At 45.9% G+C, this 71,753-nt stretch overlaps 3 protein-coding genes and 1 pseudogene across 4 annotated transcripts in view; 1 reads left to right on the top strand and 3 right to left on the bottom strand.

The window, feature by feature from the left end:
• LOC124648322 overlaps nucleotides 1-25,514 on the bottom strand; it is a 27,450-nt gene extending 1,936 nt beyond the window's left edge. Inside the window, exons 1-13 of the mRNA XM_047188108.1 lie at nucleotides 25,145-25,514; nucleotides 21,897-21,984; nucleotides 21,215-21,365; nucleotides 20,708-20,840; nucleotides 19,943-20,231; nucleotides 19,254-19,437; nucleotides 18,712-18,813; nucleotides 18,288-18,623; nucleotides 17,893-17,976; nucleotides 17,015-17,098; nucleotides 16,778-16,923; nucleotides 1,322-1,457; nucleotides 1,160-1,229 (exon numbers count right to left, since the gene is read on the bottom strand). Coding sequence (XP_047044064.1) covers nucleotides 1,160-1,229; nucleotides 1,322-1,457; nucleotides 16,778-16,923; nucleotides 17,015-17,098; nucleotides 17,893-17,976; nucleotides 18,288-18,623; nucleotides 18,712-18,813; nucleotides 19,254-19,437; nucleotides 19,943-20,231; nucleotides 20,708-20,840; nucleotides 21,215-21,365; nucleotides 21,897-21,984; nucleotides 25,145-25,514 — 2,173 coding nt within the window. The remainder of the gene's footprint in view (nucleotides 1-1,159; nucleotides 1,230-1,321; nucleotides 1,458-16,777; nucleotides 16,924-17,014; nucleotides 17,099-17,892; nucleotides 17,977-18,287; nucleotides 18,624-18,711; nucleotides 18,814-19,253; nucleotides 19,438-19,942; nucleotides 20,232-20,707; nucleotides 20,841-21,214; nucleotides 21,366-21,896; nucleotides 21,985-25,144) is intronic.
• A 9,610-nt stretch (nucleotides 25,515-35,124) lies between these two features.
• Nucleotides 35,125-36,252, bottom strand: LOC124648321 (probable purine permease 4). The gene has a single exon (XM_047188107.1). The coding sequence runs from the start codon at nucleotides 36,250-36,252 to the stop codon at nucleotides 35,125-35,127; it is 1,128 nt and encodes a 375-aa protein (XP_047044063.1).
• Nucleotides 36,253-46,759: 10,507 nt separating this feature from the next.
• LOC124649621 (60S ribosomal protein L37a-1) lies at nucleotides 46,760-49,439 on the top strand. Of its 2 annotated transcripts, XM_047189219.1 has the most exons (5): nucleotides 46,760-46,828; nucleotides 47,682-47,721; nucleotides 47,806-47,894; nucleotides 49,033-49,115; nucleotides 49,202-49,439. In XM_047189219.1, the coding sequence occupies exons 1-5, from the start codon at nucleotides 46,826-46,828 to the stop codon at nucleotides 49,263-49,265; spliced, it is 279 nt and encodes a 92-aa protein (XP_047045175.1). In that variant the 5' UTR covers nucleotides 46,760-46,825; the 3' UTR covers nucleotides 49,266-49,439. The 2 variants fall into 2 exon arrangements, with proteins under 2 accessions (XP_047045175.1, XP_047045174.1); XM_047189218.1 differs by lacking the exon at nucleotides 46,760-46,828 and having other exon boundaries at nucleotides 47,670-47,721.
• A 1,094-nt stretch (nucleotides 49,440-50,533) lies between these two features.
• Nucleotides 50,534-59,871, bottom strand: LOC124650065 (annotated as a pseudogene).
• Between the last annotated feature and the right edge of the window lie 11,882 nt (nucleotides 59,872-71,753).

Genomic DNA, 71,753 nt, shown 5'->3' with positions numbered 1-71,753 from the left:
TAGGAAAAAAATAGGAAGAAAAATTCAAAACTAGGAAAAGCAGGGAAACACGCCGGAAAACTAAAACAGAAAACCATTGGGCGAAGCCTCCTACAGGGAAAAAAAAAAGCGAAAAGGAAAAAGGAAGAAAACAGGCGAGCCATCGCGAGGTCACAACATCGTGCCATCCGGTGAAGCAGAATCGAGCGCGTTGAGAACGAAACAAAATGGGCCAGGCCCATAGAGCGACAGGGTATGCGGCTCGTGCGATCGCGCCCGCATTAAGCGATGAATAGGAATTGCCGGCTAGGACCGACCCTGAAGCCCCTAGGACCAGCTGCTAAGTTCCCGGCATGGGCTTTGTCTTCAGGCACCAGCCCAAGGCCCGTCTGACCCTGTGTGACTGGTCACATAGCACCTAGCTGATTTTGTGATAATTTGCTTTTCCGTAAATCAGGTTGGAGATTGAAGCAGGATAGAGCAGCCTGAAGATGAGATCTTCAAGAATCAAGACTGGTTGGTAGATTTGCCCCCCACTGAGCCTAGCGATTTCCATTCAAGGATCTCGCCAAGGGCAGTGAACAAGACTACAATACGCTGGTTACAGGTTTGTGACAACACTAAGAGCATCTTCAACAAATTGTCACAGAGAAGCGAAATTCAGTTTCACCAGTCCAAACAGTTCGTTAAAAACACACTAGGTCCAACCATGAAAGCGTTCCAACCAGTACCGCTACTAGTTTGGTTTTCAAGTATCAGGACGAGATTAGTTTAGAAAAAGCGTTCCGAGAGGAAGAGGAAAGCGGCCAAGCCATTTAGAAGTCGCATAAGCCACTAGCCGGATGGCCTCGCATGGAGCTTTGAGGCAGGGTACCCACTCCACTCTTCCTGCAGCTCCGTTCCTCCTACCCCCTTCGATAACGTGGAAAGAAAGATGGTTTCAGAGAAATGAAAAGGATGAAATATATAAGACCATGGTTACAAAGATAAAAAAAAGACAATGGTTACCGTGCATTCGCATTCAACGTTGTTTCTTATACCTGTTCCTACACCCGCTCGAAAGTTCGTCTGTTGGTAGCAGATTGTTAGCTCGTGTAAGAAAAAACAATCTAAAAAAGAACAGGGGTTATCATCATCCCTGTTGATCCGGAGCTTCTTTTTATCTACAGAACATGCATACCTTCACAGATGGTGGAATCTGAAGATGACATTCCCTTGCTGTGAGTTGGGGGTGAGATTAACCTGACATTCTGAGCACACAGCAGGATTAACTTCTTACTGTTGTTGACCCTGACTTTCACAAAGGATGAACTACAAATATAAGCTTTGCATTTAAAGTTACCTTCACATCTTCATCTTGTCTGAAATTTTCAACCTTATTGTGGCCAGATATCTTCTCGGCAACTGTGATCACAGCAACTTCTAGTTCTTCCTCTGGAATATCACAATTCCCATTGAAAGGTTCCATATGGCAAAACCTGAAATTTCACAACATGAACACTTCAGATCTGTCAAAAAGGTTTTATGTGTGGTGTATAAACTTAACTGGATCAAGATATTAATTATTGAAATTCCTGTTCTGAAGCACCATACTTGTGGTGATACAAGCCTACTTAGAAAATAACTTAATTTGTCACCGAATAAGTTTACCTGTGCGAATACTATTTTGGTGACAAATACTAAATTTAATGCTAACATGAAAGATCATCCAGTAAACCGAAAAGTAAGCATAGTAATCCCAGCATCTTTCAGTCAACGTTCCAAAACTCTATGTACAAGGAATAGTGTTGCTCCCGTGAGCGTTCAGAGTATGACATTCTATGGTAAAAAGTTTATGTTTTAAACTCAGGATTTTCTAAGTTACTTTAAGTTAAAGTTGCTATGATATTCAAAGGATTTGGATATAATTGATTTTGAACAGTTACTGCCAGTTTACCAGATATCACATGAGGCCAGGGAAACCATTCGAGCAAGAACTTAAACCCTGGTCACAGTAGCTAAGGTGTACTTGAACACAATTATTAGAATGTTAGTCATTGCATTTCGTCAACTAAAAGGATCTTTAGGGCATCTCCAGCGGCGTGACGCAAACGGACGCTGAGACCGTTTTCGTCCGCCGTGACCGGAAATGCGTCTGGGGCCTGCTCCAGCGGGGCGACGCAAAGTGACCGGCCCGTCCGCAGAGACGCAAACCTGGCCCAAATATGCGCCAGGTTTGCGTCTCCGCGGACGCGCCGAACGTCCTCCATTTCTTACCCGGTCCCGCAAGTCAGGGACAGCGAAATCGACCGCTTCGATTTGCTTCTTTTTCCCCTTGTTTGCTGCCCTAGTGCGACGCCACCACCCCAACCCCACCCGCCGCCGTCCCGCCGCAGCGCCGCAGTACTCGCCGTCGGCTCCGTTGTCGCCGCGCGGGAGAGCAGGATCGTACTCGGGCTTGGCTCCGTCGCGTACCTGCCGGCTGTTTTGGGGCCAAACGTTGCCGGTTGCGCCGTCCGGCCTCGCCGCCCACGACCTGTTCGGTCAATTGCGTCAGTAGGTTTCTTACTCGTGTTTTCGGCGCTATTGTGCGCGGTCATTGATCCGCAGCTCGTACCCACGCAGATGGACATGTGGCAGATGTTGAACAAGTTCCGCGCGGAGGTCGTTGACTCCTCTTCCGACGAGGAGTCCGATCAGTCGACCCAAACATTGGCAACTACTGCGGCCTCTATGATTCACGATTTCACCTCAAACCTGGGGCCGGAGCACCGGGGCTCTGTGAAGGGGCGCTCCAAAAACCTACCGCGCAACAGAGTGGCAGGGCAGGCCCGCCTCCACAAGGACTACTTCCACCTCACCAATCCGGTGTTCCCGGAAAAAGTGTTCCGGCGCCGGTACAGGATGTCAAGGGACTTGTTCTTGGTCATTCTACGGGGCGTCAGAAACTATGACCCCTACTTCCAATGCAGGCCCGATGCAACAGGTGCGCTAGGCTTCACCTCGTACCAAAAACGGATCTGATTGAGCATCAGTGGATGTTGTGGGTATACTTCATAGGTGTACCATCGACAGTGCCTAGATCCGGCAAGCCCGGGTGGCCCACAGACGGTGATGAGGCATGTGGCCCATCGGGCGGCCCAGTTGCTGTTGATCATGAAGGAAGAAGTCCAGTCCAGGATCAGCAGGCCGGATCCGCACCGACATAGGAGTGACCCGGATCCATGGAGGCCCATGAGGAACCCGGATCCAGGACGACGTGTATGGAAGGCGGATCCGTGACGTGCACGGCAAGATATTGTACCGTAGTTAGGCTATCTGTAATCCGGCTAGGACTCTCCGTGTAAACCCTAGATCCGTGCGCCTTTATAAGCCGGATCCCGGGAGCCCTAGAGGCACAACCACAACTCATTGTAACAACGCGAAAGCGCCCGGATAATTCCGGACAAGCAGCGAGTAGGCCCCGTCATCGTGCGGGTGTTCCGAAGCCGGGTAACTCGTGTACCACCGTCCCGTGTGCACTCCGCCCTATGGCCCCTACTTCTTCTCCCCTCGTGAGGATCCCTCCTCCGAGGCACCGTCGATTAGGCAACGACGCTTGGCGCCCACCGTGGGGCCTGCGGCGTCCGGAGGCCGGAACCGGGAGGGTTCCGCCATGGGAAGCTATGACGACACCATCGCCGTGGGGCGTGTCCTTTACGCCGGAAATCTGCCGATCGTCCCTCCGGATGAGTGTTGGATTCCGGCTAAAACCGACCCCGTCAAGCTCTCCATCGTCCCGCTTGGCGGCATACACATCTTCATCGGGGAAACCGTCGATTCCGACGGAAACCCACCGGTAAGTAGCGCCGACGCGACCGCCGCCGAGCGGGACGCGAGCCGCGAAGATCCGATCCGAGACGCCGGAACTTCCTAGCGAAGATTCCGCCTTAGATCGGGAAAAATCAAAACCCACCCAATCCGCCCCCGAGCAGGAAGTAACGGTGGAAGACCAATGCAGATCCGCCCGGGTCTCCCAGGTGTTAGAGAAGCAAAGGTGTCACTTCGTACACTTCTTGGCCCATACCGCCGGAACCGCCCCCCATGAAGTCGGAGCTGGTCCCGTGCAGGATGAGGCCCCGGAAAACAACGCTCGCTCCGGATCGGCAGGAGGCCGTCGGAGAAAGCGAGACTCCGGCCGAAGAATCGATTTTGGGTAATCCGAGCCCAATTTCCGGAGACTCCCCGTCCATGGAATCCGATGACTTCGTCCGCAAGCTAGGGGAATATGGTTTCAGCGACCAGCCCGAAGTCGACTCCGCCCAGCCCTAAGCGTGTACTTGCAACCGTAGCGGCGCTTGGAGAAGACGGATCCGAAGCGGCGGACACTCAATCCGACCCCCGACCATCTCGCCATGGATCTCCGATGTCGCGGGAACGGCCCCGTAGGGATCCTTCCTCGGAGAGCCTCCCGTCGCTCGAAGAGATAGTTGCACAAGCACGCATGGATTTGGTCGCAAAGTCGGACGTCCTCAACAAGCCAATAACTCCCGGCGATGCCGCAGATCCGGAGGCTTTAGAGGCCACCGGAAAGGAGATGCCGGCCACAGCCAAAAAGTTTGCCAACACCGCAGCCGCTATATTGGATGAGAGGGAAGAAGCCGCACTGATCATGGATCGCTTTGAAAGACAGGATCGCGAAGTCACCGCAACGCTCGAGCAAGTCAAGAGTATGAGAGCGGAGTGGGAGGTGAAAATGACCTACGCACAGGCGGAGGCCGATAGAATCGTCAGAGAAGCAATCCCTCCCCGCGAGATCAACTTCGCAACCCCCGCCGAACAGCAGCCGCTCGCTACCCCAAAGGACAACCTCGGCAAGAGCTGCAGAAATTCTGAAGAAAAGTGACGAGGAGGTTGACATCAACTACTTGCGCACGCTCGTCGCTTCAGCGGTTAAACAGCAGAGCAAGGCAGATACTTCGCGCAAGTTGGAATCCAACCCGGAGCATTGCGTCTCCACCGCGCAGAAGGACGCCCGCAACAATCGCCAGCGAGATGACGAGTCGCGAACCGGATCCTCGGAACGCGTAAGGAAAGCCAGGGAACACCCAAATCCGATCCCCGTACCGTCAAAGACGCCTCCGTCAGATCCGAGAAAGGGAAAGGATGCAATGTACTCCGGACGAGACAAGTACCGCAACGCCTCTCCTCCGCCTAATGGTTACCCGCGTCCCCCTCGTCGTCGCAGTCCAGCCGGAAACACCAGGCCTCAAGGGCATGGTGGAATTATTATCCGCGACATCGTGATGCCTTCCGGAAACCGGAACAGGGAGCGCACGCCGGAGCCTCGCCGGAATCAGAACAATGATCGTGAGCCCGAGCCGAGGAGGAGCCGGAATGAGGAGCGCGACCCGGAGCCCCGCCGGAGCCGGAACGACCAGGGCAGCCAGCGTCATGGCGAAGGCAGCCGCAGGAGCCGGAGCCAGCACCGGGAGGGCCGGGGAGAATCTGCGAGCGGAAGCGAAGGTCGGATCGGCCCCCTCGCGAGTCTCCCTCACCACCACCTAGCGGTGGCGGCGGAGGTGGAGGCGGAGGCGGTGGCCGGAGATCTCGCTCTCGCTCGCAGTCCCCCCGACACGGCTCGCGCGACGCGCGGGAACGCCTCAACGAATACAGAACTGACTACATCGGACCGAAGTGCTTTGGCAGGATGATTCGAGAGGAACCAAAGCCAAGGAGCTCCCTCAAGCTACCCGGAAACCCGAAGCATTATGATGGCACCGAAAGGCCGGATACCCGGATTGAGGATTACTACAATGCCGTAACCTTCGCCGGAGGAACCCCTAATATCGCCCGCCGCATGCTCCAGCTTGTACCTTGTAGGACCAGCCCGGATCCGGCTCGGCGACCTCGAGAAAAACTCCATCTTTTGCCGGTTCGACCCGAAGACCGCTTTTGAGAAACACTTCAGGGGCACCTACAAAAGACCCGCCACAGCAAGCGACTTACAAGCTTGTATCCAGAAGAAGGGAGAAACCTCAAGAAACTTCCTCACACGATGGTTGGCATGCAGGAACGAGTGCGAAAACGTCGATCACACCACTGCCATGTACGCCTTTATTGGTGGACTGCAGAGAGGAGGACTGCTGAGGCATAAGCTTACATGTTTGGCTAACGCCAACAAACTGACTTTGGATGAGATGATCTCCATTGCCGGTGATCACACCGCCGCCGATGACGACGCGAGCGGTGATATCGCAGCTACAGACAATCCCCCGCACCAGACAAAAGAAGAACCGTGATAACGGTAACAACAGCGGCCACAAACGCAAAAACCCTGATGACCAGAAGAGTGGTGGATCCGACATGGTCGCCATGGCATTCCAACGCGGAGGCTCAGGAGGCGGAAGAGGACGCGGCCGTGGAGGCGGAGCCGGCAGGGGTCGACAGCATACCTCCGAGGTCACTGCTGGCGGATCCCGCGCTCCGCAAACATACGAGGAGTACGGAGACATGCCCTGCCTGGCCCACTTGGATCCGGCTACAGGGAAGTCCACTCACACCAACCGCAACTGCAAGTGGGTCAACGACCTCAAGAACGACCCGGAGGCAGGATACAAGCGAGCCCGGAAGCACCGCCCACGCGGCAAAGGAGGCAAGGGCAAGAACAAGGACAAGGAGGATGACAGTTCCGAGGCGATGGACGAGGATGATAACTCGCCGGATCCCAAAGCCGGATCCGCAGGTAAATCCAACCCCTTCGAGAAAAAGAGCGTGGGGGCTTACCACACCTTCCTCGGAACCCCAACGATCCGCGCTACAAAATCAGCTACCCGGATCCCGAACGCCACAGCTTCCGGCCGTGCCGCAGTATGTCAGGTGGTCGGAAGTTCCGTGCACATTTGACAGGGAGGATCATCCCTCCATTGTGCCAAAAGAATTCTACGCCTTGGTTGTGAGTCCTCGCATAGACGGGTATGACTTCTCCAAGTGCCTCATGGATGGTGGGGCCAGCTTGAACATCATGTACCTGGAGACTCTGGAGCGGATGAACCTCACCAAGGAACAGCTCAAACACAGCACCACTGAGTTTCACGGCGTGGTTCCGGGTAAGAAGGCGAACTCCCTTGGCAGCATCACACTTCCCGTGTCTTTCGGCGATGTTCATAATTTCCGCGAAGAGAAGATCACGTTCGAAGTTGTGCCCTTCAAGAGCTCCTACCATGTCATCTTCGGCAGGCCCACCTACCACAAGTTCCACGCAAGGGCGTGCTATATCTACAACAAGCTCAAGATGTCGGGTCCCAATGGTATGATCACCATAACCGGAGACTACAAGAAGGCTCATGAGTGCGAGTTGGGCGAAGCCGCCTTCGCAGAGTCTGTCATATCCGGAGAAGAGCCGAAAGGCTACGGGGCCGCGGTGGATCCGACCGAGATGCAAACCACCAAGAAGCGAGATCTCCGAACGTAAAAATTCCTTCGGGGCCGCGATTGAGACCAAGAAAGTCGGCTTCAAGGAAGATGACCCTAGCAAGCAAGTCTCGATCGGAGCCAACATGGACCCCAAATAGGAAAGCGCGCTCGTCGAGTTCCTCCGCGCTAACATGGATATCTTCGCATGGCAACCTTCCGACATGTCCGGAGTACCTAGGGAACTCGCCGAGCACTACCTCAACATAAATCCGGGGCTAAACCGAGTGAAGCAAGCTATGCGACGCTTTGGAGATAAGAAGCGCCGCGCCATAGGAATGGAACTAGCAAAGTTACTAGAAGCAGGTTTTGTAATAGAAGTTATCCACACCGATTGGGTCGCGAATCCCGTCCTTGTACCCAAAAAGAACACCGAAATACTAAGAATGTGCATCGATTACTCCGGCTTGAACAAACATTGCCCGAAGGATCCGTTTCCCCTGCCGCGCATTGACCAAGTCATTGATTCGACGGCGGGCGGAACTTCTGTGTTTTCTTGATGCGTATTCCGGGTATCATCGGATCCGGATGAAGGAATCCGACCAAAAGGCGACTTCATTCATTACCCCGTTTGGCACTTACTCGCTATGTTACTATGCCTTTTGGTTTGAAAAACGCAGGTGCCACCTACCAACGTACGATGCAGCGATGCCTGAAGGACCAAATCGGCCGGAACGTGCACGCCTACGTCGACGACATCGCGGTCATGACCCGGAAAGGATCCGACTTGATCGGCGACCTCACGTAAACCTTTGAGAATCTCCGTCGGTACAAGATGATGTTGAATCCGCTGAAGTGCGTCTTTGGCGTGCCAGCCGGAAAACTCCTTGGCTTCATAGTCTCTCACAGAGGCATTGAGGTTAACCCGGAAAAAATCAAGGCAATCCTGTGTATCAAACGGCCAACTTGTCTCAAAGATGTGCAACGACTAACTGGTTGTGTCGCAGCAATCGGTAGGTTTGTTAGCCGTCTTGGCGAGAAGGCGCTACCTCCGTACAAGTTGTCTGAAGAAAACAGACAAATTTGTCTGGGACGACGCAGCCGACGCAGCTCTTCGAGGGTTGAAGGAAATACTTACCTCCCCACCTATCCTGGCAGCCCCAGCAGAGTCAGAGCCAATGCTCCTTTATCTGGCGGCTACCAACAAAGTCATCAGCCTCGTCATCGTGGTGGAGCGAAAGGAAGAAGGTCATGAATATGACGTCCAAAGACCTGTCTACTACATAAGCGAGGTGCTGACGGAGTCAAAGCAAAGATACCCTCACTTTCGAAGCTAGCTTATGGAGTTTTCCTAGGCAGCCGGAAGCCGAGACACTACTTTCAAGAGCACCCAAGAATGAGTTGTGAGCAAAGCTCCGCCGTCAACAATTCTCAACAACGCTGACGCAACAGGACGGACAGCTAAATGGGGCATCGAATTATCCGCCTTCGACATCGCTTACAAGCCAAGGACTGCGGTCAAATCCCAAGTTTTGGCAGATTTCGTTGCAGATTGGACAGAAGCTCCGGATGAAAGTCTGGAGCCGGAACCAGAAACATGGGTCATGCACTTCGACGGATCCAAGCAGCATCAAGGCTCAGGAGCCGGAGTCACCCTGAAGTCCCCTACCGGAGAAGAACTGCAGTATGTCCTGCAGATCCACTTCGAAGCTACAAATAACATGGCGGAATACGAGGCTCTACTTCACGGACTGCGCATCGCTAAGGAAATAGGGATCAAGCACATAATTTGTTGCGGAGATTCCGACCTGGTGGCACAGCAAGTAGCCGGAACTCGGAACGCCGTAAATTCCGTCATGGCGGCCTACAGAGACGAAGTTGACGAGATCGCCAAGAGCTTCCTCGGATACGAAGTCAAGTACGTCGAAGAGACGACAATACAGCTGCGGACATGCTATCCAAGCTCGGATCCGGCAGAAAGCCAATTCCGCCCGGAATTTACCTAGAGCATCTCCGGATACCCTCGGTGAAGGGCGCTAACCCGGAAAACCCGAAGTGGCGGTGTCTCCGGCTAAAGAGGTATTGGCTACCATTCCGGCTTGGACACAGCCTTTCCTGGACTACCTCATCGATCAGAAGTTGCCGGAGGACGAGGTCCTCGCGCGCCAGATCCTCAGACGAGCACGATCCTACACAATTGTCGATGGACAGCTCTACAAACGAAGCGCAACAGGGGTATTTCTCAAATGCGTCTCCAATCAAGATGGCATTGAAATCCTCAGAGAGATCCACGCAGGGGACTGCGGGCATCATGCCGCTCCCGTGTCGCTCGTTGCAAAAGCTTTTCGGCTAGGCTTTTATTGGCTCACGCCTAAAGAAGATGCCGATAAGATAGTCAAGACCTGCCGAGGTTGTCGGTACTACGCTACTCAACCAAACGCTCCAGCCCAAGAGCTGAAGACCATACCTATCACCCGGCCATTTGCGGTCCGGGGGCTCGATATGGTTGGTAAGTTAAAAAGATCATCTCCCGGTGGTTGTGAATACCTCCCGGTCGCCGTTGACAAATTCAGCAAGTGGATCGAGGCCAAGCCAGTGAGAAAAGCCGACGGTGCTACGGCACTAAAATTTGTCATCAGCCTCGTATTGAGATTCGGCATCCCACACAGCATAATCACAGATAATGGCACAAACTTCGCTCAGGGAGAATTGAAGAATTATTGTGAGACAATGGGGATTCGATTGGACCTTGCATCTGTGGCTCACCCACAATCCAATGGTCAAGTTGAAAGAGCTAACGGTCTAATATTATCGGAATCAAGCCACGCCTTGAAGAACCGCCGCGACGAGCAGCTGGAGCTTGGGCCGACGAACTAGACGCTGTCTTGTGGAGTTTGCGAACTACCCCTAACGAGTCAACAGGGTTTACCCCTTTCTTCCCGGTATACGGATCCGAAGCCGTGATTCCCTCCGACATCATCCATGATTCACCGCGAGTTTCCGCCTATAACGATGAAACAGCTCGACGAGGCCGGACAGCCTATCCGTGGACCTCGATCGAAGAAGCTCGGAACCTAGCCGACCAGCGCTCCGCCATCTACCAGCGAAGCTCCGACGCTATCACAGTCGTCGAGTTCGGAAACGCTCCTTCATGGCCGGAGACCTGGTCCTCCGCCTTCGACAGGTGAAAGACCATAAGCTGCAATCTCCATGGGAAGGACCCTTTGTCGTTAGCAAAGTGCTTCATAACGGATCGTATTACCTTGTCGATTTCCGCGAGCCGAGGGATAGACCCGCTAACCGGCGCCGGAAACGCAAGCGTGAGGATCCGGATGACATCTACGATGAAACAGATCGCCCTTGGAATATAGCACAGCTACGTCCTTTCTACACTTAGCATATTTTTCCGAGTTACAAACTCTGTAATAGTTACACATGATCAATGAAATAAAGCTTATGGTTCACTCTTTGAGTCTTTTACCTCCTTTACTTGTTCATTTTAGATCGTGTATGTTTTTTCCGACTAAAACCGCAGAGCTGGATGTTTTCCGCCTAGGCGTGTATAAAAGTTGTGATTTCTAAAATCGTCCTTTAGGACGTAAGCTTAAGTTTTCTCGATTAAGTTGTTATCCGTTGCGAACTCGTGGATTCCTAGTAGCGATTTCCGGCACCTATGCCTGGGGGCTTGTTTCCGCGGTTATGGACGGATTGCCATTGGGCTTCGTCGCCGCTGGCGAGCATCTCCGGCTAGGTTTTCCGGCTCGTGGAAGGTCAAGCGGGTAAGCCGGAAAATAACGAGATCAGCACTTGCTTTCCGACATAAAACGAAACATGCACATAATATTAAACGGATAGCAGGATAAGTGTTTCCGCCCCATGCATAATCGTTTCGTTCCTAGCTACTTAAGAATTTAAAGTCTTATTACAAACCCTCGCCGGGGCCAAAATGATGCAACTTGTTTCATTGTTTCAAACAGGAACTCTACTCGGAGTCCTCCTCTTCGATCTGCCGGTAGCCGGAGCCGTCATCACCGTCACCGGATCCGGCTTCGCAGTCGTTTCCAGAGTTTCCTCCGAATGCTCGCTCGCTGGACCCGGATCCTTCCCCATAAAACTCGGCTCGCTTGCTCCCTCCTCTCGCATCGGAAAAACCTTCGGGCAGGTTGTGCTTGTTGTACCGTAACGAGTGATCCACTCGCCCGACAAACAGCTCTTCATAGCCTTCGGCTTCCGCGAGGAGGGCGCTCATGTCGGAACTCTCGGGGCTCCGCGTGCAACTTGCGCCGAGGTTGAGTGAGGGGAAGAAAGCCTTGCAGGTGGCCGGGACCAAGGAGGCGGCTCCGCGCGCCGAAGATTTCTGCCAGTCCTTGATGAACTCCGGCACTGTCGCATAAGATTGGTCATTGTATCGATGACCGAGGTTTTGGCCTTCTTTAGCGACGGAGCCGTGGCGATTCCGCGACAGGCTCCAAACAGCCGCATCAATTGAGTTCCGCGCTTCCTCGTATGCCTCCGTCCTCGTCGGGTTTGAATCTTTTGTCCACTCAAAGCCAAGGCTTGCCGTGGAAGAAAGAGGTTCGGTTCCGTCAGAGAAAACATGCAAGATGGTCGGAGCAACGACGCGGAAAAATGCTTACGGAAGATAAGCTTGTCAATGGCTTCCGCCTCCGTTTCCAGGGCTTTGTTCTTGGCAATTGTGGAGATCACGCGGCCTTGGCTCTTCTCCAGCTTGTCAATCAGCTCCGCCTTCTCGCGGGTATGCTTCTCGGAGAGCTCCCTCCTCGCTTCAGTCTCTTTGCTTGAGGATTCTTTCATAAAGTTTTGGAGGGACTCGTTCTCCGCCTCAAGCACCTTGACCTTGGCGGAAAGCTCATCAAGCGTGGAGCGCTTAGCAGTTTCTTCTGAAGGCAGACAAGTTGCACATATTATGTATCATGAACTATGACAGCACAAAAAGAGAAAGACCCGAATCTCGTACCTTTCAGGCGGGTCTCCAGCAGCTGGATAGCCTTTTGGCTATTTTCCGCGTTCTGGCGCAGCCCCTCGATCTCCGCGATCTGCTCAAGCACATGGATGCGCAAATCTTCGTGCAATTTCCGTGTGGTCTGTCAGCAGCAGGGAGTTAGCCGGATATTTAAAATCTTGGGGGCTAGCGAGGAATTCAGTGAGATATAAAAAATTTTAAATTTCCGTCTAAAGTACATTCTGGGAAAGCATCGGATAATACACGTTACACGGAACTATATCACCCAATGCTTGGGGGCTAGTATTACCAGCGCACTTCCCTGTGCTTGGCGAAAAAATCCTTCAAGTCTTTCTCCAGTTCCGCGAGATCTCGCGTCTCCTCGTCCGGCTTCCCCCATACCTTGTTCAGCATCTCGGAAACCTCCGCGTGACGCTGTGCAAGGGTAAGTTTTTGGATGGACGGAGTTGGCTCGAGGCTGACTCGGGTCGCATTGGTAACTTGGAGGAGCTTGACCTTTTGCTCTTGTTCTTCATTAGTAGGTCCCGCAAAAGCGGAACTTGGTTGATCTGGTGGAGGAATGGGTGTGGAGGTCCCCTGGGTGGAGTCGCCATGGTGGGCAGGGTCTTCAGGAAGATCATCAAGGTCAATGATGTCCTTCGGATCCGGCTTGCCGGCGGATGAAGCCTTGGGCGGAACTTCCACCTCAGGAGTAATGGGGAAAGAAGCCGGAGATGGTTTGGCCTTCTTCTTGATGACCCTTGGGGCCTTGGGAGGCTGGCTTCCGGAACTTCAGGAAAAACATAAAAGCATAAGTACGAGTTTGAGCGAAAAAACCAGAACTTGGATCTCGGAAGTAAACGTTTACCCGGAAGGCTTGAAAAAGTGCTGGATGGCAGGCTGCCCCTTGTTGCTGGTATTGATCAGCGCGAGGCGCTTCTTTTCCGCCTCGGCTTTCCGAGTAGCCGCGATGCTCGAGTGTTTCGCGGGGGCGTTTCGCCGGGGGGCTGGAAGGGGCTGGCCTTTTCCTCTTCGCGGGACGGCCGGCTTCGGGAGCTTCCGCCTCCGATGCGGCTTCTGGATCCGGGTTACCGGTGGATGGGACTCGGAGGAGATTTCCGAGTTCATTCTCCCCAAGCGCTTCGAGCTAATGCAAAGATAAACACTTAGACAAAGTTTGAAGAAAAACAATAAACCAAGTCCAGATGGCGTACCGCGGTTCCGGATCCCTCCGTGTGGATGTCTTTGTTGCATACGTGAACATGGAGTTCACGTGGGATTTTGAGGAGGAGCCGGATCCTCTTATCAATAGCGTCGGCGGACAGATTATCTTTTGTGGCGCGCATTGAATCTTCGCGCCCTGTGTATTCAAACATCAGGCGGTCCCTGTGTTGGAGCGGCTGGATCCGCTTGGTAAACCAGGAGAGGGTTAAATCCTTCCCTGTGAGCCCCTCCTCCGTGAGCTTGCAGATCCGCCTTACTGCGCGGTTTAGCTGAGGCGAGTCGGAGAGGTGGGGGCACTGTGTCCATGCCGGAGTTTCATTGGCGGGGCTGTTCTTGAATGTTGGAAGTTTTTTGTCGCTCGCCGGGTCGGAGACGTCCTTCAGGTAGAAGAAACCTCCGGACCAGTACCTCGCGGATTCATGGCGATCGGTGTGGGGGTAGACGCGACCCGGGCGGAGGAGGAAAGTGATGGATCCGCAAGTTGGCAATTCGGAAGTTTGGCGGATCTTCTCTTTCTTGACAGTAAAGAAATATTGGAACAAGGGAAGCTCTGAGTTACCCGGAGGTGGCCTTCGCAGAGAGCGACGTGGTTGCTGATGGCGAGCACGCTATTCGGAGATATGTTGTGGGGTTGGAGTCCATACGTCTTCAGAATCTCCCGGAAGAAATCCGAAGGCGGGAATGAAAATCCACGCTCCACCAGTGCCTTCGTCAGCACCATCTCGTCGTCCCTTGGAGCCGGAGTTGGTTCATCTGGAACTGACCTCCAGCTTCCGGGTTGCAGGAAGCCTTCCGACTCGAGATTCTTCAATTCCATCTCGGTGGTGGTGCAGGGCCACCACTTCCCCTTAGCTTCGGAGTCGCGTTTCCGAGCTTTTGATTTTTTGGCAGCCTCTTCCGTTTGCTCGCTCCGATCGGCCCGCCCCGGAGGTTTTCTCCGGGTGAGCGGAGGTTCCCTCAGTCTCCTTGCCGGAATCTTTTGAAGGATCCAGCCTGACGGGAACAAAGGGAGGAGGGGCGGAGGAGATTGGCGTCGCCATTATCGGTTCCGAGTTTGGAGGCGGAGTCGTTGAAGACATCTGAAGAAAAAGGTTGGCGGAAACTTTCCTTAGTCGGATCCCACTTCGTCTTCCCCAAGTTCATCCCTACCAACTACGACGCGAAGTTTGAGCTCGAGGACGTACCGTAATGGCGCGTGCGGTGGTCGGAGTCGCCGGCGGGAGGTTTTCTGCGCGGTGGTTCGCCGGAGTTAAGAACACGAAGAACACTGCGGCGGAGGGCTCACTCCGGCGATGTTCCGGCGATTTTCCGGCGGGTTCCGGCGCGGCGGAGGAGAGGCTCAACGAGCGGCGCTCGGAAGAGAGGTGAGAAGGGGGTGAATGAGGGGTAAAGGGGTCGACGGCTGGTATTTATAGGCTGAGGGAATGAGATTCGTGTTCCGCATCTTGTGGTCGGAACGCAAGCGTCGCGCCGTTGGATGTGTGACACGTGTCCCAAACCCTAGCGGTAAAAATGGCTAGAGATAAGTTACCGCGCGAATCGCGCAAAAATGGCGCCAGAATTGGCGGAACCGTTTGAGTCTTTTAAGATTCCGGGTAATTGCGTGAAGATAAGTTGTCTCTCATTCGAGCAGGGAGTAACCCGGAGATGTTCTTTTGAACGTCGATGGATGAAGTCCCGCGGGGTGGGAGCATTTTCCGGCTATAAGTTGGAAAAAAGAAGAAAATGCAAAGTTGGAGCTCTTCAAGTTTCTCCGCGTTACCAACGTTTGCCGGAGATTATAATGAACCGAGCAAGGCGGAAACTGCAGGCGAAACTCGGAGAACTACGGGGGCTACTGTTGTGGGTATACTTCATAGGTGTACCATCGACAGGTGCCTAGATCCGGCAAGCCCGGGTGGCCCACGAGACGGTGATGAGGCATGTGGCCCATCGGGCGGCCCAGTCTGTCGTTGATCATGAAGGAAGAAGTCCGAGCCCGAGATCGGCAGGCCGGATCCGCACCGACATAGGAGTGACCCGGATCCATGGAGGCCCATGAGGAACCCGGATCCAGGACGACGTGTATGGAAGGCGGATCCGTGACGTGCACGGCAAGATATTGTACCGTAGTTAGGCTATCTGTAATCCGGCTAGGACTCTCCGTGTAAACCCTAGATCCGTGCGCCTTTATAAGCCGGATCCCGGGAGCCCTAGAGGCACAACCACAACTCATTGTAACAACGCGAAAGCGCCCGGATAATTCCGGACAAGCGAGCAGTAGGCCCTGTCATCGTGCAGGTGTTCCGAAGCTGGGTAACTCGTGTACCACCGTCCCGTGTGCACTCCGCCCTATGGCCCCTACTTCTTCTCCCCCTCGTGAGGATCCCTCCTCCGAGGCACCGTCGATTAGGCAACGACAGTGGACATTGGCTGGCCATGAAGATCATGCCTAGAGAAATATTATCTTATTTTCATGTAGACTTTTAAAAATTTAAATGTAATAACTATGACTTCCTTGAATTCCTTATTTTGTTGTTTGGAAACTTCATAATTGATGCAAACGCGGAAATGCGTCGAGCCGCTGGAGCCACCCCTAGGTGCAAACGGACGCGCGGACAAAAACGGTCTGTCCCGCGTCCGCCGCGTGACGCAAACGGACATTTCGGACGTCCAAAATGCGTCGCGCCGCTGGAGATGCCCTTATGATAAAAAAGAGTATGACTGCATACAAACCAGTCAAGTGGTAGGGATGCTGTATTGAAGCCCTGGTTCAGCTTTCTGCATTTACGACAGCTGCGGCACTGCACCACGTCATCAACAGCCTTGATGACCTCACCCCCTTTTCTCTGGATAAAGAAAGTTAACTAGAGTGAATGATGCATGAAATGAGTAAACACAACCCTGTAGAATATTATGGAACAATAGGAAAGGTAAAAATGAGAACTTAGGTCTTGTATAAGATCAACATTTAGCTTCTTTGAGACAAAATGAAACAAGGATTGAAGTGCAACTTAGTTACTGCTGACAGTAAACCCTGATAGCATCATTACATATCTGTAAATAGATTCATTTATATTTACCGTAGTAAATACAAAACACGTGTATTTTCTACAGATGTAAATAGATGTAACCTATGTAGTACAATGTTATCATCTATGAATATCATGTTGTTCTTGTGTTTTGAAACGCAAAAAAGATCATAATGAACTTCATCATAAGATATGGGTAACATATTTTCCAATATATATTAAATCATACATCCATACCAATTCAAGATTGTCAAAATTTGTATTCCAGTATTCATCTGTTTTTCTACCGAGCCACTCCTCCAGTTTGGCATACATTTCACAATCTTGAAACCCTTGTTTGCTATTAAGAACCCAAGTATTACCATCCTCATCATCCTGTAAACAAATCAGGAGTTTCGATGCCAGGGACACAAGGGTAAGACAATAGGAAAAGAGAACAGCATAGAATAATAATAACAAACCATACAATGAGGTCAGTAATATCTGCAACTCCTATTATTCCACGACCTGTGACAGCATTGTGCTTTTGACCTCCAACTCGTTTGTAAGACTGGGAAGAACACAAACCGAAGTTACAAAAAATAATACATAACAAAGGGTGCAAACAGCTTTGCTGGAACAAAAGGAGCATATACTGCCTGTGATGTACAACTAAAGCTCAATTAATTCCTGCAAATAGTTGCTAGTTGTTACATTTGATAGAAAACTCTCTACTCGTACGCACGCACACACACACACAGGTAAGTCACTTGTTAAGTTGTTATTGATTTGTACTGCAATATCTGAAGCTCATACACTGTGTATGTACATATATAGAGGATACAGTCAGTACAGTGGTAAAACGGTTTGGGCAGCAAACCTGGCGAAGTTGGAATTCGTTACTGGCACATTCAACGTTTCCATGCCCAGAAAAATGGGGCTAAATTCGTTCTCCATCTCTACCATAGCAAGTAATGGAAGAAATATATTTTTGTAATCTATATTTAATGTGTGCATGGGATGACCAGCTAATTCTGATGTGGAACAGTCAAGAAGTAACGATGTGTAATATAGCTAATGAAAGTGCACAAGTTTGTGTGATTTAATACAATAACAACTAATCCCACCTCTATCAGACGGCCGTGCCAATACAAGAAAACTCCACAGTTCACTCTACCCCATTCTACATCACTCCTACCCAGAGTCAGATGAATGGTTCTTCCCATAATTTCATCAGATATAAGAGATTTCTTATGAAGGCTGTTTTCCAAATAACAGGTTATAACCTGGAAAAAATAAGAACATGGACACATAAATATGACATGTAACAACACAAATATATATATATGTCATATGCGTATTTACCGGAGACCCTTGGACAGTGACTTTCATCTGAGGATTCAGGAATATAACTTCTAGATAAGCTTTAAGCGAATAGTCCAACGGTACCTTGTAGGATATGATTGAATCAGTGCTAGTGATCATCGAAATAACGAAATTAAGAATTACTGCCACTAACGCTCTGACAAAAAATTGCTAGTTTTCAAATTAAAAGTCATGCATGACATTTTAGTACTACAAGTGTGAAGGGTATGTCACTGATATAATTTTAAGGACAATGTGCAGAAACATAAAGTGCACCTATGCTTCTAGTTGCATGGCAACCATTAGAATGATACACTTCTGGTTGATAAATCTGAAAGGTTATTTGATGTCTGAAAGAAAAGTAACAAATCAAATGTTGATGAGAAGTTACATACATTGCTACTTGTTTGTCCTGGACGTGATCTAACTCTTTTTGAACGGATTAATATGTCTCTGTTATCATGGCCTACAGGATTTTCATCGGTCTTCTCTGAGTTCCACTGCAAGGTGTATTCTTTACCCCATCTATCTAAATTCCATATGAAAATCTGTGTGCCAGTACCCTCTTCACCAAATAAGCAAACCTTTTCTCCAATGACATACTCATTAAACGGAGAATAATCCTTAATAGCATTCAGGTTATATTCCGCAGCAGCTTCAGACTGGACATTCAAATCAAATTCCATGTATTGCCCTTTCTTGCAATATGCCACCACAGGGATCTCAAGATTCTATAGCAAATCATACTATTATTACATATTTATATTCTTAACATGCCAATATACAAAGAATGAAGGGGGTATGCAGAACCATGCTTACAGTTTTACTTTCATTGAAGGACTGGGATAGGAAGGACATTGATCTAGAAGTTGAAGTTTGGGTAAGCACAAGTGCATCTTTCCCAAGTTTCATAGCACCAGTCTACAAAACCGCAAACTGCTTATTGCTTTTGCAGTTAAAATTTTCAAATTCCTAGTCATACAGGACAGGAATGATCAAAGGTAAAGCAACCTGGAGCATGGCACTTGCATCGTACAAAAAAACCTACGAAAGGATACTAAGAGACAACTGTAGCATTTCCATAATATGCTTGCATAAAACAAACAAAAAAATGATGCATGTGATGCCCTCATTTACCCTGTAGCATTACCCATCTAAGTAGTGCATAATCGTCTGAGGTAAATAAAAATGTTCCTTTATCACACTCAGGCAGGTCTCAGTCACACATTTCAAATAAATCAGAAAAAATCGAGATATCAAAATATATAAAAGGCCATTAATAACACGGATCACAGTGATGGTCAGTAAAATAAAGTATAAGAGTGTGAGACATTAGAAAATATCTTCACACATTTGTTTACCTTAAATCCAATTCCAAACCTCCCAATTTGATCCTGGCGGTGCTCATTTGGTCTGTCGTGGCCAAATAAGACCATTTTCATCATTTGATGATAGGTCATTCCATGGCCACTATCGAATACACATAGGACAGGAACTTTCCCCCCTGCTTTCTTTGAAAACATAGATTGGATGGAAATATCCAACCTTCCGGAATAAGGAAAATAAAAAGAATGAATCAGTTAGTGCAATCAAATAAACTCTAGATAGTCTTCAAAAGATGTCAAAGATACTAGCTCGGTGGGGATTTATTTAGAAATTGTATGCTACAGGTCACATTATGTGAAAACTACAACCAGCTTGAAGCTCCTAAAACCATATACCACTAAAAGCAGGATCTGATGTAACAAATTCACCAGGAGAGAAGCAAAATGCATGGTTAAAATTAGTGCTTAACTTTCCGTGCAGTCAATTTTTTACCCTACCCTTTTATTCTACTAGCTTTGGAAATATTACTGAATAACAAGTTCAAATTTTTTTTATATGTATTATCGTTATGTTTTATCGCTAGAACTAATATTATCTAAACTAAATAAAATAACATAATGGAGCTGAACTCACACCGATGAAGTTAAACTGGGCCTAAAAATGGTTTACAAATTACACAAACAATCAACTTTCTGATTATAGCACCTTGAAGAAATGGATGTACCTGGATGCACTAGCATCTCTAGAGTTATCAATGAGCTCTGCTATTGCTCCAAAGATCCACCCAGCATGTGTCTGACTGAGTGTTCTTAAATAACTAGGGCTTGTTTTCACAAAATTGCTTGCAAGGGTAGATGTTTTATTCTTCACTGCTGGATCTAAAACTCTAGGACCATCTTCAATAGAATCGCATGTTGAAGATTCCGGAACAAATCTATGGAGTTTGTGTAAAGACTGCATCTCCTTTGTATGTCGTATGTTATCACAAGTCTCCTCACTTGTGTTGGATCTCCCTGGCGGGGCAGAAGATAAGCGTCAATAAGCAAACAATTAAAATCTCCAAAATCTAATATGATGATGCAAAACTTCAGTTTCAAAATGGATATAACTACCGTCAAGTAAAGACCAGACCTTTAATATAATCCCCCTCCCTCCCGTGTATATTCCTCCTTGTATGTACTTCATTTTCAATAAATCTTACTATCAGGGCCGCTTCTGCCGTTTTAAGTTTTTTAAAAGAGAGGTGAAGATCTAGACGAACAAAGTAAAAGAAAAAAGAAAACAGCAAACATGACTCTAAGGAGATGACGTGATGTCACCAACATACATAAACTGCCAGTTTAGAGATGTCTTGCCAATAGTCAATGAGCTTCCCACTATGAAATAAGGGAACAATACAGCAGGCTGGCTAAAATATACCGGTGCAGAGAATTAATAATGAATTACCTCACAATGCAATGCTTTTAAAAAGTAACAGAAAAATTCTCACCAGATTTCCCTTCCATCTTTCTGCAGACTCCAGGATCTTTCAGTACGGTCTCATAGAAGACCTCCGCATAGTAAGAGTGAGATTCAGGAGCAAGAATGTGGAAGGTGATAGACCTGAACTCAACAACACCGGCCTAAAAAACACAAGAGAAGAACAAGGGCCCTGGCATTACAAACAGCAAAATGGAGCTACTAGAATGTGGTATTAGAAATTACAACATACTTCCCAGAAACCCTTCTCGGACCTAATTTAGTTGATTCAAAACTAAGAATTCCTACAACACTAGGCATCTCTCTCCCCCACCATTAATTTATACTTCTTGATTCATGTGTGTCTGTTACATCAAACCATGTCTGACACTTGAAGCTAGCCACGACCTGCCATAAGATCTCATAGGACAGTAACTAGATGGCCCAATTCTCCCACAGTTTTGTTTTCTTGGAAGGGTGACTTAAAGATATAACATGTAGTAACTATAAATATGCATACACTGGAGATAATATTTACCTTCTTGTTTTCACGAAGGAAACGCATAAATATGCCCCATTCTTTTGCCTGGTAATCATTTTCTGGATCAGGATGTAGTGAAAACTTGAGGAAATCATTCTGCTGGTACTGATCCATCCGCATGAACTTCATAATCGGCCAAACAAAGGGACTATAAAAGGAAATCATAAATTACTCTGACTATACACCACTGGACAAAATAAAACAAGCATGCATATAAATGCAAAAAATAACACACGGAATGCTTCCATAATTTTGCCAATCAAAGATCAAAATAAGGTTGCATAATAAGACGGAGGATGCTTATTTTACCAATAATCTGCTGTTCTGTAACCAATGAACAAAAGATTTGAGTAATCTAATGTTTAGGTGAAGTGGTATGATTAAGAACATTTTTTTTGCTTTTTTTTAGCTTGGCCCGCCCGTAAATTTCTTTGTAGCTCTGCCACTGTGTAATAGCATCTTATATTATGGGATGGAGAGAGTATCATTGTATTAACCAAGAGCGCAACGATATTTATTTATAACACCAATCAAAAGCACAACCAGTACGGTATAAACTAAATCCAGTGCTGGGCACCCGTATGATACAGAAAAAAATTATCTACAGAAAAACAATTTTGGTCAAAAACTATATGTAGTTATCACTCTAGAATTGACGGGTGAATAAAAATCAACATACATTGTGATGCGATTGGGAACGTCATAAACTTTGGTCCGGCAGATGTTCTTATTATCTCTTGCCAGCAATACATCAGTGAAGCCACAACCTACCATAAACAAATAATAATTGAGGCAAATATTCTGCAATAAATATTGTAGCATATGATATATTCAAGAAAAAAATACAAAGGAGCAAACAACAGTCATCAAAAGATAAGGTATATGTGTTGAGTAATTTCGCAAAAAAATATATCAGTGTTAAGTTCATGCTAAGAAAAAACTCGATGCATATGTTAACATTATCGGATTGATATAGTGGCGGAGCCAGCAAACGTGAACACTGGGGAGGGGGGAGGCAAATGACTGATGAGTGATAATATTGATGAAAAGGGACAAGTCTTCCTATTCTTCACAAAATCAGTAGAAGTTTTATTGGAAATACATATTGTAAGGTACAATATCTACAGATGTAATGCTAAATTAAGGTGAGCTTTGCAGATTCTCGCCCACCTATATGCACTTGCGTGAGGTGTTTAGACTATCGAAATTAAGGTGAGCTTTGCCATGGACTAAGTTTCAGTGCTAAACAGGTTGGCATGTTGCAAATTCCTCTTAATATTTGAAAGGACCAGGTCAATAAAATAGACTATTTGTTCGATTATAATGACAGCACACACACATTCATATCATACCTTGTTCGCTGCATGGTGGCTGATTCAAGTCAATTGCTTTATCCCTGCATCTGGTTGTGTTCACCTCCTATAAACAGTAAAATCCATCAACCGGGCGTAATTTTATTTCAAAAGCACATACTTCCAAACTAAATCAGGCCTATTACCCTGAAAGAGGTATAGTGTTCTTAAAGTTGAAGAAGAACAATGTGAATCTAAAATATAGGTAGGCAAGACATGCACGAAATATGAACATACTTGTGGAAATTCAGAAGTGATAACAGACCATCGGACAAACCAACATATGCAAGAAATACATAATCTAACCTCAAATTGCCTCCATAAAAGACAATAAGGAACAAATACTTAGTGGCAAAGGGGGGTTGATGTGCTTTACACTAGTTGTTTCTGTTCTTGTCTAGAAGCCCTCCATATGAGCCCTCAAAGATTGGGGGTTGTGGGTTGATGTGCTTAGAATTTCTTTCTTGCGGAACCGCAAGACTCGGGTTTGGGGTTGATCAGGTAATGGATTCCATTTAGAAAGTATGTCCTGGCCAGATCCCACTTTCTTTAATCGAGCGGGCAAGGGATCGCAAACATCTTTTCTTTTCAGAGAAAAGGTTTTCAAAAGATATCCCGAAGGGGTCTTAGGTAAGGTAAGGAGTGACAGCTCTATTCAATAAGCTGGCTCTTTAAGGGAAGATAGGGCATCTCCTAAATAAAATGTGGAAGTTTGGTGCCCTTATTTATTACCCAGAGGGTGATTATACGATTATCCTTATTCCTTGTGAAGCAGCCCACAAAGATCAGCTCGCATAGGCCAAGCCTCCCCTCAAAGGTTGAAAACTCAAGAAGCAAATGAGAAGCAATGAAATGCATGTCAGTTTCTTGGACGCGGTCTCTCGGAGATGCTCATAGGGGTAGGGTGTACGTGCGTGCGTTTATAGGTGTGAGTGTATGTGCGTATATGTGAGCGTCTACGTCTGTACTGTGTTTCGCAAAAAAAAAAGGACCATCCATCAAAACCCAGACAAAAGATCGATAACTCCAAAATGCGTGTCTGCATAATATGCTGAAGAAAATGATACGCAAAGGCCTCAAACAAGGGCATTAGTTTTTAGGAGACAGGACATGAATACGACCTTCTCACACAACTAACGATATTTCTCAAGGGCACAAGAATAAGATAGGAATTTATGTGCAAAACGGTGAACTGAAAACACAGGAATTTTATAAACTTCGGCCTTTGGTTCGCAGTAATAGGAAAAACACAAGAATCCTAATAAGCATGATCAAATCATAGTCAAATCAGATGAAAAGGTATAACTAAGATGTTACTATGCCACTGAAGACCTCAGTCTCATTCTTCGTGCATCATATTTTGAAAAGGAGGTCCAAGTGGATTATAAAATTGGCTCTTTGATTTGCAGGATTCTAGAAACGCATGAATACGAAAAACGCATGATTACAATGTCATGTCCACTCCAATCCTAGAGGACTTCATATTCACCAAAGTTTGTTTGATTTCGTCACAAAAAACAAAGAATTCCGAAAAAGATGTTCGAGTGGATGTTGGATTTTAGTTACGAAAAGAAATCTATGGGAGACAATCTTACAAATCAAACAACCACCATAGGAAAGTTCCTAAGGATTTGAATCCTCCAAAGTTGCTATGCAAATCCTGTGAATCAAAGATGCCCTGGATCAAAGGGATTTTTCTTTGCTTCATTCCTTTAAATCAAACCGATGAATAATGACACTATAGAAAAATTCCTGTTCCTATGGTATTCCTCCACTTCTCCTTCGAACCAAAGAGGCCCTAAAGATGTTTTTCTTAGTTCCTCAGAAAATTCATTGAGCTCAAGGAGGAAAAAAATACTACCCACTCATCCTCAGGAAAAAATAAGGCATGTGATTTTGCAATCTTTATTTAATCAAATAAGGTCTGCAAGAATACATAAGAAATAAACTCCATTGAACATTATAAAAATCATCCGGATGCCAGCGAGGGCTCTTCTTTTTCACAACAAACTTCACCGAATCTCCAATTTACTGGTGATTTGAGTGGTTCTGTAGGTAAAAAAAGACAGGATCCGTAGGGGCCAAAACACAAGGAAATACCAAATAATCAGCTGCGGCAGAGGATAAGAGCACCAGAGATGGTCAGACCCATGGGAGAAACCTGGCTCACTCTGGCTGGCGGGCTGCACCACACGAGGGCTGCGCCGTAGGAAGGAGCCGCGCGCTCGCTACACAGCACCGACGCCACCTGCTCGCCCCCGCGCCATTGCGGCGGCCCTCCGGAACACTCGAGGGTACGAAGATGGCGAAGGTTCGCAGTGGAAAATGTTGGGGTAATGGTTGGGGCACCGGTGCAAGGGAAGCAACCGCGCCATCCGGGGTTAGAAGAAGGATGCACGCTAGCACAGGAAGTACGAGTAGGAAGGAAGAAGAAACAAGATGGCCATCGGATCGGAAAATCCAATGACCCAAAACCTCGAACTGCGATTTCAGGTAAATCACAATGGCAAACAAATAAAAAAACTAGACGGCGCCTTTGAGAATCTACAAATGCTCCAACAGATTATCGAGAAACCAAGCTCGCCGATGGCATCTCTCTTCAGTTTGAAGTAGTCGATCTCCCTCAAATTCTCGACTATCTTGAGGAAGAGCTTCCTACTCATTCGGAAACGACGGCGGAATGCGGCATCGCCGTGCAATGGATCGTTGGCGAAGTAGTCGGCGTAGAGCATGCAGTAGCCTTCCATCATCTCCCTTGGCTTGCTCTTGCGATGCCCCGGCGCGGATCCACCAATGATCGGCTTGTCCTCCTCGACGATCATGGCAAAGAGGGAGATGAGGATCGCCAGATGTTCGTCGTCTCCAACGGCATCCCTGGTAGCCGCCGCGACAGCGAGCTCCTCGTCCATGAGCGTGGCCATGACGTCCTCGCCGTCCGAGTCCATCGCCTTGGCAAATAGCCGAACACCTCGCGTGCAAGGTGGGAGCGTGGTGGGGATGGAGGTAGCAGTGGTGGCGGGAGCGGGTGAACGGCGACGATGGGAAGGGGCGGCGAGGTGGCGAGGTGTAATAACCCAGATTTTAAGAGCAAATTATTTTTATATAATCCGGGAGAGGGCTGACCTAAGTTGGGTTTATTTTGGATCGTTGGTCATGTAATTCCAGCGACTGGATAAATTTGGGAATTAAGAAAGAAAAATAAAACCATGTAAGTCCAGATAAGGCTAAGAGAAGGAAAGAGGAAATAAAACGCCCTGGTTCGAGCCGTTCCTGTACAAAACTAGCACGCCACCATCCAGGTCGCACCGCCGCCTAGGGTTCGAGTCTCAGGTTGCCACCGTCGCCGGAATTAGTACTGATTGCATCTCCGCCTCGTTCGTGCCTGAGCCGCTGTTCTTCTGTTGCTGCGTCCATTGAGGGATTTCAATTCTCAGGTACTATTCTTTTCCAAGGGAAGCAAACGCGGTGTTGTACCAATTCGTAGAAGATGATTAGCAGTCAGCAGCAATACTAGAAGCTATTCTCGTGCTACTGAGTCTATTTTCCATCCACGGCGAGAAATAGTACTGGCGGGAGTAGTATTCAGACAAGTAAAATCCATCGGCCTGACTGGACTAGTAACCAGGACCATGGCAGGGTGTAGCATGCTCTTATAGTTTATTTCAGCGAATGTTATATGGATATGTGAACTTGGATGCACGCTGGAGGGAAGGACAAAAGTAGACTAGTTATTTACCTTATCCTACCAATTAATCAGATCTAAGAATGCTCGTGAGAGTTGAATTTGGATGGTGCATATGGGGAAGCTACTGATCCATGGTTCCAGAATTAGGAGCAGCTGACGGTTATATATGAACCTGTACATAGCAGAGTCAGTTTGTGTTAGGAATTTTTCTGCTTCCGGATATGGACTGGAAATACTAGCTAGCTGTTTAGTGCTGGGACCAGAGAGCAATCGCCTGAACATCTCTCTTCATTATTTAAGTTATACAACGATAAATTCTAGCAGTGTATTGAGTCTGAGATGGTTTGTTCAGGTGGTGGCATTGATTAATCGCCGATCTTTGTCGACTGCTTGTTGCTTCGTTCTTTTGTTGAAGGCAAGTGCATTACGAACCTTGTCGCTTTAATGTTCGATCGTGTGGCTTGTTGTGCTTTTGGTGTGTTTGGTTCTCGTTTGGTAATTTGACTCAATAGTTTCCTTCAAAACTTAATGGGCCGCGGATTGGTAAATTCCGAGCCAATACTGCTCTAGGTTGGTAAACTCCGAGCCAACACACTAGTAAACTCCGAGCGAGCCAGTACTATGAAAACCTATATTTCAGTTTTCAATCCATGTTTTCGAATGAAATTCTAATGCTTGCCATTGATTAATGTTATCACGGTTCCATGTTATACTTGCTGAATATTTCCATACTCATTCTTGTGTTTTATTTGGGATGGCGAGGAACCAAAAGGGGAGATTTGGGAATAGGAGCAGGAGATCGATGGCGCGGCAGCGACCTACCGGAACAGAGGAAGAAGATGCTTCCTTCTTGAAGGCATCGTTGTCGCAGTCTACGGATACTCACTCGTGCTGCTCCAAGGGAAACCCTAGATCCGGGTCTCTCGGATCGGATGATGAAGACGCTTCCAGCGTCTTTCTACCTCTTGGGGCATCATTTTTGGAGCAGCGGCTGGATGGAGATGGATCTTGGTGGAGTGGTGTTCATCTACCACGTTGATGTTGATGATTCTCAGCGGCGTGAAGCTGTAGGGTATCAAAGACGGGTGCGGACTGCTGGACGCGTGTAGGATGGTGGATCTGTCTGGCGTCATGCTGACATCGACGGCAAGTCTGGCAAGGTCAATGAGTCTGCTTGACTGGATGTGCTTCTCACTTGCTATTGGGCGGCTTGGGAGGGCATTTGGTTATTTGGATGATGTGAGTTGGTGTTTTGTCACCCCCTTCATTCCTCTAGGTTTAGCGAGGTGGGTTCGAGTTTGATCTTTTGTATTGCTCTTGTAAGATGTTGTGAATAATCTAATAAAAAAAACGTGTGCATCCCTTGAATGCAGAAGCTGATTTTTCTCCCATTTAAAAAAAACAGGTATCTCAAGCAGATCCTAAGATTACCAGAAGGAGAAGGAGAAGGAGAAATGGACATTGCCGGCCAAATTTGGAGAAAAGGCGGACGGCCGTGATTCGGTTCCGACATGATTTCGTCATTCCTAAAACTAAAAGCACAAATCAGTGAATCACTGCATAGAGAATAGGGTGGGATTTCTCAGAGCTTGGAGGTCACTCCTGGAAAGAATAAGCTCTCCAGGTTGTCAACAACGGTTTGTTGATCTGCACAGGAGCATGACGCCGGCGGACAGCTGGTGCATAGGCTCTAATCGATTGGGTTTTCTGCTCCACTTAACGTGGAGTTCACAACGATGGTACAACGAACGGGGCAGGCTTTGGATGGTATTTTACTAAGAACGAAACTTTTAGTGGTATTTTTCGAAAGTCTAGATTTTTTAATGGTATAGAACCAATTTTCCCTTCTGAAAAAGAGAAACCGGTGACTGGGCTGGTTACAAGCATCGAGCGCTACTGAATCAACCACGAGCTGCATTCGGAAAAAGAAGGAAATGCTAGGCTAATTAACGAGGCACCGCGCCGCGCACGATCGAGGGCAGCCTTACCCGGCGCGGCGCAAATCGATCAGTAGAATACATTAACAACTTAACAAGGCATGGCAATGGCAGCAAAGAACGGACACCCACGGAACTAGGGGGGTGGGGAGGGGAGGCGGGGCTTACTGGCATTGCCATCGGCGGCCGGAGCCGGGCACACGGCGGAGGCCGGCGACGAGAATCGATCTGGTTGTTTGGCTGCTACCAAGTCCGGCTGGTTCCAAACCAAGAAAAATGTTTTACTGGCTGGTCGGAAGCGATGGAGTGGGAGGGAGATGACGAGCAGGTAACGACAGTAAGCCGAGGCGCGGCGGCGGTGCGAAATGACGGTAATATCCTCCGGTACCCTTGGGCCTTGGCCTGCTGCACAAGGCTTCGCGCACTCGTGTCAGTCCAACAGTGCACTGGATGCTAACTTTTACTTGACCCGTCAGTCAGACTCGCGTCTGGAAAACCTGGCTTTTGCTCTGCTCGGCATGTGCACCACTGCACTGCATTGCACGGCCGATCCTCTCCTAGTCTCCTTCCTCTCCCCTTCCTTCTCCGTGGATAACACCGGAGTACAGTAGGTGTAGGTCGTCCACGTAGGAAGATAGATAGTACAGTACGTGCGTGCGTGCCAGCCCGAGGTGGTCTTCGCGGTATGAAAACCGACCAAAGACGTACACGTACCAAGAGCTTGTTTCATAGGGTGGGCTCCATGGAGATTTTTTTATTTTTTTCTCATACAAACTAGAATTTCGAAGTTTTAAAAAATTCGAGAAAACTCTTGCATGCAGGTAACGGTGGTTTGGTTTCTGTCAACATTTTTGCACTAGCTAATGCAACCAAAAATTTAAACTGATAAAAATGAATAGTCAAATCACTTATACATATCAACACATGTCCTCCCGTCCTGTGAGAAGAGAAGAGAATATTAACATGTGGACAGAAAAATAGCACACGTATAAATGATCATATACACGACGGACAAAGGGTGGGCACAAATTGCAAAAGCCAGGGCTCAAACTAGAGACCCCGGGCTCTGATATCATGTCAAGCTTCTTACACTAGCCAACGCAACAGAAAAATCGAACTGACGAAAAGGCTAGACAATCCAGTGTCTACCTTTATGCAAAATTTAATGCAAAATATTAGATATGTTGGGCTGTGCAAAAAAGGTAAATTTGGAGATTTGAGATAGTGCATAGTGCAAAATTGAAAACACCTCCGGTATTTTTTATTTTTGTGTAGGACGAAATGCAAACTTATTGCATATTGAGATTTTTCAAGGCTATAGAATACGTCATTTGTCAAACATCTAATATTTCTCTTCAAACTTTTTTAAAACTTCACATGTCAGAAAAAAATTTAAAAAATCCTCTAGGATGTTTCCTTTAAATTGACTTTTCGTGGCATTCCTTCAAGTGACACGAGAGAGTAGGTACAAATACTCCCTCTATTCCAAGCCAACTAACCTAGCTTTTTCCTAAAATAAATGTACTTATACACTGAAATATGTCTAAAGATTTGCGTCTACATCAAATCTAAGCAAAGATACATACATAAGAGAGATGAGGCGATCCAAACAAGAAACAATCCAGCGTATCGTCCCTCTTGTCATCGATGCCGGCGGTCCGCCTCACCTCCGGTGTTGTGTCTAAATATATGCGTCTAGATCAAACCTAAGAAAAACTACGTACAAGAGAGACAAGAGGCGATCCAAAAAAAAAACAATCTAAGGTTTCGTCACCCTTGACGTCGATGCCGTCGGTCCGCACCACCCTTGGTGTGTCTAGATCAAATCTAAGCAAAGCTACGTACAAGAGAAAGAAGAGGTGATAAAAAAAGCAATCTAGGGATCAAATCTAAGCAAAGCTACGTTCTCAGTCTCTTCTTTTTACATGCATTTTCTCAGTCTCGTTCTCGTCGAAAGGGAAAAAAAAAAACTGAAAACTCGAAACCCCTCGAGTCGGCCACACGCGGTATCGATCAGCTGGGCCTTCGACGACCGTCCTGGCGTGGACCTGGATATGCTAATGTTTGGATAGACGGGAGAGATGCTGCAGGCCGTGTCAAGAGGCCTGTTCAGGAGTGCGCTCGCCTGAGGCCCACCGTGTGCTGGGCCCTGTGGGGCCAGGAACGAAGCCTCGGCTCGTCAACAAAAAAAAGTCACAACAGAATATATGTAACCCCGGTCAAAAACTGAGATCACGTTATACTTCATTCATCTCACGCATGGAATATGTATTTGAAGGTTCATGCATCTTGCCTAGGTGGGGTATGTGATAGATATGGTTGGAACGTGTCATGTAGAAATATAGAGTTGAGTACTATTTCAATGATTTTCACTAGCGTGCATGCATGCATCTCTACTTGTGCACCTAATTTGCTACTATCTGCACCTTTTGTGTCTTGTCTCAGGGAGATACCAGAGTTTTGCTCTGAGCATTAAAATCAAGCAGAATGCCGGTTCTAGTACAAGGGAAAAAAAATCTAAAATGTAACAAAAATGTTCGTGTGCAATTTCTTATACCCGGCTTGTACAATAAAGTCCCTACTCCATGTATAGTTGCCCACATTCACCGTTTATCGGGGATTTGAAAGTCTAACTGTTTCTTTGAGTACTCACTAGTAAAAATACCCGTGCGTTGCATCGGGCAGAACAAGTTTTTGACCTTGTAGATTCTATTACAGGTGCCTGCGCGATGATGTGTTGATTTTCATTTTATAGTTGTCACGTAGAATACCTGACGCCTAAGTTGTTCTAGGTGTGGAATCCTAGCATTAGTTCGCCCATTCAATATTCTTTCTGTCGGACGGATGTCTCGGTCTGTAGAACTAGGACCGAGGGGGAGTCATGCTCCTCATGCCCTCTTTGCGGGCTGTGTGGACTGCATCCTGACCATTGTTGGGGTCACGCTATCCCATTGATTTTAGGAGCTCCGCCTTAGCGTCATCCTCCTACTCATTGGACGAATCGTGTTGGGACTAACGAAATCAAGCCAATCATCTTCACCTCCGGCCGAACGCTGCCAGCATCATTCCCTCGTCCCCGCACTTCCCGAACACCTCTGAGCGTACTCCCGCGATCCCAATGAGCGAACCCACCTGACATGCCCCTCCTGCGAACAGCGGTGACACGAAAGGACATGGGAGGAGTGGTTTTGGCCGCAATGACATGCATAAGAAGCCCCACGGCGGCACAACATAATTAACTTCACCTTCTAAGCTTGAATTTGTACTCTTCTACAGGTGGCAAATAAAAAAATTCAGCAAAAGTATCGAAATAAAGACTACTAAACAGCAACATACATGTGAGATTTTACATCACCTAAAGTATCCCATGTACTTGCACGACTACCCCCATTCACCGAATTCCTAAACACAAAAGGAAGTCTGGATACATTGCTCCTACTGGCATTTAGGGGCTATTTTAACAAATAAATATTTAACGTGTAAGCTGCCACTGCGTTCAACTATTAATGCTAACTTCCTTGCAGGCATTAACACAAACAGTTACTGGGCATAAAAATCACTCTACCAAATACAGCTGAATCAATAACGCATTGGAAGCTAGAGAGGGGGGCACGAACTGGATTGTGCACAGCTGATGCCTGATGGCGTTGGTCGCAGCCTCACCGGTCTTTTGTGCTGCTCGTTGGTGCGCTGCCCCATGGGCCAGCAGTCGATGGCGCTGCTAGCCCTCGCCGACTGGGAATCCGTAAGGCAGAGTTCACATTGCTGAAGCCGGGTTCCTCAACGCGACAAACCTCGTGATGAACCTGCAGGTCACCCGACCATTGTCCGGATGAGCTCACCTGCACTGCTACACGCCCCTACCCCGCAGCGGACTGCCCTACTCCCCTGTGCGCCCCTTGCCCCCGAGGAGAACCGCTGCCCGAACTCGTCGCTGGCTGGATAATCGACACGCCCCATACGCTACAGGGGCCACCGCAACCGTGGGGTCCGTGCATCGCCGGATTCGCCCGAGGAGGAAGACGACAGGAGCGCGGTGGCGGCGACGTCATTTTTTTCTCTCTCGGTGCAGGAGTTCTTTTCGTAAGGACGATGGCTGAGTTCTAACCGAACCTTTTTGTTTTTTAACTTAAGCGGTGGCATTCTGTGTAATTACCATTGAAAAGTATGGGCAATTCTAAAACGGACGAAAAAATTGGGAAGAAACCTTACTTTCATTATTATTAGTAGGTAATAAAGATATTACAAACAAATATGTGCACAGTCAGCCGGAAAGACAAAAATACCCATAAGAAAATCTTGGTAAGCCCATTTACCGTGGCTGATTGCGAAACCCGATTACTAGGTTGTAACTAAATTAATTTTTGATGTAGGGTGAATTGTATCACGCGAATTATAGGTAAGGTTTTTGTACATAGGATCTCATCCTTACCCATATTATAGAGAACGTTCTTATATGAAAGCAAGTACATATGTATATGATGGTCACGGTCCATAGACTAATAATAAAAAAAAAGGGCCTTCCATTCGGAGTTATAGTCCCAGCCGTGTTTAGGGTTAGGACACTAACAGATTTTCAAACTGCCAAAGGAAATATGCAAACATTCAGATTTAGGTTTTGCAAAAAAAATGTTATTTATTTATTCAAGATTATTATTAATTCATTATTTTTGTTTATTCAAATAATTATTTGAAATTCAAATAATAAATAAGTGTGACATCGTGACCACGAGGTTAATAGGATTGATATATGATATTAATATCAATAAGGTGTGCGTACTTGAAAGCTTGTTCCGAAGGAACTCAAAAGTTAAGCGTGCTTATGTTGGAATAGTTTGAAGATAAGTGACCGATCAGGAAGTTTGACCATGAGTAAGTACTTTGAAGTGTAGTTAGAGTACACTAAACTAGTCAACTAACTCAAATACTAGAAATTCTAAAGGAAAAATGAAAAAAAAAATTGAATGGAAAACACAAAATAAAGTTCCTCCAGCCCAGCCCCAGGGCACTCGACATGTGGATCGAGAAATTTGACCATGAGTAAGTACTTTGAAATATAGTTAGAGATCACTAAACTAGTCAAATAACTCAAATACTAGAAATTTTGAAGAAAAAAAAAGAAAAGAAAAATGAATGGAAAACACAAAATACTGGTCCTCCAGCCCCAGCACACTCAACACGTGAAGGCCTTTAGTTCCGGTTGATCTTCAGTGCTCGGCCGCGGCCACGTGGTGGTCTTTAGTCCCGGTTTGTGAACAACCGGGGCTAAAGAAATGAAACATTAGTTTCGATTTCATAGTCCTGGTAGAATAACTGGGGCTAGAGCCCGTTCCCGCAGGGAATAACTCCCTTTATAGTGATAGCTAGTATCACAGATAACTTACGGGGAAATGCACTTCAGAAATGTAAACACAGTACCTATTATGATAGGGCCACCGGGCCAGGTTAGTTGCATGAAACAAGGGAGAATGGTCACATAGTTTTAAAGCAGCTCAATTACATAAAAATAATTCTCTGTGTGACATTTATGTTTCAGAGCGAAAACTACTCTCATGTTTGTAGCAATAAATTATTTAGCAAAATTCTTTCTCATATTTTAGATAGAAAAAATGTTTCTACTATCTAAAAATAAAAGAATGCACTCTTCTATCCAATCCAATTTGCATCAATAAAACAAATCCAAAATCCAACAATAGATGAATAATTGCGAATTTTCGCTTATACGAGATTAGAATAACTTCAAATAAATGGTTTTTTTTATTTTTCCTAGTCGTAAATATATATGAAAAGTAAGGAGGTTGATTTTTTTCTGGGATTTATGGTTAAATAAGAAAATAGGTCATGTTGGCCACATTTAAATGGTTTTAGGTCCCCTCAAAAAAAGTGATATGGCAAAAAGATACAAATTTTATATTATAAGCGAGCGTGAAAATTTAAGTCTCGTGGAGCAAAATCATTTTGGACCTTCGCATTTTACAGCATACGGTGGATGGCAACTTCAATTTTCTGGTGCCGGCAAGTTGCCACTGCCCACATCAAATTTTTTCCATAGTGAATTCTGTATCGGTCACGTGGTCGTCCCGTGAGCGATTACGGATAACAAGGAATCCCCTAAAAGACAAATTCCAGGATACTATCCTATACTATGTGATCGTAAGGATAGGATGAGCATCAAAAGCAAGTGAATTGAGGTGTTTAAGAACTAGGGACCCAGATGTACAAGTAAGTATTATTCCTATCAATTCAGAGAGAGAAATATGTAGAGCACTACTGATTTGTAGGACTAAGTATATGACTCCTGATATGGTCCATACCAATAACCGATACATCATGGGGAAATGTACTTCAGGAATGTACTCACAGTTCTATTAGGATAAGGAGTCATGGCCTGACAACAAGGGGGGAATGATCACACAGTTTCAGAGCAGGCCAGTTAGCTAGCTTGCTAACTAGGTAAACTATTGGGAATTGATGCAATGCAGTAACGAAAGATTAAATTAAAGAGAATAGATAGATAGATCTGAAGCATAGATAGACATGACAACACCATGTTCATGGTGGTAACTAACCCAGGTGAAAGTACAGCAGATTTACACTGTGAAAGTTGTTTCACACGCCTACATATGCATGCATCCATGCTAAACCCTGAAGAGAACCCCTCACAGCAAAGCTAGCCAAGGATAGTAGCCACCAAACAAGCATCGATCATCATCACCCACGCCATTCTTGTCTCTTTGTAAGCTGTAAATAACTCTTTGCCTAATCGATGTAACATGACACGTCTACAACAAGCTAGCGCATCATCGATCCTGCCACATTGCTTTCCGGGGTACTACCAAAGAAAATTTCAGTTTCCATTGCAATTGTTGCAACGTACTCTTTTCTCACATGGTTCGTACACTTACCCCCTGTGGCCGGCCGGCGCTGCCGGCCTCAAACGGTTTCGGTGGCCTCGTCTCCGCCGGCGGTGAGGCTCTTGAGCGCGTCGTCATTGTCCCCGGCGAGGGCGTCGTCGTCTTTGTCCTGATCATCATCGTCGGCGGCCTTCTTCTTGCTCTTGGTGTACTCGCCGTAGAGGTACGAGGAGAGGCCCCAGATGCAGAGCACGGTGGCGATGGCCTTCTCGGCGCCGAAGGGGTCGCCGAACACGACGACGCCGCCGATCACGTTGATCGTGAGCACCGCCGCCATGCAGACGCCGCTGTGGAGCGACGACGTGAGGTAGATCACGCCTGCGGTGCCCATGAAGCATGCCTGCCACGTCACCAGCAGCGTCGCCACCACGAGCCAGTACACGGCGTGGGACCCCTTCCAGCGCGCCACCTCGTCGCGCATGCCGCCCGAGGCCGCGAGCCCGACCGCCGCCACAACGGATGCCATGGCCTGCATCACCGCCTGCACCTCCACCGCCAGGATGAACCCACCGGAGACCGCCTCCCGGTACAGGAGCTCCATGACGGGCAGGTACGCGGAGAAGAGCCCCGCCGCGGAGAGCGTGACGACGAAGCCGAGGATGTACCCCTTCCTGTCCGGGCTCTCGCCGGTGTCGCCGGAGCGGAGCCCAAGGAGCACCGAGCAGAGCGTCATGAGCACGACGGCGTTGAGGTTGACGAAGGTGATCGGGTGGCGGACGATGGCGACGGCGAGGACGAGCGTGAAGGCGAGCTGCGTGGAGAGCAGCAGCGACGAGGTGGACACGGGGAGCAGCGAGGAGCTGTAGGAGAAGAGCAGGTTGTTGACGCCCATGAGCGCGCCGATGATGAGGCAGACGGACAGGAACCGTCGCGAGAACCACAGAAACGGGCGGGGCGCGGCGGCGGGGCGGCCGGCGAGGAAGACGGCGGCCACCAGCGTCGGGAACCCCGCCGACTGCACCAGCGTCACCACCCACTTGTTCTGCCCGCCGTGCTCGAAGTAGAACCGGGAGAGCAGGCTCGACGCCACCGAGCCTACCAGCAGGGCCGCGTAGTTCGCCATAAGGAGCACAGTCGACGTCGACCTGGTGCGCCGGCGCGGCGCCGCGGCCGCGCCGCCCACGGTGGTGGATGAGGAGATGGCCATTGCCCTGCGCGCCGTCGTCGTCGTCGAGGAGGGAGGTGATGGGTGGATTGCGATGGGCGTCGAGCGATCGTGGGTTTATATGCGGCCGGCGCAGGGGGGAATCCTCTGATTGGAAACAAAAATCAGGCTAATTGCGTGCAGTAAGGAGGAATTAGAGAAGGTTTTACACTGCTCGCCTCTTCCGTTTCTTTGCTTTTCCGGATGGCCGGATGTGAAAAAGCCTGGCGTCCGTTACTATACGTTACTAGTTCGAGTTTTGTACATATATATTCGTATAATTTTGATTACAGCAATACTGGCAAATTAATGATTGCCAGAAAAATACAAAATCTCTTCGCTAAGAGATAGGCTATGAATGCATGCGTAAGCAACAGCTTGAAAGCAATAACTAAAGATAAATATTTTTACATGTGTATTTGGATATGTACTGTATGTATGTACTCATGCAATGCATTCATTGCCCAAAGTAGGAAACAAAATTGACAATGAGCTGTAAATGTAGTATAGGATCTCCGAATTAATTTTGACGAATTGATTCCTTGATAATATATCGGCAGAAGATCCATGGATCGATTAGTTGTTTGCTGAACATCCGGCCGTGTGGTATAAGTACATTATTTGTGTATAGTGTAGCAACATTTTATACCGTGTTAACGCCACCGTGTTAATATATAACCTGTGGTTGGCTTCAGATTGCTATCGTTCAGATCGTGGGGCGGAAATGAACCGGATGCAATGCCACGGGATTATTGGAATCCGACTTTCTCGATTTGGTGCCTATATGCAGCGTTGTCTCGTATCCCGTTTTAGGAGAGGGATTGCGTATCAACACGAATTATTGACGGCTCGCCTAACGTCCACATGCTGTGTGTCGACCAGAGGCTATGTGTGGAATGCAAGCATGTGTTAATTTCCTCACACCCTAGATGAGAAAACTACACCGTCCTTTCTCTCAGAGAGGTGCTTACCTACATAAGGAAAACTGAAATCTTGGATCAATCATTTGAAAACTGGAATATTGGATCAATCATTTGCACCCTTATCCTTGCATAAAACGCACAGTAAAAGATGTGAGGGACTTGGTATTGACTTCACTATAATAGCTCCACGGCACGTCCTTACGTAAATATTTTCATTGTTTCTCTGTATATGATGTTGAAAGGAGCGACACCTCTTCATCATGAAGTATTTCTGAACTATGATGACCATGTCTAAGAGAACATGGAGCAGTCATTCAATACGGAGCTCCGTGAGAGAGGGGGGGGGGGATGCTCCCGACTAAAAAAAGATAATGGAAGAATTTAGACATATACTCCCTTCGATCCCTTTTAATTGACTAGGATTACAAGGGATCGAAGGAAGTATGTCCTTTGTGCACATGTAAGATTTCACAGAAAAAGACATTTTACTGGACAAGGGTAACAAAACAAATTTGGTGCTCCAAAATCGTTTTTTATGCTGCCATTTCTTGTTCGTCTAGAGAACCGTGCATGCCTTTTCTTCATGATATTTTGCAAACGTGTCAAAATGCCAACATGTACCATGTAAAAAAATCATATTTTTGGTTTTTGACATTGTTTTTCAAATTTAATATTCACAATTAGGGGCTACTACTAAATCAAGAGAGAGGCATTGTCCACATCACACATTAACCTTCAAAGGTTAATTTCCTCACACATAGCAATAAATTTATGGCAGTAAGAAATTCTTCTGTTTTTCTTCAATGAATCACGCACCATACATATATAAAAACATGACATTGTGAGCTCAGTCTATTCGGATGATACTCGGCCTTCTCCCACCAAGAGCATCTGCAGTTGTAACACTAGCATTACAATCCATCCTAATTTATATGGCTCACACGTTTATCAAGGTCCAAGCTCCGACCGACAAAATATGAATTATATGTCACCAAAGTTGTACAATTGAATTCAGTTCGTTTCAAATAAAATTTCACTTCCAACATTATAAGAAGATCGGTACCAAAGGAAGGGGACTACCTATTTGAGGAGACTATGGTTACTCTTAGCTTGACATGCATAGTTTAGGATGTGATCGACCGGTTGGGAGGAGGTTGGGAGGACAGTAATGAAAATGTAGAGAATTAGTTATATAATTCTTTATGACACATGACCCATGTATTATTGATTAAATTAGTGATGAAACTTTAATCATGAAAAAACAACGGTGCCATGTAAATAGAGATGACCTGATGAAATAACTGAGATGGACGGGACAACCATCACAAGTCATTGCTTGCAATATGGATGACCATATAATGACCTAATCGACTCCAAGATCCATTATCTTTCGCCCTGCGCACTGTGCAGGCACACAATTTACACATGGCCAGACACAGGCATCACAATTCACAAGTCATGGCGCAGAAAGAGGAAAAAGAAGCATACTGCATACGTTGAGACGAGTTATTAGCTAGCTATAAGGTAGGATAAGACGTGCATGACCGTGAGCCGTCCACCCGAAGCATATGGGAATACGCTAGAACCACGTGCACCGGCCACGACGCCGTACTGCTAAAACTGTAAGCGCGTGCTTGCAAAATGCAGCACGGGGAGAAAGAGGGCAAAATTTTACGGCCCTTTGGGAAATTTAAATCACATCTAACCTCTACTCAAAACTGCTCGTACTTCGAAATATGACCTTTCTTTTAGAGCATCAAATGGCCCCCATATATTTGTAGGAACTTAGACGTTGTGAGGCAGGAGGTTGGCAAAGAGAATATTGAAACTAAACTACACAAGTTCGGCTCCATTCTATTTGGCCCCTATATCCGGGGCAGATTTTGAGATAATTTGTAGGAAGAGGCGGATGTGATTAAAGTTTCTTAAACGGTTTTTCAAGAAATACCTAGGTCGAAGGGCGGGCCGGCTAGCGGCAGCAGCATGGGCACGCACACATGCGTGCCCACGAAGATTTGGTACTTCATGTATTGTTATTTGGACCAAGGGCTAGCTAGTTGTCCCACGGAGCACTGCGTCCGGAGATGGAGCATGGAGGGGCACCCCAAACCAGTGTTTATTTTTCTCGGCCAAAATTTCCGAAATCTCGTAGATAACCACTTTTCTCGGTATCTACCAGAAGAAAATACCGCCAGTATTTACCAAATATTGTGTGATCTACTCAAATTTGACGATTTTTGATAAATTATTGACAAATTTCGAATTTTTGTTTGAAAAATCTCAGCGATATTTGGCTCGGTATTTTCGGTAACTAGTAATACCGGTGCTCACCGGTATCTTTTACATAACGAGAAAAAAACTTACCCTGAATAGGAGGGTGTCGGGCTACACCTCCACATCGATCTCGCTGACTTCATTAGGTTTTTTTTTCTCGGCCAGTAACTAGAATCTCGACGAAAACTGGAATTCTTGTTCCCCTCCCAAAAATATCTCTACCATTAAAAAAAACAGAGATATTTGAAATTTAAACTTCAGACAAGGTCAAATTGCCTACGCATGGTATTGTAAGCAAATGCAATTGTTTGGTGTGGTCGTAAGGCGCTGGACTTGTGCTCGTAAGGCGCTGGACTTGTGCCTCAGGGCTCGCGGGTGGATACCTTCTCGTGACAAATATAATTTTTTTGCACAGTTTACTTTCAAGCGGTGCAAAGGATAGCAGTTTTATTGGTTAAGGCACAAGAAGAATTCAGAATTTGTTTGAATTAACTCTGACGGTAAAGAAGCGAGATTCAACAGTAACTGGTAATTCCAGTGCCCTCACGTAAAAAAAAAAAAACATCGCACAGTGCGTGTGCGCAACGAGCATACGCGAGCACGGACCATCCACAGCACGGAGTACATGACACTGACATGTTCGGTCGTCCTCGATTGTCCTGGCCGGACCAGCAGACCATATAGGGTTTCTTGATTTGGATCAAATGGATTTTCTAGAACTCGGATACGTTTTAATTTTCCTGCAGAAGACCTTTGGTTACGTTAAAGTCACATACTTCTTCCTCTGATGAATGTACTTACAACTTTTTATATTAAGTGGACGCAGATTTGGCGCACATGAGCAGACCCAGGCCCGCAGGAGTGCGGCCCGTGCGGCCGCACAGGGCCCCAAATTTTTGGGGGCCCATATTTTATGATTTTGCATTATATTGTCTGCTCTTCAATATGCATTCAGTAAAGTGATTCAGCTCAACTGGTAATAGCGGACAAGTACTTATACAAGTGTAGGTGGCAGGATTGACTCCTGTTGGCCACCTCTATTTCATTCCCCTCCAAGTTTCTTGCTGAGCGCGTCTGTTTTTTTTTTCCTCCGAATTTAGCTATTTTCGGCTGATGGCTAAGCTGCTGTGTATGTGCGTACCATGAAACAAATTTCTAGTTCCAAGTCAACGTGCTTGTCAAGAAAATTGCACTAAGGTATAATAATTTCCCATACTCAAATTAAATAACAATAGCACTGCGATTTTAATTTATATATAGATTGCTAGATAAGTTTGATATAGTGTTATTATATTTCTATCTTGGTTTAGTTATAATGTGCTTACCTATGCACATGTACGTATTAGGATAGCTTTGCATGCTAAGTCTTTGAGATTGTAAAAGTATTTTCCTAGTTTTAAAACCTAAATAGGAAACATTATATGTAGGTTTTTTCGTTGGACCACCGGTCTGATTGGTTTTTAAGCTATGAAATATGTTTCCCCTTGAAACAATTTTAAGCTGATTTTATCACAAGTTTAGAATCTAGTAGCTCTTAGTTTAAATGCCCACCTAAGACATATATATATATATCAATTATTCAATAGTCATTTTTTAATAATATAGGGCCCCATTTAAAATTTCGCACAGGGCCTCAAATTTCGCCGACCCGGCCCTGACATGAGCAAGAGTGCTTCCGGTTTTCTTAATATTTGAAAACTGTATTTTTATGCTTCAAAAAATCATAAAATTATTTCATGAATACATACATATGTCATAAATACTCGTGCGAAGTTTTGCTCATTATTTTGTATTTTTAGCTACAAAAAAAGAAATTTATGGCTGTGTATAGGAACATTTTTTATCAGAAATTTGTCTTTTTATATAGTTCAAAATACAACATATTTTATTTCGAAATTTCTACAGTACATTCAGAAATTTCTATGTATGTGCATATTTAAGCTCAGATTTTTTAGAGTCCCAGAAATATGTTTTTTAAAAACCAGGAGCACTTGTGTGCCAAAGTAACTTTACGGTTTTTCACTTCCTTTTTTTCCAAATTTATATAAAAATAACATCAACACATATAATATTAAATTGGTATATTATGTAACTACATTTCAGCACCAAACTGGTGATACTAATTTACTGCAATGAATGTTGCTACGATTTCCTGTAAATTTGAATAAAGTTTAACAACTTTAACTTATGACAAATGCTAGAAATACACTTATTCACAAAATGGTGGGAGTATGTTGTTTGATTTTTTTATTCACACTATTTTGATAGGATTCCTACCATGATGTTAAAAACCTGGGGGGGGGGGGAAATTATGTTCTCGAAAAATGTCTTGATTTTAGAGAAAGTTTATGTATTAACCACAACCAAAATCATCGCCATTGAACCCTATGATCGATCCGAATAGCAATTCACCAACACACGCATACAAAACGAGATCCATTGTTCCAAGTCTCCAAGGGAGGAGCGACTAGACAATTTCCTGCCCTACTCAACGTTCGTCGGCAAGATCATCCCAATGAGCTGGATGAGGAGACTGGGGTTTGCTGACTACTCCATCCATTCAAGATTTGTTTTTTTACCAAACATTAATCCATATATATAAGAAATAATTGATGAAGAATTGCCATCAGTAGAAAGTGTTTTTTCAACACCGATATATAACAATGTCAATTATGTACTATATAATCGAGATATTGTTTACCCAAATTTGGTCAAAATTTGCTTTGAAATGCAAGCTCGCCTTATTCATAAGAAAGTATATAGGTGCAGTGTAGTCAATTCATCATCACACTGTAATGGAGCAAATGAATTAGGTTGGCAAGTAAGGTGGATTGATGCTAACATCATGCGCATTTGTTTCACCACGTACGCCTGCATTTGTTGGGAAGGGGACAAGCATGAGGGAGACATGCCGAGGAGAAGCAGCAGGCCTTACGCGCGCGCGCACAGACACAGTCCAGTACGTCGTCACTTGGAGCTAGCATGCATCGATGCACTTGACTTTACGACTCCTACGGGAGTACGTACACTTGGCTGTGTTGACATCACCAGTTTTGTACGTCGACTGGTTCTGCGTGGAGAGCTGCATGCCTAGCGAGTGTGTGCCCCGCCGGCCGGCCGCTCGACACTTGTCCTGGCATGTCTATCTAGCTTGCATAGGAGGATGAAACGGCTCAGGGGAAAAGGTTCGGCCGACACTTGTCATGGCAACAACGGGATTAGATCCACATGGGTTCGACGATCGATGACTCCCCTCGTGGATGTCATGTGTATATCCATGTTGAGGATAGCACATATGTCTAGAACTTTTTGGTAGTTGTATCCTGGAATCCTAGCCACATGTATGTAGTTTTGAATTCTGGTTTGGGAAATATTTTTGACTCGAAATCATCGATATTTGGTGACTTCAGACCTTCAGTTTTCCTTTTTGGCCAAAGGGCCGAAATTCTCTCTTGAAATCAATCTGACATATCTTTAAAATGTTTTTTTTATATATTTAGATGTACAACTGATATGTCGGAGATGTTTAGAGGAGCAAAATTCACAAAACCACACCAACTGGAGCTAGGGTATCGTAAAATCACAATCAGAGGAAATTTACCACAATTGTGGGTAAGTTGTTCTATAGAACCCAAATATCATAATTTAGTGATTGAAACCTTTCCGATTACCCATGCCCGCAAGTGAGCTGACATATGGTAGAGGAGGCGGTTCTCTCCGGTCTTCTAGAGAACGAACATGAACTGGATTGTTACTTGAAACGAACCAACAGTGCATTTGATTTTTTGTAATTATCGACCAAAATTTGTTTAAAAATAAACTTGTGGGTCTAGATTGTAACTTACGTACTTCAAAAAAAAAAAGATTGTAACTTACGAGCCTGGTTGTCATAAACGGTAGAGTTATAAAAATCACAAGATTTGTGTAATCGGTAAAAGTATGAGGACTGGTGTAATGCAATGTATATTGTATTGACCCTATGGAGTGAGTTATATAGTAGTATAAGGCTTGGAGAACAAGAAGGCTCATAAGGAGAAGATGAAAACAATCCCAATCTACTCCCGTAATATCTCCAACTATCAAATATAATCTAACACTCCCCGAAGTCGTAGCGTGAGCATCGTGGACAGTTTCGCGTCGCGGATGCTTGGACTGAAGAGAAAGCCGAGAAGGTGGTCATGCAAGGCGATAGCCCCACGCGCTGATGTTGTGGTAGCTGAGAGCAGTGGTTGCTGCAACCTTTGTTGAGGTAGCCGCGCTAGGCAATACCGTGGTCGTGGTCAGAGTTGCCAGTCTCGGGGTAGCCGCACATGAAGCTGAGAGCGCAGGGAAGCCCCATGGGGTCGACGACGCAAGAGTGTGCCCGTGATGAAGACGGTGATGGGATTGAGGCAGTCGCTGGGGAGGGTGGCCATGCCAAAGATGATCTTGTCGAAGTCATTGTAGACGAGGCGTCACATGGGGTTTGCCAAGCCCGGGGACACGTCGGGGATGATAGCATGCGGCAGTGATGCCATCGCCGAGCATGCGTAGAACGGGATCAATACAAACTTGACGCCATGTCGGAGAAACTAGCAGAGAAAACCTCCAATATGTTTACGAGGCACAAAGCAGCGAAAAGGAAGAGGTACTGCTGCAGTCCGAGGTCGTCGGAGTAGAACTACCCAGAGATCAAGCCAATTACGTGCTGGTTACTGGCATAGGAACTTCAACATTAATTGGTGCCACTAAGAGGCGAGTGTCCGGTTTGATGTTCATCCTCCTCCGGGTCATGTGGCAGCATACCGGTATCAGGGAGCGCAGATACTTGGGGCACATATACAGATTATGCACGTACTGTGTTTTGGTCTGCAGAAAATGCAGCATATGGAGACAGTTAAAGGTGCATGCACGAGATAGCGCCATATATGATTGCGCGCCGCTCTTATCTATACCACCACCCATGAGACATGACATGAAACTACAGCTCCGACCAACATCTTGCGACAGCTAGCGATGTATCGGTCGATCGATGACGGATCACGGGTTAAGAGCATGTCTAACAGACCCTTTAAAACCAAGGTTTAAAATAGCGTGCTAAATGAAATAGCGTCGGTCTCCTTCAAACGCTATGGATACTATATCGTGCTAATTGCATGCTATATTTTAAATGGCGTTTTGAAAAAAATATCAAATATAGTCTAAAAATAAAGGATTTCGCTAAAATGTTTGGATATTTAGTCCAAAAAATGACTGAATCATACATACATAGCCACATACAACAAATAGATCTCGAATTTTTCAGAAGGCTAACATCAGTATTCCCTAAGGCAACAACATAGTATAAATTATTTATTAAGAATCATCAACATTCGCGATATTAAGTTCTAATCTAAAAGAGGAACCAACATATTGCAGTTCATCATCACGAAAAAGTGAAAGTAACTTTGCTTGAAAAATTAGCGCGCTAACGCTATAATGTTTTAGCACGATATATCATGCTATTTCACAAATATCGCCATAGCGAGTAAAATTACTAAAATTTAGCGTAGATCCTCCAAATATGCTATTGCGTGGTATTAACGGGGAAATATCGCGCTATTTTAAACCTTGTTTAAAACGCGTCCATTCTGTATAATTTCGGTGGGATAGGGGTGAGCGCAGTTTGAGCCGTCTAGCAGGCCTCCTATTTGGGCCGCCCTGTATCAGCGGAATACCGGGTCCATCAAAACCACACCGCCGTCCCCTACAAATATAGGGCGAAGGTGCGAGTGGGGGTCGAACCCCTCACTCGCAACCGTAGCTCTGCCGTGCGCCGCCGCCTCCCCGCTAAGCTTCGGCGAGAAATTCCGCGCCGCTCGCCTCCACATTAGCACCGCCGCTCGTCGTGTCCGCACGCTGCAGCACCAGCGCGTCGCCCACCTCCAGATCGAAGTGATCCCGCTTGCCGGACACGCTCGAGGAGGCGTGGCGGCGCCACTACAAGCTGTCCGCCGCCGGAAGTCGTCGTGCGGCGTGCATGTATGCTGGCGGCCTCTACGTGCTGCCGAAGCTCCGTGAGTTCGCGACGGGCTGGCGTTGGTACAAGGCCGATCCGCCGCTCAAGCCGATAAGCGGCGTCGACTTCGAGAAATGGCGCGCCAATTGGGAGATGCACCGTCGGTCGAAGGCGGCATGGGAGGCGAGCACCAGCGGTGGAGGAGCACAGTGCGCCGACGAGGAGGCGGAGGAGGGGGAAGCCCCCCTCTTATTGCAGGCGGTGGCCGCGTCCCTGAAGGACGAAGCCGACAAGGACAGGGCGGAGGCAGACGAGAAGGCGCAGGCCATCGCCGCCGTGAAGGAGATGGAGGCGCGGGAGGCGGAGGAGAATGCGACAGTCGTCGTCCTCGACGACTAAGTTTCGTAGAAGTCGTGATCCATTGGGATCGCGCAGTTCTGTATGATCCGTATGTATGATCTAGCTATGAACTGATGATGAACTATCGAACAAATTTCCCGAGGTTTGCAATTTTAAATATACGGGGTCTCCTAGACGAAATGGTTCTTGCGTGAGCAATTTTTTGATACAGAGCCCTCTACTCGCGTTTTACGGGACAGAAAAGTATGGGATCTGCTAGACATGCTCTTAGTACATATTTAGGTGTACACTCCCATGCTAAGTTGGCGGTGCTAGCTAGTTAGGTACCGCTACAAATGGAAAGCGATCAGGTGGAAATTGCTCGAAGCTCGATCGATCGGCTCCGGTGGGCGATGCATGCTTGAATGAATGTAGGTGACCCGGAGAGCGTGTGCTCTTCGCGTGTTAGGGCGTAAAGTGACTACGATTGAGGTTGACAGACGGGGTGCAGCTACCTATGGCCTACGAGGCTCTAACAGATGCCGAATTGACATCAGTGTTCTTCTACTAGTACTATAGTTTATTGGACATGAGAAGCTTTTGCACTAAGTTTCATTGTCATATCTTACAAGGAGAAATCTCATGTTTTCTTTTTTCATTTGACAGAATTACACTTTTCCTCTTGTGAGTAGAGTATCTGTTCTCCCTTTTCTGCAGACAAGAAAAGACAGTAACTTGCATTTGGAGAAAAAAAAAATGATTTTAGAAGTCTCACGAGGTCTCTTCTGGCCCAGAGACCAGTTAGGTCCGACTTACCCGTGAGGAATATTATGGGCCTAAAGTCTAACAAAGATAAGCCCAACACTCTCAATGGCCAACCTTTACGCGCGCGTGATCCACAGCCCAGCCCACCAACGCAGCAACGAGCCCCATCCACGCCTCCGCACGTATAAGATCTACCACGCAGCCTCCGTCCCGAGACTTCTCTCCGCCGCCGCCGTCGTCTCCCAGCCCTCGCCCAACCGCCGCCCCTTCCCGCGGACGCCTCCTCCTCGCCGGCGAGATGGTGCGTTCTCACCTACCTTTCTCTATCGCGGCCCCGATACGTACTCTGCTGGATGCAGCGTCCTAGCTTCGTCACATGTCTGTCGGATAGAATAAGCGTTCAAAACTAGGTTTCCCGAGGTGTTGTTTTTTCTCGCGGTTGATCCATCCTAGAAGCGGCAGCATCTGCTAGATCTAGACTTGGTTTGCCCCCGCTGTTTTGCTTGTTCTAGTGCTTGCTTGCTACGATTTGGGGCTTGGTCAAATCGTCCTGGATTGCTGCTGCGTGGTTCAAAGAGGATGTTACAATGTTGCTCTAGTTAAAATAACACTTCTAGGACTCGTTGATATGATTGGTGAATGGGTAATTATAGTAGAACGGAAGTATGCATTTTTCATGAGATGCTTGATTTGTTACAGGTATGCAGATGTATGTAGTAATGTATGTATGCAACATCCATCATTTGCTACATTTACTTGCAACTAAAAGAAACTCTGAGCTTAAACCTTCATTTCCTCACCCTGGCTGGTTAGCACGATGACTTGGACAGCAGTAGTTCTTTCCTCTCTGCTGTGTGCCTTCCATGAGATGTATTGTTAAGTTAATTTTGCAATGAGTCAGATTCTACAGTTATGCTTGTTTTACAACTGATGATGATGTTTTGAATGCAATCAGTCATAGCTAGCTGTTGCCTGTGTCATCTCCTTACTGAAATGCTCGAGTCAAATTAATTATGCTATGGCACAAATCCTACTTGTTTAGTGATCACACCCATGTTTTCTAATACTGCCTTTGTAGATAGCGGCTCAATTTTCTGTTGCAGTATACTTGTAGAAGAAGGTTTTAATTTCTTCTGTTTCTGATGTATGTGCAGACGAAGCGCACCAAGAAGGCTGGAATTGTTGGCAAATATGGTAAATTTCATTGAAGCTGTCCGGATCATTATTCAACAAACTCATGAATGTGTGCTGATCATGTGCCATGTAAATGTTGTGTAGGTACCAGGTATGGTGCCAGTTTGCGTAAGCAGATCAAGAAGATGGAGGTCTCCCAGCACTCCAAGTACTTCTGTGAGTTCTGTGGCAAGGTAAATATGGTGATCAGCTTAGTTGCTTGTGTTGTTCTTAAAATGCTAAACGTATACTTGCTGGTTTAACTGTGCATCTTTGTTGTATATAACATACTGTCTGCTGGAATTTGGTTATCTTGAAATGAGCATATTAAAAAAAAACCTCTGTGATTGAAAACAAGTAGCATATTAGTATAGGTTGTTTGTTCTTGTCTTGAAAGGTGACTGTCTAGAGGAGAAATTGAATATAGCATCTTAACTTGACTTGATTAAATATGGTCAGTTGCTGATTGTCACAACTTAAAAAATGAAGAATGTTAACTGAACTGCAGCTGCAATCCCTCTGAATTGTCCTTGGAGATGCATAGTCATGTAGTTATGATCTGTTTTATATGTTTTCATCACTGCAGCCTTGTAAATAGAAACAGTGTATAACAGTTTTATTATTGTGGTCACTTGAGTGATATAAATGATAATATCTAAATTTGGCAATTTTTATTTTTCTTCTGAATGTGGAATCTGATGTTGGTTTGTCATTCTAAGAGCAATTCCAATAGTATAGCCAACTGCTGGCTATAACAAGATGTCATATCATTTGTAGTCATCATATAGCTAACATGTATAATAGTTGGCTATAAGAATGAATCACTTTACTAACATATGGCCCACCTTTCACTCTCACAAAGTGCCTAGGAGCACGTGCAAGAGCTGGCTATTGTATAGTAGCCCACCTCCCTTCTCTCTCCTCTTCTCTCTCCTCCAACTCATCTAAAATATACTCCCTCTGTTCCATTCTATAGTGCCTATTGTTTTTTAGCACGGAAATTAGCGCAAGAGTATTTTTTACACAAGACCTCTAGCTAAACGATTTGAGATCAACGTAAAATTTGGGAAATCCATATCTTCCTATCTTACCATACTAAATTTGGGAGCTGAATGATTTGGGAGCTGAACGGGGAGGGGGTAATTGAAAAAAAACTAAGCTACAACCTTATATTCTGAAACAAATGCCAAAAATCTATAGGCACTATAGAAAGGAACGGAGGGAGTATTATTTAATGTCTTATAGTCAGCTGACTGGACTCTATTGTACTTGCTCTAAGGCTATGTGCTGCCTATTCTTTTTCACCATCTCTAATGCATTTTTGATTCACAGTTTGCTGTGAAGAGGAAAGCAGTTGGGATCTGGGGATGCAAGGACTGTGGCAAGGTTAAGGCTGGTGGTGCCTACACCATGAAGTATGTGCCGATGTCAATTACACCTTATATGGCTGCGTTATCATGTTCTATTATGGTTGCTCATTCCATTATTTTGCGTTTTTCAGCACTGCCAGTGCGGTCACAGTCAGGAGCACGATCCGTCGCCTGAGGGAGCAGACTGAAGCCTGATTGCTGTCAATTCGAGCCTTTGGATTTGTAGTTCAGTCGAGACTCGTGAAATGCTATTTAGTCATGCGGTTATCTACATATGTTGTATCGATTTGTAAGGATCTGGCTACACTACTGCGTGATGTGATTCCTGAATCTAGCTGTTTCCACCCGTTGTTAGACCCAGTTTAAATATGTGTGTGCGGCCGTGTGGTATGGTATGCACGATACCAGCCTTAATCTGAACCGATCCTGCTGCTAACTTATTGTTTTAAAACTGAAAAATGAGAATTGTTATGCAGTCGTAGGAACTCCTGCCTTCTGCTGAGTCCCTTCAGCTTGGCAGACTTCAGAAACTCTGTTCGACCAGGCAAAGCTAGACAATGGCACACTGAAGTTGTCTCGAAGCTCTGACTTTTGACGAGAGAAAGTCTTTAGCCTATGAATGACTTATACTGAATATAAGAATGCAAAAGGTTGAGGTTGACGATCGGCTTGGGCAGTTCCACCTCTTCATTTAAAAGGATGACAATCATCTCCTTGGACCGTGGAGGCTTGAAGGGAAATCTTCTGCGGTGTGGTGGCCTTCCTGGAATTGGCAAAAATGAGTCCTGTCCTTGTGCTCCCCTGCTCTTCTCGTCGTCTTCCATGCCACTTGATAATGTCTGCCGCCTAAGCTATTTATTTCACCACATACACACATTTTTGGATCAACGCAATGCAGCAGGGGCCAGGTCGCAGCAAAGAATAATTTTACTTGCACGGTGTTTACATATGAACTGTCATTTTACAGAAGTCGCTAAATTTCTGTCAACGCCATGGTCCATTTCGTTTAGCAGTGTAACCTCAACACCCCCAGCGCAGGGCGTTGAGCAAAAGGGTCACATACAAAAATGTTTTTTTTTCAAAGAGGGTCATTTTGTGCTGAACTTCTCGTCAGACTAGATTTGTCGTTTGGCCCTCTTAGATGAACTTGGCTTAGCTTGGCTCTACCCAATCCTATAGTCTAATGGTAGCCCTTTTTATAACAAGATACAATTTAGAACCAGCAGGTACAAGTCCATTCGAGGTTTGATTTGATCAAAAGGATATAGTTGGTATGTCCTAATTTACATCATTCCTTCGCATAGCTATTCACATCAGGACTAGACCGACTGCTGATAAATAGACTGGCCAAACTAACAGATGTCTCTACCTGAGTTGTGGACGATTTAGCCATGCAATCACCCTCTACTAATATACTATTTGCACTCATGGATTCTTGAATTAACCTCCCAAAAGCAGCATGGTCAGTTCCCAGCCTCCACGCTCATCACCTTTCTCCAACAATCTCCCGCGCTCCAAGCTGCAGCCACAGCGTATCAGCTTGCAAACCGGTACGTACCAGCAAGACCATCATCCATCCACTGAAAAGTAAAATAAATTCAGACACATACCTCTGGCTGGCTTCTCAATCCATGGACCGTTCATGATGTTCAAGATGCTGCATGCGTCGCTGTACTCCAGATCAGGCAGCAGCTTGGGCGTCAGCAGGAAGCACCTACAACCACATTTACAAATGGTTAGGAAGGCACGCCAGCAGAAATCCAAGTGGAATAAATCGTTGCGGGCTGAGCAACTAACTGTGGTGTGTTCAGTTGGCTTGCGGCTCTGACAAGCTGCTGGAACATCTCCCTCTCATTTATGGGATCCATTCCTGCAGTTTTAAGGAGAAGCTATTACACCATTTCCGTGTGATATATTGGCTACTACTGTTCATGAGAACACAAGATGTGCAGGTGGCCCCTTGCCTTGATTTATCTCGTCAACCACCCGAAAGGGGCAGTTGGTAAGATCTTGAAGCGATACAAGATACAGGATGGTAGAAACTGACCGCTCCTACAAATGACAAAAAAAAACTATAAGCACACATAAAAATCAAAAGCAAACTCAATATATGTGACAACTTTTATCCATACCCCTCCAGATTGGTGATGAGCACTTAGCACCTGCAACTGACCATTTTGCCTATGGAAAATAGAACATTCATTTTACAAGAAATCAAATTATGCCGCAGAATAAGGTACAGAAGAAACATTGTACAAGGCCTTGAACTACATGTAAGTACCAAACACAGATAGACAGCAAGGGAATGAGTAGTAAACAGAAAATCTTATAAGAGCATGCAAATAAACTCTTCTCTGAAAGAACACTAGATATATGAGTATTGCTTTTGTGCTCTACGGATACACTAAACGGCATGGTTGCCATCAGACATCAGGAGGCGGTACTATTTTTTTTAGCGAAGTACAGCGGTGCCAGTCATTACTTGCCCAATTTCAGGAAATAATAAAAAAGTACACTAACTTGGGAAATGAAACTCACCGAAACTTCACCTTTATAAGAATACCGTACTGACTAAAATCAAGACCATGCTCATCTGCCAGAAGATTTCAGAACAGCAATCAGTATTTTCTCCAAACGTGTACAATTAATAATGACATAAAACAGGCCCAACATGCATACCAAGTGAAACTTCTCCAGCAACAGCCATTTCTTGGAAGTTGCGACTAAAGGTGTCATTTATTTTGAAGACAAGCGTTCGGAGAGTTGGCAGCCATTTACCCTAGAAAATCAGCAAAGTCAAGTCAGGACTGACAAGATCACATAAGGTTGAAAAATGATGGTAATATAGGTTATCCATTGAAATGTCCAAACCTTCGTAGTTTCTATTTCAGAGCAACACCTCTCACACTCTACCTTATCATCTTCAAGTTTTCTTGATATTGACTCTATCTACACAATTTAGATAAGCAACTTCTTTGTCAGAAGTAGCAAACTAACGAGTAGCACAAAAGAACATATTATAATTTGGCACATCAATAGATATTCTTTGCCGTGAATCTATCAGCTCAATTTAGTCTTCTGAAACCACTCGAGATTCCCAATGATATCAACTAAAAATATATAGGTTCTGTTGGGAGTTCTTTTTTTTTTCTGCACCCAGATATTGACACATTCTGCATACAACGGAAAGCATTCACTTGAAAGGGCATCACTCAGCATAAGTATTGCGTAACCTCCACAAGTTATAATGCCTCTGTCATAACCCCACCATTGACTCACTCAATTATGCTCTGGAGCAAGATTCAAGAAACACATGTTGATATTCCATTGCAAGGCAAGTGCAATGTTGTGGAGATGTAACTCTGCCAACTACTACCAAAAATGATGAAAAAGAACCCCTGCTAAACGTTTAGCACTGGCTGACCAGTCATTCTAATCTTTTTTTCCAAAACCTGCTGAGAACTTTATATTCCTGCTGTGACATACAGATACTGAACAACCAAGTATGAGGCAACTATGCAAGCAAAACTAACTGTACACTCATCAGTATACTGGTAAAACTATTGTACCTCACGTTCCCGGTTCTGATACTCTTGCAACACGTTTTGGTTAAGAAACAACATAGAATTTGCTTCAGATTCAGTATCTTGTATTGCAGCTTCCAGTTCTTCTATGGTAGTAGGCATCTGAAGTCAGTAAGGCGAGGAAAGCATAAAAAGAAGGGTTTAAGTGCATATGTATATGCAGCTAAGACAACAAGTTCTATATTCATTCCAAGAAAATTCTGAATGGACTAGGACATTGCAGATTCAAAGAATGCACAGAAACACGGGATGGACATGGACTAGAGAACAAAGCAGAAATAAATAATCACATGTTCGAACAATAATAGAATAGACATTATTATATGGCAATGGCATCTCTTGACAAGTGGCAAAGACTGAGGATTTGCAGAGTGGGAACAATATAAGGAACTTATATCAAATGGATTTTCTTTAAGTATAAGGATTAACACTGGGTAATTGAGAGACTGCTGGTACATTATTTCGACTGAAAATTTGGATTTCAACCAAAGTAAGATTGAGAGTTCTGACCATTCTTGTTGTGGTTGGTGTTTCCATTGTACTTTCTAACCTTAGTTTGGCAACCATTGGCAGTTTGATGGTTTTAATATACCGTTTGGATCCAAAAAAAAATTATACCTTCTAGCTCACTAGAGTCACCATAGTTGTGTTAGAAAATGGAACTTGAAGAAACATAAATATTACACTTCTGTTATTGTATGTTCTGAAATGTTCCATTTGCAAATTTATCCATTTGAGTTCATGTATGTTGAAATTTTACTACTATATTCAAATCCCGAATAATTTTTAAGCAGAGTTTATTAATACTAATTCAAGATATACCTTCTCAAACTCTTCTTTTGCAAGCTCTTCACTGAGCATAGATATTGACTCTGCAAGCTGTTTTGCCTTAAACAGCAGCTGCCTATGCTCTTGAGTGATTCTTTTACCTGATAAGAAAATAAAAAATCTATTATGAAAAAGATAAGATGCCACATGCTAAACGATTCATCAATCAATGTAGACAAATATCAACTATTCAACTGAGATCTATTTCAAAAGGAAAATTTGATCAAGCAAACCTCGGATGCAGCTGGTCATTATACAAGTACCGAAATAAAATATCGACTACTTGAAGACTCTCACAAAATGTACAAAAAAATATAAATATATTTTTCATATATTACGTACTCCCACATGCCAATATACCTTTTAAACGGGTGCAACATACCTCTTTATCATTCTCAATATACATCACTATTTATTGTAATATACCTCGATATAATTAGCACGAAAAAATGTCATCGGGGCCCTTATTTTTAAAAATATACCACTCTTACGTACAACAATGCAGTATATGTGCAAATGGTATAAAGTATGTAGGACTCAAATGATTTTTTTATAAAACTCATTTTGAGGTATATAATATTTAATAATAAAGTATGTTAAAGTGATAAAGGTATATTTATTCATCCATGTGGTATATTGAGATTTGGGACATGGGATGCCTAGCTTATATATTCGTTTTAGATAACAAGGAACCTTTACAAATTGAAAAGGAAAGAACAAATATTCTCTAAGAGATTCATATATTTAACTAACTCATAAGGAAGTACTCATATATAACTTCAGCCCTCCAGGGCAGGCCTGCTGCCAGCAGGCTAGACCCATGACATTGTCATGTGAGGCCACACGAAAAATATTGAACATAAATGCATGTTTGCAGTACATGATCACACATACGCATATAGATAATAACAGCAGAATCAATTATTATTTAGATCATGAACCAGCGCAGCAACAACATGTAGTGCCACATAGAAGAACATACTTAAAAATAAAAAGGAACAATATAATTTACTTCAATTAGTGCCACGGCCTTATAAAATGAATATATAGCATGAATCGCATTGTGTGTGTGTGTGACATTAAACCTATACCCGAAAATTGTACACCTAAGACCAAATATCATTCATATCATGCCAAAATCTCGATGCAAAAAAGTAAAATAGAAGAAAGAACGGCTTAGTAGCTTTCCACCATTAATACCGTTTCAACTTCAAAGTACAAACTAATAAATATATTCTATATAATTGTCAGATGCAGCAATGAAATTGGTAGCACCAACTCACGGTTTTTATATTTTGTTGCAGCTTGAACAGCATCCTTTTCAAATCTCATCACATCCTTTTCCATCTCCCATATCTATGAGATGCAAATGACGGTCAAACAGAAAACACACAAGGTTGGACATGAAAAACTTGTAACGTTTTCTTGTGATGATACCAGGCCAGAAAATTTTCTGTATTGAAAATTGAAATGCTTAGAGACATGGAACAACATAAAATGTATAAGCATTTATAGTTAAATGAGCTCACCATTTTCTTATGTCATCTTTTTCTGGTTTCTGCACTGTTCATGAAGATGTGCATTGTGAAAGTTGCACCAAACTACTTGCAGGAATCATTATCTTACAAAAACATTCTACACAGTAGTGGTGCTTAATTGGGTGTAAATTGCAAAGTTTCTAAGACTAATTTATGGGTACTATGAAATATGATGGGAAATACAAGGTGTTTTGGGGCATCCATTCGAAGACTTTCATTTGCAGATGTAACTGCTTTCTCGAGGAGCATACCTTTGTATCAAGCTCAATAAACGCCATGGTCTTCTCTGCGGAACTCCTTTTGAGAGCAACAGCTTCAACAAGTAAACTCTTAAGAGAATAAAAATCAAAAGGAAGTAAGAACATGCAGTCTTGAATCTTGATGGTAATCAAGGTAAACGAAATATTGTGGCAAGCATAAGAAGTACTAGCCTTAAGTTTTATCACAGCTTGAAATCGTTGATCATTCAGATTAGCTAGCTGATCAGTAAGCTTTCTTGTGCTGGATTCCACGTCTTCCTCTTGAGATATGACCTCCAGTTTTCTCCTTTTAATATCTAGAGGGAAGAACAAGATTATGCAAGCTACATGTAGGAGAACAGGGAAAAAGTATCATACCAACACGTCTTTTCAGTTCTTCTCCCCTCCTCTTATGGGACCTCACCATGTCAAGAATCACTTCCTGTAAATATGACGACCAAAAGATAAGCATTATCAGAAACAACTGATCTTTACTTGAATTTAATGAAGTGAATAGTATTAGAAATGTATTAAACCTTTTGCCTGCGTAATTTTGCCTCTTCATCTTCTAATTTCATCTGGTTTTTCAGGAGCTCTCTTAAGGCTTCCTGCATGCCTTCAACCTTTTTCGTAAGTTCATCGTTTTCAGATCGAAGGCTTTCAATGTCACTAACATTCAAGTCTGCAAGAATAAACTGACAAGCATTAGGCATAGGTTACGTGGTGAACCATATAATCCACTAACTTATCAAGGCAGAAATTGTAACACATACCACCCATGAAGAAGCGGGGCTGATGACCAGAATCAACAGCTGCGGACAAATGACCACCATATCTTGATCTGGACCATCGATAATGATTATGTGGAGTCCAAAGGTCAGAAATACCTAACTTTTCCAGGTCTTCTGCTCTTTGATCTGCTTGATCTGTACCTATATACTTCATGGGCATAAAAAGTAGCAGAACTCGTTGAATTCACCACCAGTGCAACTTGGTACAGATTCATGAACTGGATAAAAGCAGTGTTATACCGATTGATCCACAGAAGCCATGGTAATCAAAACATTTTTTACAGCTGGGGGAGCTTCAAATTCTTGATCAAGTCGTGATTTGATCCCAAGTTCTTTCATCTGTCAAAAGGAAAATTAACAGACTCAAAATTTATTCGATTGGTTTTATTTTGCTGAGCGCATTTTGATTGGGAAGAAAGATAAATAAATATCTGATTTATAAACTCAAAGAAGATTACTATAATGTCCTCGCATTAAGTGCATAGGTAAAATGAGACATGATGATATGTTTGTGTAAATTGAATTGTTCATGCATAAACAATTAGAAAGTATGATGAGGAAAACATGATTTATAACATGGGACAGGATTTTGGAACGAAATGGTGCTCATAAAACAAGGGAAGAGTAATAATAAGTAACAGAAGTTGATGTCCTAAAATGATAATTTGACTGGTATATGTGTGCTGACCTCCGGGGTAATGTTGAATGGCTTACAACTGATGATATTTTCACCTGTGTAGTTCATAACAGGAACACCATAGTGCTTCAGTTTTGTAACCAAGAGGTCGCGGTCAGAAGCATCCTGAGTAATGAATGACTGGCACAGAAAGCAAAAATTGCATTTATTTTTTTGCAGATGTAATATTTTCTCGTAGAAATCAATGAAGATGATAAACAAGATCCACTAAACAAATATAGACAATAAGCAAAGGGACTTAATCTAAAACAGTTTCTTGAGATGTTGTACGGACACTAATCTTCTTACTGGATGATCAGTCTGCTCTGCACATTAATCGTGCACAAGACATGGGCACAACGTGCAATGGCACAATGACAGAGACCTGCAGAGACTGGTAGATCTGCACAGGTTCAATAAAGGCTCCTTGCTTTATACTACCTCCATTTCACGATATCTGCCCGGCATGTCTACCTATGAAGCACAAAGTTTAAGTAATATTTTATGGGACAGGACCATGCTTGAGCAAGCATGATCCAGTTCCATCAAATATTACTTCAGTTTTATGCCTCCCAGGTAGGCTTGCCAAACATATACTATGAAACAGAGGGAGTATATTCAATGGAAATGCTGATAACTAAGGAAAACACTGAGTGGTACACCGACCAGGATTTAGCAACAGAGCATTAAATCTTATCAGGGTATTAGTACCTTCCATATATATTTTGGAACATGGTTTTCCAGGTAAGAAGCATGAGTCCTATTATGAATATTAACCTGAGATCAATCAAAGAAAGCATAATGATAAGCACCTCGGATGCAAAGAAAACAGCAACTGGTAGGCATGCAAAGAACAAACCTCGAGGAGAACAGGCCCATACACTTCTCTCTGTAACATATTTTTGTTATCTTGCACCCAGTAGTATGCTTCACTGATTTTGTGAGCACCATTTCTTTCCAATGCTTGGAGTAGCTTATTGTTCTTACTTTCCATTTGCTTCAACCTGTAGGAAATGTGTGTACTAGGTAGCCATGTCACGAATAGTTTAGGTAGATGGTAGTTCAGAAGCTGGATACCTAACAGAACACTTCCTCAATTTTTCTCTCTCCTGAGCTAACTGATGCTCCTTCTCTTTCCATATGATTTTGAGATCGTGTATGCCACAAATTTTTTGTGCAATTTCATTAGTTAGTTGTGCCTGTGCAAAAAAAAGCATTCAGCCACAGATGTAAATACCATTACTCGTGAATATTGTTTTACTACAGGCGCATGAACTGGATAGGATGGTTACAGATGCAAACAGAAAACTGCATACAAAGAAAGCAAAAAAAAAAGGCATGGAAACACAGTGAGTAAACTAACCAATTCATCTCTAGGTGGTACATATGGTTGTACATCTTGGAGTTCCTTTTCAGCAGCAGCAAGAGCTTCCCTAGCAGTCGAGATCCTTTGTTGCGACGATCTTTCTTGACTTTTCACATCTTCTATGTCATCAAACGTAGTTTTCAACCGAGCCCTCTGAAACCACAACATGTGTCAAAGATGGACAAGAGGAAGAAGCTGAACTCAGGAGCTGATTTGTGCAACAAATAAGAAGAGTTCATACCAGCTGCGCTTCCTCACATATAACTTCCCGACGCTTGCGCGCGTTTTGATTTGTTTGGTCGGTTATCATTTTGCTACTTGAAACATAAGCCATCTTCTCTTTCTTGAGATCTCTACATAAACATGGAAGAGCAAGAAGATGTGCATTCCATTAAAATTCAGCCTTCGCTATTTTGACTAGACAGATTGTGAATGAGAAACTTTTATTGGACTAGAAAAATGCAATGTCAAAAAAGTAGATGTATAATACTGGGATAATAAGAAGTTGAGTTCCAGTTAATTGAAAAAATTAATAACTGAACTGGATCCTTTTGACCGTGATACATACTCGACAGGGGCTTTTAAATCTTGCCAGATTTTGTCCGCTTGTTCCATTTGCTCCTTGGAGCGTTTCTCCTCATCCTCTAGCTTTAGGAACTCAGCCTTCTTGATGTCGTATTTGAGCCATGGGAGCTTCTTCTTCATCAGCTCAGCCTAGGGCACAATCAACCAATTAACTCAGTATTGCAATAATATCGTACAGTCCATAACCTTCATCATAGCGAAACAACCAAAAAAGCAGACCTTTTTCATTAGCTCATCTCTTTGCCGGGCACGCTGGACATCTTTCTCCTGTTCAGCGTTGAGGGCCTTCAGATTGTTCAAGGTCTGCTCCTTTTGCTTCACAGACTGATATAAACTTGTGGTGTAAGAGATCATGCGTAGTATGAACTGAGAAAAGCTTCATTAACATGAAAGAGAAAACGAAGGCTGGTGTTTACCACTTGGAGAACCCTGAGCTCGTTGCTCCTCTCTATGAGCTGGCGATGCTGGACGGGTAAGTCAGGGTCGCCGACGGCCTTCTCGGTTTCTTCTAGTAGCTGGATGGGAGTGAGCTTTGCAAACTCACATACCCGGTCTTGTGGCAGGAACTAGCAACACAAACCATCATTGCCTTCAGTTAGCTTTACGGTGGCTTCCTTTTTGGGGAGGTTAAAAACATGAGATGCATACCTGAGTTAAGTTGTTGACTTGAATATTGAACTTCTTGATTACATCTATGATGTCCTTTTTGGGGACAGTTGTACCTGCAGGAAACAGATCGGAATTACTGCATGCATGCATGCATGACTGGGTTCTAAAACAAAACAAAATAAAATTGTTATACAACAGACCGTCGAGCAGCCACTCGGACTTGTTGTTGGTGTCGATCTTCCTGGTGATCCGGATGTCGCGGCGGCCGGGCGCGTCGCCGCGGAGGGAGAGCCTGACGTGTCCAGACTTCTCCCCGCGCTTGACGAAGGCCTTGACGGTTTTGGCCCTGCCGAGGATGGCGGGGTCGGCAGCGAGGGCGAGGGCGATGGCGCAGACGAGGGAGCTCTTGCCGGAGCCGTTAGGTCCGACGACGAGGTTTAGGCGCGGGCCGGGGCGGCAGACGAGGCGGTCGTAGGTCATGAAGTTGCGGAGCTCGATCTCGACGATGTTGCCCGGCACGTAGTCGTCGTCGCCTCGCTTGGGGTGGTCCAGCTTGGGGCGCTTGGCGGAGCGGGAGGGCGCCATGGACGGATGGAGGCGGCGGAGGCACGATCGACTAGGGCTTTGGGCGGGACGGGAGCGGTGTGGGGATTTGGAGGGAACGAACCATAACTCTCTGGTGCGACCGCGAGCAGAGCGACGGCGTGTTGATTGTGTTAGCAGCCTTGGCCGGTCGATCCGGTCCATCCAACCTAGGCTGTCCAACACATATTTTTTTATACTACATGCATAATTTATACTCCCTCCGACTAGATTTAGGTGTCCGAGCGTTATTTTTACGAAAACCCCCTTCGCTTTTTCCCGACCAGCGAACGGCCCTCGCGCACCGCCCACCTCCTGTCTCTTCCTCGCTGAGTACGCCTCCGCCCCTCTCCCTTGCTGTCGTCGACGGCGCCCGCCTCTCGACGCCGCTCCCCCTCCGCCCCCGCCCTAAACCTTATGCGCGACGTCGCCGCCACCTTCTCTCGTGTCACAGACACTATCTCCTTCTCTCGATTCACGGCCACCCTCATCCTCTCGTGCCAAGCAAGGCTATCCTAAAAATGGCGGCTTTGATCTCTCGCGGTGCTGGTGTTGGCAGCACAACGTAGCTCCAGTCTTCGTGGTGGCTGATGGAGATCCAATCGCCGTGCTTCTGCTGCTGGCGGCGCGGCGGAGTTCGAATCAAGTGGTGTTGTTGGATCTGGCGCGGAGTGGAGCTAAAAATGGGCATTTTGCTCGGGGCAGTACATCTCTTCCGCCGGGAGCAGTCGGAGATGCCGGGCACCAGGGCGGACGACGGCAGCCGCATCAACGTCAAGGTCAAGGGACAGGTCTGCGGCAGGTTATATCTTCGTCTCCCCTTCCACGCTTCTTAAATCTCGTCTTTTTAGTTCTCCATGGAAAGTTCAGTTACTACTCCATCTGCTAGCTAGCTAGTTACAGTACAATCCTGCTCATCCTGCTCAACTGGTTGTTATTTACTCCAATCCAAGTGTTTATTTACACTGGAAATTAAAAGTATGCCAAGAAGCGGAAAAGGTATATCCCATTAAAGCTACTCCAATGACCGTTATGGTTTACTGGATGAATACTGTGATGAATATTTGAAAAAGCTGAGCTATACAGTTTACTGGAGCAACCTACTTTACAGTTTTCTTACTGGAGTATTTCTAAAACTGGAATGATCATGATTTTTTGTGAAAAGGTACTCAAATCTTGTCCTTACTGCATATTGTTGTGATAATATGAATGAGAAAATGTGCTTTCAAGCAGTACTCCATTGCAGTACTCCAAATCATTCAAAGTTCTGAAACTTGAATTTATATGCAAGTGACAGTTAACACTGTCTGAATTTATATGCAGTGCAAACTTTAATTTTCCTTTGCAGTTATTTACTTCCATAAGGTTGCAAACTACAACCAGAAAAGGTAACATGAAATCCTACTCCAGACAATACCCTTCAGCACTTCAGAAGCAATAAACCAGTGCCACCATGTTTCAGTTTCAAACAATCAGCATCTAATCCTCTAAATAAACATCAAACAGTCAAGGTTTCAGAAATCTCTTTTGCCTCTTCTACTGATCTCTGAAGTATATATGATTACTTAAGGAGCCTGCTCAAAATGAAAGAATGTCGTTTGCTTATACAGAATGGAAGACATGGAAATTTTGTTTGCTTATGGAGACTCACAGTTCTGATTCATTCACTGAACTAGTGATTCATATTCAGTCTACAGGATCTGCACAACTACTCCTGTTTACATTATACTCACTGAACTAGTTTGTAGATTCAAAGAACAAAATGCTATTCCTGTTTACATTATACTCATGTACTCTCCAAATCAACATGTGATGCAGATTGGAGGACCTACCAAATGGAGACATTGCAATGTGTTACAGAATCCAGGATGCTCCAGCTGCTGCTCTGCTTCATCCTGCTCTGCTTCATCAACGCGGACATGCCTTCTCGTCGAGAAGAAAGACGGCGGGAGAAGGTTGCAGGGTGCAGGCCGGAGGGACGGCTACAGGGTGGGAGGAGAAGCTTGCCCGGCGGTGCCGGCCTCCTCGAGGCGGACGCATGGGCGCAGGAGGTGAGCGGCGACCAGCGGCGAGAAGCGAGCTCGGCGGAGTGGCCTGCGGGAGAAGGCTGCAGGCGCGGCCGCCGGGGAGGGATGAGCTAGCCCGGCGGCGCCGCCCTCCTCGAGGCGGACCCATGGACGCAGGAGGCGAGCAGCGACCGCCGGCGAGAGGCGAGCTTGGTGGAGTGGCCTGCGGGAGAAGGCTGCGGGCGTGGCCGTCAAGGAGGGATGAGATACGGCCCAGCGCCGCCGCCCTCCTTGAGGCGGAACCATGCGCGACGCGAACTCCGGCGGCGCGATCTCCGGCGGAACCATGCGCGGCGCGATCTCCAGGGAGGCTGGCGGCGTGATCTCCGGCGGAACCATGGCGAGAGGCGATCTCCAGGGAGGCTGGCGGCAGCGCGAGCTCTACGTAGGCCGGCGGCGACAGTCAAGTTCGATGCAGGCCGGCGACGCTAGGCGAGCTCGACGGAGGCCGGCGAATCGCGGGAGGCCGCCGGCCCGCCGGCGCCAGCGCTCGATCGGGACGATCAGATCGATTGATCGGGAGTCGATCGTTTCGACTTTGAAAGCGGGAGGACCAAAATGTAAAAAAACGGTTCAATTATGTGTCCGACACCTAAATCTAGTCGGAGGGAGTATATCATCAAAATTTGTATATGGCTAAGGTTAAATTTTTTTTGTATATGGGTGATCGTGCTTGCCGCACGATCTCTGTCCAACACGTAAATCAGGTAGTATATATGATAGTTCTCTTATAATGTGGTGTTTTGGCTCATGAAAGCATATGCTCCCTTTGTTTTGCAATACATTTTAGACATCTTTTGAAATGAAACGTAAAGGTCCTTCACGTTTTTTCATGTTAGACATTGTATTGTAGCTGTATATGTGTATCCATACCTATTGGTATTGGACTTGTATTGTACCATTGTGTACCCCCTATATATATGAGAAGGGATCCCATATGAGAAATAGGCCACCCCTAGAGGGTTGTGCCGGTTCCCCTCCAACATATTGTTTCACATGGTATCAAGACCTATCCGATCCTAACCTAGATCGCCGCGGACGGCTACGCTGCCGCCGCCCTACCACTTCGGCAACCACATCACCATCAAGCTAACGCCCGATAACTATATCTTTTGGCGTGCGCAGGTTCTTCCGCTTCTCCGGAGCCATTACTTGATGGGCTATGTCGACGGTACCCTGCCCTGCCCTCCCGCGCTCATCGACAGCGTGCATGGTCCGGTCGTGAATCCGGCTCACCGTGTGTGGACGGCGCAGGACCAGGCGAACCTGTCCTTCATCCAGGGGTCTCTCTCCCCGACGGTTGCCGGGATGGTTGTCTTCGCCACCACCTCGTGTGACGCATGGAAGACACTGGAGTCGAGCTTCTCGGCTCAATCACAGGCGCGCGCCAACTCTCTCCGCCGTGAACTTGGCGAGTGCGAGAAGCTGGACATGAGCGCCAAGGACTACTACAACAAAGTGCGCGGGCTTGCTGACACGCTTGCATCTATCGGCCAGCCCCTCTCCCATTCTGAGTTCAATTCATATATTGTGAACGGACTAGTATGATGGCTTGGTCGAAGTGATGGAAGATCGCACCACGCCCATGCCGCCGCACATGCTCTATGCGAAGCTCCTCCGTACTGAGCAACACGTCGAGGCTCGCCCTGGCCGCAGGAGTGGCGGTGCCCACTCCGACCTTTCTGCCAACGTCGCGCACAAGGGTGGTGCCCGTACCGCTCCGCCTTCCTCCCAGGGCAAGTCTCCTGCCCCCGCGCCTCCGGCTCCTGCTTCGTCACCTGGCTATGGAGGTGGCCGACCTCAGCGCACCTGCCAGTTCTGTGGCCGGGATGGTCATGTTGCTTCCAAATGCCATCGTCGCTTCCAGCATAGCTTCCTCGGCCTTGGCAACGACGGCCGGGACACTCGCAACAATGCGCACCAGGCCGCTATGGCTGATCGGCCTGCGCCCCAGGGCCATCAAGGTCACACGCAGTCCTACTCCGTCGAACCCGCATGGTACATGGACACTGGGGCTACGGATCACCTGACTAGCGAGCTCAACAAGCTGCATACTCGCGACGCCTATCATGGTTCTGACGAGCAGGTATGCACATCTCCCATATTGGTCAAGCATCCCTACTCACTAGTCATCCATCTAGACAACTCCACCTAAAAGATGTCCTTCGAGTACCTGTTGTCACACGCAATTTACTCTCAGTTCCTAAACTCACTTATGACAATAATGTTTTTTGTGAATTTCACCCGTTTGATCTTTTTGTTAAGGATCGAGCCACGAGGGACGTTCTTCTTAGCGGGCAGTTGTGTCATGGCCTCTATCGCGTGGATCCTCCGGGCGCCCCTCAGGTGTTCAGTGGAGTTCGTGTTTCGCCGTCGCAGTGGCATGCTCGCCTTGGTCATCCTGCCACTCCTATCGTTCGTCATGTCTTGAGTCGTCATGAGTTGCCTAGCTTGTCTAGTAATAAAGTTTTAGCAGTGTGTGATGCCTGTCAACAGGGCAAGAGTCATCAGCTTTCGTTTTCTGATTCTACTCGAGAAGTTAAGAGTCATTTAGAACTTGTGTTTACAGATGTATGGGGTCCTGCTAAAACTTCTGTCAGTGGGCACACATATTATGTCAGTTTCATTGATGCTTATAGTCGTTTTACATGGCTCTATCTTCTTAAGCGCAAATCTGATGTGTTTAGTATTTTTCTTCAATTTCAAAAGCATGTTGAACGTCTTCTCAAGCACAAAATTATTCATGTTCAGTCAGATTGGGGGGCGAGTATCGCAACCTCAACGCTTTCTTTCAAGAGCTTGGGATTTCTCATCGCTTATCATGCCCTCATACTCATCAGCAGAATGGGTTCGTTGAGCGTAAACATCGGCATATAGTTGAAACTGGTCTTACTCTTTTAGCACATGCATCTGTTCCTTTTCGATTCTGGAGTGATGCTTTCTCCACTGCCTGTTTTCTCATCAATCGTACTCCCACTCGTGTGTTATCTATGAAAACTCCACTTGAGCTTCTTCTTAATGAACTACCAGACTACACCATTTTCAAGGTCTTTGGTTGTGCATGTTGGTCACATTTGCGCCCCTATAACAAACGCAAGTTGGAGTTTCGATCCAAAAAATGTGTTTTTCTTGGATATAGTGCTCTTCATAAAGGGTACAAGTGTCTCCATGTTCCCACAAATCGTGTCTATTTCTCTAGGGATGTCGTTTTTGATGAGAATTCTTTTCCGTTTTCGAGCCTTCCCGCGTCCACTACAATACCCTCACCATTGCATTCATCATCCATCACTGCTGACCAATTTGATGATGCTGCATACTCTCCCATGTTGTTACCTAACCATGGCGCAGGTATTGGTCGCGGCGCTCGCTTGGAATTGCTTGAAGACTTGCCTTCACCGTCGCCTGCTCCTCTGCAGTCCTCGTCGACGGGTGACACTTCCTCTACACCCGCGGGTGTGCATGGCCTTGGCAACAGTGCCCGCCATGCACCCGCTGATGATGGTCGTCCCGCCTCTGCTGATGCTGCCCGCATGCATGCGGCTGCGTCTCCGGCCTCGTCCCACGACGATCGCTTCGTCGTGCATGGCCTCGGGGACAGCACCAGCCATGCACACGCTGATGCTGCTCGGGCGCCCACGTCGCCTACATCGCCATCACCGGCCCATGCGCCTCCGCCTGTCGATGATGGGCTGTCTCCCAGGTCGCCCTTGCGGCCTGCCTCGCCGATCCTCCGCAGCCCTTCACCGACACCGGCGTCATCGGCCTCGTCTCCGTCGTCCAGTCCGTCGCCATCGCCTGGTACCACCCCAGCTCCAGCGACAACGACTGCAGCTCCTGCAGCTCCGCCAGCTCTCCGGCCTCATACGCGCAGCCGCAGTGGTATTTTCTGTCCCAAGGAGCGCACTGACGGGACTGTCGCCTGGTATGCTGCCTGCATGACTGCTGCACTTGCTGATCCGACTGTTGAACCTCGCACATATCAAGCTGCCATGAGTACCACATTGGCGAGAGGCCATGGAGCAAGAATATAAGGCTTTGCTTCGCAATGAGACTTGGACACTTGTTTCTCCGCCGCCTCGGGTTAATATTATTGACTCCAAATGGGTGTTCAAGGTGAAGAAGCACTCCGATGGGACTATTGAGCGTTACAAAGCACGTCTTGTTGCTCGCGGTTTTCGGCAACGTTTTGGTCTTGACTATGAAGATACTTTCAGCCTTGTTGTCAAGCCTACTACTATTCGCCTTCTCCTGTCGCTTGCTGTTACTCGAGGTTGGTCTCTTCGTCAGCTTGATGTGCAAAATGCTTTCCTTCATGGCTTATTAGAGGAAGAGGTCTATATGCGGCAGCCTCCGGGTTTTGTTGATCCTGATCATCCCACACATATCTGTCGCCTCACTAAAGCTCTCTATGGTTTGAAGCAAGCGCCCCGTGCTTGGCATGCTCGTCTTGGTTCAGCCCTTCGTGCTCATGGGTTTGTGCCCTCTACGGCTGATTCCTCTCTGTTTCTTCTACAGACACCCAAGGTTACTATGTACTTCTTGGTCTATGTAGATGATATCATTTTGATCAGCTCGTCGGTCTTGGCTTCCGATGCTCTCATTGCTTCGCTTGGGAAAGATTTTGCAGTCAAGGATCTGGGTACTCTCCATTACTTTCTTGGTCTGGAGGTGGCGTCTTGTGCTTCTGGTTTGGTTATGGAGGTGGCGTCTTGTGCTTCTGGTTTGGTTATGACTCAGAAGAAGTACTCTTTGGACATTTTGCGCCGTGCTGGGATGCTCAAATGCAAGCCTACCGCCACGCCTATGTCCTCCACTGACAAGCTTACTGCCGTTGATGGTGTGCCCCTCACCTCTGATGAGGCTACTGAGTACAAAAGTGTTGTTGGAGGTCTTCAGTATTTGACCATCACTCGCCCGGATATTTCCTATGATGTCAAAAGAGTTTGTCAGTATCTACATACACCACGAGACACTCATTGGGCGTACCATTGTGTACCCCCTATATATATATGAGATAGGCCACCCCCTGTTCAAAAAAAAAAGATAGGCCACCCCTAGAGGGTTGTGTCGGTTCCCCTCCAACATATTGTTTCACATTTCAAAAAAGAATGTTAAAAATATTGAAACTAAAAATTCGTGACGTGATACGCGCCAACGGTGTTGTTTCATGAAAAATTGACTTATCGGTGACGTGTGCAAAAAGATAAAATTTGGTGCTAAAATTAAGGCTTTTGAGAAGACAAATTTTCTATTTTTTACATAGACAACAAAAAATATCGATTTTTCATGAAACTTGACGAACGCACATATGTTATGGAGATGTACACGTAGAATTTTTGTCAAAATTTTACGACACGTAGAAATATATTTTTGTGGTAGAGGGAGCATATGCACCGCACCCGGGAGCCGAATTGAATTTCTATCTTATATAATTACCTTTTTAGGATACACCCAGAGGATGGTGCAAATTGAAGTTTCTGGAACACAACATAAAAGAAGGATTTCATGCGATGGCGCTAATAACATGATATCATATAGTTTCATGAGTCTAAAAATAGGTGTTACATGGTGCAAATTTGGTCAGATAGCCACATTGGTAGAAAATTCCAAAGTTGGTAGAGGTTGGCGATAACTAAAAATAATAATATGGAACTAAGCTTGAGGTTTCATCTTGCTACTCTATAGACCGGTAGAAAGCATCCAGAATGCTTTATCCGCTGCCTCCGGAGCTTCGTCGAGTTTGTGCAGTTCTGCACTTCCATCCTTTACGCTGAATATCTGCAACGATTTCCGGTTCGCGTAATAGATGCAGTCCTGCTGCAATCCACACACGCCTCCTTCGCAGGCGGCGCCGAATTCATACTGGGACAAGAGGAACGTGCGGCCGCAAAGATCATCCACCCTGCGCCACCGCTGTCTCTCGAGATCCATCTTGAGGACAGTGGCTCGATGGTACGGCTTGAAGACACTGGCGCGCAACAGACGCACCATGTAGAGCTCATCATCAGATTCCAGTAGGAAAACTTTAGCCGAACCGCTCTTGTACCCATAGTTCTCGTCAATGGTGTCGTCGATCGGGATGGAGCTGAAGACCGGAGCGGCGGCGCCGCCGAAGTCGATGACGTCGAGGCTGGTCGACGTGCTGTTGAAGTAGAACTTGCCACGACACGTCGCAATCGGAGTTATGAGCACCTTCTCCTCCGGCAGATCCATGTCCGGAATAGCCAGGCGGGTCCCTATGTCGTACTCATGTTCTTCCCACTTACTGTCTCCGGGATGACAGTACCAGATGAAGGGGTCACCGGGCTCGACGAGGAGCACGACGCAATCGGCAGCGGTTGGATTGCTGGAGAGCAGGCAGGTGCAATCTACGAGGAGGTCATCTTCGATCTCGTCGAGTCCCAAGGGCGGGAGCTCAATCTTGCCGTCACTCTGCGGACACCAGAGGAAGGTTGCCAAGGTAGTAGGATCACGGGCTAACATGAAGCCGTGCGTGGTAGGGCAGATGATCATGTTCTCCAACTTCCCGATGTCTCCACCGTCGATGGATTTCTTCGCCGATGGGCTAAACAGAATTGTGGATCGATCCACCACGTTGTGGAAGGCGAGGCAGGGCAGCGGCATCGGACTAGTCGTCGACATCTGAAGATTCAGATGTGTAGTTGCTCGGTGTGCTTCCTGCGGCGGAGCAGGGGTAGATCAAATAGACGAATCAAGAATCGGTACCTGAGAAGATGCTGGGCGCGAATCGGGATTGATATGGAAGCCGGAATCAGAGATGGATCTGCGATTTACCCCAGGAAAAAATTACTACTATGTGAATTCAGGCTGGTCGCGTTCCCGTGGTGTCGCCTTTGCAGCTAACCTAATTTTTCTAGAGCCCCGCAAAAAAGAACCTATTTTTTCTAGAGGAGCCACGCAGTCTAACAGATATACAAACTCTTATAAGCCTGATCGATCTTGGGTTCCGATTCCTTCCGATCCCGATTATTTTCTCGTACGGTGTCTTTGATCCGTCTACTTAACCTGCCCTGCTCCACCGCAGGAAGCACGTACATCTAAGGGTCGCGAGATGTCGACGAGTCCGATGTTGCTGCCTTGCCTTGCCTTCCACAGCGTGGCGGATCGATCTACTGTACTGGTCAGCGCGTCGGAGAAAAAGCTTACCGTCGGCGGCGACATCGGCGAGCTGGAGAACAAGATCATCTGCCCAACCACCCATGGCTTCATGTTAGCCCGGGATCCGAGCTCCCTGGCCACCTTCCTGTGGAGTCCCCAGAGTCGCGTCAAGATCGAGCTCCCGCCCTTGGGACTCGAGATCGACGACGATCTGCTCGTAGATTGCACCTGCCTTCTCTCCGACAAGCCGACCGCTCCCGACTGCGTCGTGCTCCTGGTCGAACCCGGCGCCCCCGTCATATGGTACTGTCATGCCGGAGACAGTCGGTGGGAAGAACACGAGTACGACATAGGGACTCAGCAGGCTCTTCCGGACTGGGATCTGCCGGAGGAGAAGGTGCTCATAACTCCGATTGCGGCGTGCCGTGGCAAATTCTACTTCAACAGCTCGTCGACCAGCCTCGATGTGATTGACTTTTGCCCTGCCCCCGTCTTCAGCTCCATGTCCATCGATGATACCATCAACGTGAGTTATGAAGGTGGTGGAGTTGGTGTGTTCTTGGTGGAGTCTAACGATGAGCTGTACATGGTAAGCCTGTTCGCCGCCGAATTCAGTGCGTCGGATCCATACACGGGCGCAAGCGTTCATAGGATGGATTTCTCTAAGCAGCGATGGTGCGAAGTGGGCGATCTCGGCGACCGCGTGTTCCTCTTGTCCCGATATGAATTTGGTGCTTCGTGCTCTGGCGGCGAGGCTGGTTTGCGACAGAACTGCGTGTACTCCGTGAATCCTCGCAAGAATACGCTGCAGGTCTTCAACATGAAGGATGGAAGTATGGAGTTGCGGAAACTTGACGATGCTCCAACGTCCGATAGAGTATTTTGGGTGCTTCCTACCGTTAAGTATAGCCCAAACTAAATCTCAAGCTTCGTTTCGTGTAACCAAACTGCTCTATGTTAGACCTATTTTTAGAGTGATGGGAATGGGACTATATGCTACCAGTAACCTGTCTTTGGAGTGTTAACTGTAATAAGATAGTAGATAATCTATCTATTCTTAATAGGTGATCCCATTTTCCTGCACATGCAAGGTATCCAACTCATCATGTATCACTGAGCAATCATAACCTGCCATCTAAGCAATTCTTCCACATCATCATGTAGATAACCCATGTAGCCATGTACTATTAAGCAATCCTAGCCTGCCACCTAAGCAAACCTGTCACGTCATCATGTATTTATCACAAATTAATTTGGCTCCAACTTTTAATTTCCGTATTCTCTCCCTGAGCCACGTTACTTTAATTGCATGACTTCTCTTCTTTTTGTGTGGGAGGGATCCAAGTTCGTTTAGTTGCCACTAAATATTTTTCCTTCATTATTGTCTTTCTTCATTGTTTCCGTTTCTTCGTTTTAATCAATTCGTCACACCACCACATTGGTAACCGACACATGCATTGATCCTCTTCAATTTCTAATCAATACTCACACCACCATGGCAAGACAATTGTTCCGATTGAACTTCTATTCCTTATTCCATCCTCCGAGCAAAGCTAGCGATTGATAAATCTAACATCTGCTTGACCCCTCACTTAGCATATGGATGTGTTCCATCTCGCTCTCCAGCAAGCTAGCGATTGAGTCATCTTACCATGCGACTCAAGCTAATGCTTTTCCACTCTGCTCCCTCTGCTGCTGTAAACGGAGGAGTTTGCGTCTTCGTCCGTAGGTATGGACTGGATTATTTTTCTGAAATGAAGTTTGGCTGCCAGTGTACGCCTCAAGTTTTACTATGTTCATGTCTACTACAGTACGTAGTTTCCTTCAGGTTAGTTTTCTTTCCTAATGTTTGCCATTATCTTTTGAGTAATAACCTGTTTTATTCTTCTGGGCCTTGCAGTCACAACAAACATGTTAATCAAATAGGGCATACGTACTCATCACTTTTCCCAATGACACACCACTGGTCTATTCTTGACAAATATATAAATCGAGTAGCTGATTATTATTTTTGAAATTGATTGATGACTATTCTTCCTTTTCATTTCTTGTTCAGGAAGAAGTTTGAAGTGTTCTTGTTCATGAAATCCATATTGTCCAATTTGTATTGAACAAGAGAAATCCATCTTGTCGGTTATGTTACAGTAAAAGGAATCAGAGATAACGAGTATGGAGACATCCGAATATGTCACTGAATGTTGATTATTGATGTAAAAAAAAAGATCCATGGAGGAAATTCAATTCGGCTCCCGGGGTCCATGCTCCCTATACCAAAAAATTATATTTCGAGTTATCAAAAAATTTGACAAATTTTTTTACATGTATATCTCCATAATATATGTGCATTCATCAAGTTTCACGAAAAATCAATATTTTTTATGGTCTATGTAAAAAAAAGAAAAATTTATCTTGTAAAAGGCATTATTTTTAGGACTGAGTTTTCTTTTTTTTACACACGTCACATGACAAGTCCATTTTTTATGAAACAACTTTGTGAGCGCGTAGCACGTGAAGATGTACTTGCGAATTTTTCGTTTCAATTTTTTGAAATTCAAAATCTGTGTAAGATGAAATTCAAAATAGAGGGAGCATATGCTCCCATGTTCCAAAACACCAATCCCCATGGATGGCCCTTTAGATAGATGTTTATGTAAACTTCAGTAAATTCCTAGGTCTGCCAATGTTATGCACCATCTCAAG

This window comes from Lolium rigidum, chromosome 4 (assembly GCF_022539505.1).
Source record: "Lolium rigidum isolate FL_2022 chromosome 4, APGP_CSIRO_Lrig_0.1, whole genome shotgun sequence".
Taxonomy (NCBI): Eukaryota; Viridiplantae; Streptophyta; class Magnoliopsida; order Poales; family Poaceae; genus Lolium; species Lolium rigidum.
This window is presented reverse-complemented; position numbering and strand designations above follow the sequence as displayed.

What these genes read in the sequence shown, in the direction of transcription:
- LOC124649621 (XM_047189218.1), top strand. Translation starts at nt 47,670, where the DNA reads ATGTATGTGCAGACGAAGCGCACCAAGAAGGCTGGAATTGTTGGCAAA. An exon ending in TGGAATTGTTGGCAAATATG is followed by an intron (nt 47,722 to 47,805) that starts GTAAATTTCATT and finishes AATGTTGTGTAG; the next exon opens with GTACCAGGTATGGTGCCAGT. An exon ending in TCTGTGAGTTCTGTGGCAAG is followed by an intron (nt 47,895 to 49,032) that starts GTAAATATGGTG and finishes TTTGATTCACAG; the next exon opens with TTTGCTGTGAAGAGGAAAGC.
- LOC124648321 (XM_047188107.1), bottom strand. Translation starts at nt 36,252, where the DNA reads ATGGCCATCTCCTCATCCACCACCGTGGGCGGCGCGGCCGCGGCGCCG.